Genomic DNA, 71474 nt, shown 5'->3' on the forward strand with positions numbered 1-71474 from the left:
TTTAATTTTCAATTTCTCTGATTACTAACAAGTTTAAGCATTTATTCAAATAGTTGCTGGCTTTCAGGTGTTCTCTTACGTCAGTTGTCTGTTCATACTCGGTGTACATTTTTCTATTGGGTTTGCTGATTTTTTTCCTGTTGATTTGCAGGAGGTCTGCCAATATTTTAGATATTAATTTCCTGTCAGTTTTAGGCCTTGCAAATATTTCCTCTCCTTTTGTTTCTATCTGTGAACTTTGCTCAACAGAGGTCCTTAGTTTTGATGAAACCAAATTCACTGATATTTTGCCTTATTTTTTATGCGTTTGAAGCTGTGTTTAACAAATCCTTCTTTATCCTTGGGCCACACTGGTGGTCTCCTGCAAGGTCTTCTCTTAACTTGACAGGTAGCTTCTCATTCGGTCTTTAACCCAGCCAACCTTTGTGTGAGGTGCTAGGTGTGGACCCAGCTGCATTTTTCTTCCTCCTCCGTTTCTCCAGCATTGTCTACTAAACAGCCTGCCCTTTCACCAGTGACACTGGCCACACAAGCATTTCTCAACAGTGGCTTCTGTGCTATTAGTCTTGCCTCCACCACCTAGGTTATCAACTCCTTAAAGACAGAGGTACCCTCTGCTTCCTCCCTACTTCCTCCTTCTCTTTCTCCTTTCTTCTGCCCAGTGCCCAGTGTGGTCCTGTGCGTGGAGTGGCCGCTCATCTACTGGTTGATTGAAGGCTCCGAGCATCCTTTCTTTATAACAAGCCCTGTCTTGCCTAGAAGGCACATAGAAGTGCAATTTCACTGAGGCTTGTAAAACAGGGAGGGGCAAGAGAGGACGGGAGAGGTTCTAGAGTGGGTGACCTTCAGAGGACAGCACCCCAGTCTGATAGGCAGCATACCACCTGCCAGTTGGTTTCCCTGGGAGACAAGGTGGCAGCTCTCAGCATCCCGGGGCAAAATAGAAACTAGCAAGCAGCCTTCATGTTAGGTCTTAGGCACCAGGAAAACTGATTCCATAACATTGCCATTGGTGGGTTTTTATGGGGAAGAGGAGACGGGCTATCCCTTCTTGAGCTCCTACTGTGTGTCTAACACCACGTTAGGCAGCAGGCCGCCAGAAGAAGGGCTGTCCCTGCCTTTAAGAAATTTCTTGGGAGAGGAAGAAAGATAAGCAGAAAAGCATTAACACAATGTGCTTAGCACAGCAAGGGAGACAAGCCAAGACATTGGATGGGGAGGCAAGAGCGCAGGGTGTCAGCAGGGAGCACAGTGGGTTAAGGAGCCTGCAAGGGGCAGGGCAGAGTGAAGAGGAGCCTGGAAACAGATGCAGAGGGTGTGATCACAGGACAAGAGGACCATAGGAGAGAGTTATCATGGAGGCCAAGTCTAGGAGACTTACTGGTATCCCCTGTGTCATCCTCGGTCCACCACTGACCACAGCGGCAGCGTGGACAGGTCCTGCACACACAGATAGTTTCTCCCTCAAGAACGAACATGGCTCTCTGTTTTCTTGCCTCAGGGAGTTCATGCCCCTGGGAAGTGACCCTCCACCCATGGGGGCCAAGAGTCCACCTAAATGCTCCTGCTTTTTATCCTTTGTAGAGGCACTTCTAAGGCACATTCTACACAGATCCTCGGAGGGACCAAGGAGGGCCTGAGCCCAGGGCCCACAGCAGAAGCCCAATAACACCCACTCTTCTTTGTCTCACTTCCTGCAACTCACTCTTGCTTCCCAGGACCACCCCCCAAATAAACAACCTGCATCCAAGCCCTTGTCTTGCGCTCTGCTTTGGGTGAACCTAAACTAAGACAAGAGAGTGGAGAGTTTTAAGAAAAATAGAGTGGAGGTTAGTTCCAACTGGGACGAAGTGCGCGGTGAGGTCAGTTCTGAAGAGTGGCCATTGGATTTAGCAAGAAGACGCCACTGACATTTTGGGCCAGTTTGGTGGAGTGGTGGGGAGGCAGTCCCGGAGGGTGGAGGAGTGAAGGCAGACCGAGGAGGAGGAGACGGTGAGCACTGCTTTGAGACGTTTAGGGGGAGGGGGAGATGGTCCCTTCAGTATTCAGCTGTCCCCTGACCGCCCCTCCCACCCCAATTCTCATCACACTCTGCCTCCTCTCCTCCAGAATTCTCTAGTCTCCTTTGGGGGATGGCGTTGCCTTGTAAATATTTTTTCTGGAATTTTCCATGATGAATGTTCTAGCATGCAGTGTCTGGCATCTGTGGAGGCCAGGTCTCTGCTCCTCTGTCAGTGGTCTGGAACCACAGCCCCTGTGCCCAGCTCTGTGTTTGGAACTACTGCTGTCTGCTTTTTGAGGCTGCCTCAGACGTCCACCAGCCATCCCCAGCAGTGAGGTAAGCAGCAGCTGATGGTGGAAAAAGAGGTACAGACAAAACATAACCATCTGTCCAAGGTCAGCCAGGAAGCGGCGGCAGCCTCAAGTCTGGGATGCAGAAAACAGATCTTCCAGACCCAGCCCAGTGTGACGAGCTAGCTCACACTCTTCCAGAGGAGGAGGAGGAGGAAAGGGAAGTTGTCGGTCCTTTCTGTCTGCAGGGAAATAACCCGTGGATGCTGGCAGCGTCTGCGGGGCCACCTGCAAGGAGCCGCTGCTGCTCTGTCATGAGAGGGTGGGAACGTCTGCTGGTCAGGCCTGGGCGCCACTGTCAAGAGCAGCTTCTGTTCTGAGCCCCACAGCCCATGTGCACTTCCCAGTGGGCTACAGGGGCTGGGTTACCCCTCCCCAGTGCCAAGTCTAAGGGTAGGCCTTGAGTTTGGAAGGAAAAGAGAAAAGGAGGGAGAGAAAGATGGAGAAGGGAGGCCTTACACCTGGAGGGACTGAATAATGCCAACCTTGACCACAGGTGACACTTAACCAGGGGGTAGCAGCTGCGTGTGTGTGAGTGTGATGTAAAAAGCCCACAGGATTAACAGCATGCATCTTCTGGAAGTTAGGAAAATAAAATTTTATATTTTTCAGAGTGTGAGAAAACAAGGGGGACAGATACATTGTATAGAACATAAAATTGTGAATTTGAAAACGACAAGAGGAGATCTTAAGGAAGTCCTAAGATGCTGAGATCCCAGGCCTCGGGGGTCGTGTATAAGCTCTCCTCTGCCACTAGGAGATGTTAGCAGAAGATTTTGAGGATCACCCATCTAGTCTAGCGGTGTGCTGGTAAATCATTAACAACCAGCTCCCAAAATGACATTCCTGGTTTACAGCGTTTGCCAGTTTCCATGGTGCAGATACTCCCTCAGTGGCCCGTTTCCACCTGCTGATGTGGCGTCACCAAATGTGGAGCTGGGAAGAGATGCGCACAATCTACTCTCACAAGCCCGCGCGGCCGGCCGGCTCTAGCACGCGCCTGACTCTAGCCCACCCCCCTTGCTTGATCGCAAGAAGCACAGGCTCAGAGAGAGAAATGACCCCATCTGGTCACAGGGGAAATAAGGGGCAAAGCTGGACTCCTAACCAAACACCCCACCCTTTATTCCGTGCTCTTGTTATCATTATTCTTTTTATTTGCCCTAGTCTGGAAGAAGTGAGGCATGTTCTAAGCTCAGTCTGCCTTTTCTGTGTCTACAGCTGTGTGTGAGTGTATGTCTTCTTTAGCTGTTTCGTTCGGCCATTCCCTCTGTGGGGAACACACCTTCTCACCTGCCCAAAGCTGGCATCTTTTCATCCTTCAGGTCTCAGTCCAGAGAGGGCTTCCCGGACCTCCACCCCACACCCTGTCCCTCCCTCTCACACAGCCTGTTCGTCCTCTGCACAGCACCTAGTGTCTGAAGTCATCTTCTTCTTATTGCTGTCTTCTCCCTAAAGAGCGGTCTCTGTGTGAGCAGGAACTGCAACTTCTGCGCTGTTATGTCAGCTCCTGGAATGGGCCTGGAATCTACCGCTATATTTGCCAAATATATATATATTTATTGTTATTATTATTATTATTATTATTTTTCTGAGGAAGACTGGCCCTGAGCTAACATCTGTGCCCGTCTTCCTCCACTTTATATGTGGATCACCACCTCAGCATGGCTGACGAGTGGTGTTGTCCACACCCGGAATCCAGGCCACTGAAGCAGAGCGCACTGAACTCAGCCAGGACGCCACGGGGCTGGCCCCTATTTGCCAAATATTTATTGAGCACATACTATGTGCCTGGCACCACCAGGGCACCTGGCGCTCAGAGAGGAGCTGAGTCCTGCTGCTCTGGAAAGCGGTGTGTTTAGGGTTTCTTTCTGGGGCTGTGTCTGGAGGCTGGGACCCACACTGCTTATTTAGGAGCAAAGCGGAACAGAGAGGCAGCAGATCTAGGGGGCAGGGAGCCCCTGCTGGCTGGTTATCTAGTGTTCCAACGATCTATTGCTGCACTGTACGTCACCCCCAAACCAAGTGGCTGAAAACATAGCATTTTATTTTATTTTTTACATTATCTCTTACTGTTCTGGAAAACGCAATCTGCCACGATTAGCCTGTTGAATTTCAGCTTCTCCATAGAATTATTATGAGGATTATGTATATGAAAATTCAATATTTAAACAAATGAGCTAATGCAGGTAGCTGATTGCCTGACATGCAGAAGGCTAGTGGGTGGGCATCCTCTTTCCACTCTTCAGACTCAGAGGCCGTTGTCTTTTGCTTCATTTTTAAATTTTTCACGAAGACTTTAGAATGAGAGACTTCTCAGGGTGGGATCTCCAAGCTTTTTTTTTTTTTAAAGTCAGGCTTATTGAGGTATAATTTACGTAGAGTAAAAGTCGCTGTTTTGTACTTCTCAAGTTTTGAAGTCTTCATGGATTTAATCTCCTGGAGTTGTTTTCCGTTATTCCAAGGAGATGGACCTCAGCAGGGGAGTGGGTGTGGAACAGCAGGAGGACATGGGCTTAGAGGGCAGCTCAGTCTTGTCACAACCTTGGGCAAGATCTGGCCCCCTCTAGGTAGGTCTCCATTTCCTCATCTGTAAAATGGAGGTTGAATTAAAATAGACACATGAGGGGAACACAGTAGGGCATGGGGAGAGGTTGAGGATGCCTCTCTGAACGCCAAGGCTCCCACGGCTCCATTCTTTCCTCTGTCCCCAGCCAAGAGGAGGGCTCCCCTCCTTAGCCACCAACTGTTGAGCAATGCTCGACCAAATGGAGGACAGATGAGCGTACCAAACAGCACGGAGGGCGAGGGCCATAGGGTGGGAGGAGAGTCTATTTCTGTCTTCTCTGACTGCCTAGAAATGGAACTGTCTCTTGGTCCTGCCCCCTTCTGGCCAGGACAACTGGAGCCCGAGGAATCACGATTCTTTCATGGAGGCGCTCACGGCTCTGCGGATGCCCGGGGGCTGCAGGGCACCATCGCCCAGCTCCCAGAGCTCAGTGGCGCCTCTCTCTGCTGCTAGCTGTTATTTGCTTTGGCCGGGGAAGTGTGGTTAATACACAACATCGGCATCTTGTAAGACTGATGGTGTTCTCGCTGGAATAGACAGTTAATAGTGACACTGTACAATTTAACATCCAGGAGTATCATTCTCTCAGAAGACCAGGGGCTATCAGATTCACCCTGTTTGAGAGAAGGGACATTTAACGTGATCCCAGACTTTTCTTCACGGACTATCTTCCAAAACTACCCCCCACACCAGGCTTGACATACTTGGGACTACGACCACCTTAAAAAATTGTCTTCACCTATTTTCACCCTGCTGCTGACAATGACACAATTGTCCTTATACTGCCAGGTCCTTCAGGTAAGTGAAATGGTCCTGTCTTTCCTTGGTTCCCACTTCCTGCCCAGGTTTTCCTCCAGAATCCAGAACAGCAGCTGTTTAACTCCATTCAGCGATGGGCGGTCTTCCACTTGTCCTCCTTGGGCTCCCAGAATTGGCGGGACCAGTGCTGCCCTGGACTGTCCTCAGTGGGTGGACATCTGACCTCCTCGTGTACCAGGCTGCGTGTGGCCCCAGGGCCTCTGCAGAAGGAGAGTGGCTTTCCACTGTTGCTGAGGTGTTTTCCTGTGCAAAATTGCTCCAGATGAGCCTTCTAGAGCTCTTCTCTGAGAGGAGCCTTGTGGTCAAGGCTCATGAAGAGGCTTGAAGAAAACATTCAAAATGAGCAGCAGAAGCAGCCATTCCAACAGCAAAGCTGCTCCATTTCCCTTTGATTACGTCTTAGGTCTTCATGCTATCATTTTGCATTGGCTATTCCCTATGCCTGGGACACACTTCCCCCAGACATCAGCAGAGTCCACTCCCTCAGCTCCTTCATGTCTTTGCTGAAATCTCATTCTCCTGAGGCCGACCCTGATCCCCTGTTTAATATCACAAACTCACCGCCCGACCCCTGCGCTCTGAGCCCCTCATCTGTCCTCCTTATTTCCCCATGGCATTGAACTTTCTAACATACCAACTAACTTACATATTCATTGTGTTTATTATTTAATGTCTGTCTTCCTCTGCTATGAGGTAAGCCCCAGGAGGCAGGGATATTTGATCCTTAATCTATCTCAAGTGCCCATCGTGTCTAGTAAATCGTAGGTGCTCCATAAACAGTGTGGGATGAACGAATGAGTGTCTCTGGTCAGCACTGGAAAGGGCGTCTCAATTCTGTGTCTGTCACTGAGTAGCCCTGTCAACCGTACACACTATTTGGTCTCTCTGAACCTCGGTTTTCTCATCTGGAAAATGGAAACAATAGTATGCTACTTCACAAGGTTCTAGCAAACACATTAAAACAAGTAAAAAGAAAAAGACTTATTCATTTCCTGGGGTTGGTGTAACAAAGTACCACAAACCAGATGGCTTGAAACAACACAGATTTATTGTCTCACAGTCCCAGAGGCTGGAAATCGAAAATCGAGGTGCCCGCAGGGACCTGCTCCCTCTGATACCGCAGGGGAGCATCATTCCTAGCTCTTCCAGCTTCCAGTGTGTGTGGGCAATCCCTGGCAGTCCTTGGCCTGTGGGTGGATCACTCCAGTCTCTGCCTCCATTGTCACGTGGCTGCCTTTTCACTGTGGGTCTCTGTCTGCTCTTCTTATAAGGACACCAATCATATTGATTAAGGGCTCACCCTGTTCCAATATGACCTCGTCTTAGCTAGTTACATCTGCAACCCCATTTCCAAATAAGAAAATACAACCCTATGTCCAAATAAAGTCACGTTAGGAGGTACTGGCGGTTAGGACTCAACATGTCTTTTTTTGGGGGGATACAATTCAACCTATAACAAGGTAAGATTAATTTTAATAGTATATTTTAATTAACTCAATATATTAAAATATTATTATTTCAACATGGAATCAATATAAAACATTATTAATGAGATAGTTTACCTTTTTTTTCTTGAAATCAGTCTTTGTCCTGAAATCAATGTGCGCTCTAGGCTGACAGCACATGTCAGTTGGACTAGCGGCATTTTTACCACTCACTCTCCTTGGCTAGCAGCTACCATATTGGACAGTGCAGGTGCAGATGGAGTCCACGCGGCCATGCAAATAAGCGCAAGCCTCAGTCCTGCTAACAGCAGCCCAAGGAGCCAACTCAAATCAGAAGTTCCCTGTCTCAGACTCTGGGCACACCTGTAGACAGCAGTTTCTTTGCCCACCCCCCCCCCCCCCCCCCCCCCCCCCCGACCCAGGCATTTCTTTTGGTGTCCAGGGCATCATAACTATCCTTTCAATTAAATGTGACCTGTAGTTAGTGTTTAAAAAACATTTCTGGAAGCCCAACTGAAGGATCTTATGAGTCAACCAGAGACACTAAGCCGGGTGAGCACAGGCCCCACCCAGGCCTCCTGGGCCTGGTTTGGGCTGAATCCAGTCTGCTGTGGGCGTGGGGAAGGCACGCTGTGCTCACAGCAGGGCAGACGGTTTCCAGACTCCCAGCTTCCCTTCCTGGCGCCCACTGCTCCACACATGGTGTCTGCATCTCGTCCTCATCAGTCAATTGTACCTGCCCCATCCTCCTCCAAAGCCAGGGAACCATCTTTAATTCAGGATCCCAGATGCACCAGTTCAAGAACACCAAGAGACCTTAGTTCCATCCTCAAATGGAGGCCATGGCCGCCAGGCTGTCAGAGGTGTGGATCCTCTAGTGGGGCGCTCAGAGTCCTCTTCCTCCCTTAGACATCTCTGCTGAGTAGAACGGAGCTCCCGGCACCGCCCGGACTGAGCGTTGTTGTCTTGACTGACACACAGGGCTCAGCCACCTTGGGGGACTCATGCATCTTGGGGACCTTAGCCTCTTTGGAGGGGATCAACCAACCTGAAAGTTTCAACCACTTGGAGTCTTTTCTATCTCCTTCCACACATTTTTCTGGGAGTTAGGATAGTCCAAGATAGTTGACTTAGCTTTGTGTTTCCAGAAGAGAATCTAAGAACCAAGACAGAGAGAGGAGAAGCCGAAGAGAGGGGCAGAGCAGAGACAACTGCCCTCAGAAAGGAAGGCATAAAGGGGATGGAGCAGTGAGTGTCACAGCCTCCTTCCCCACAAGCCCCTCCCCAGCTATCCTATCCCTGTCTTGCTTGGCCCAGGAGGCCAGGAGGGGAGGGAGGCCAGGCGAGGGGAGAGGTTCTGTGACCTAGAGGTCATTGACCAGCACCTCCCACCCCAGCACATCATGAGGAAGGGACAGTCTCTGAAACTCACACAGCAAGTAATCTTTCAGCAAACCCATTGGAAGAACCGCATGACCACAGCCCTTCCTCCCGATATGAAGAGTCTCAAGTAGAGGGCAGAACCAGCATTTGGTGTGGTGGCAGCGGGACGGGGCCAGGCTGAAGGCCAATGGCCTCCATCTAATGTGTCTTGTGGGAGCTTCAAGCACAGCAGTGAAGAAAGAAATAGGGAATCATCCCAGAGCTCCCTCCAAAGACTCATCCTAGGCCTTTCCTCTCCTCCCTGGGACAGGAAGAGGAGTCAGAGTGGATGAGAACCTGGAGAGAGGCAGAGTTCCAGCCCCTTGTGAGGGCCTGCCTGGACCAAGGCCCTTCTAGGACCCCTGGGCCAATCCCTGCCCCCTCAGCTCCTCTTCCCCCAGATCCAGGGAAGGGAAACTAACATTTACTGAGTGACTGGCATTTCTCGTGCGTTATGTCAGGTAATTCTCACAGCAGCCCTTCAAGGTGGGTTCTGCCCTCCTGGGCCTTCATCTGGCAGGAGAACTCCATGCTTCGACAGGCGATGGAAGGACCTGCAATGAGTGCTGTGAAGAAGAAATGCCTCGACCCCAGCGGGGATGAGGAAGCAGGAGGGGTGCCGGTGAGAGCTGGGGGGCACGGTTGCAGAGGTCGGTGGGAGCGCTGGGAAGAGTACTGTCCTTGGGAGGTGACAGAGAGCACACGTGACCTACTTAGGGACCTGTAGGAGTGGGTTCTGTAGGAGAGAGGGAGATGGGGAGGAGGAGGCTGGACTGAGAGACGAGGCTGCGGCCAGATCTGGAAGGGCCTGTAACCCATCTTAGGGAGCTGGGATTTTATCCTGTGCACAAAGGCAAGCCATTGACACTCAACCATGGAAGTGGCCTGCCCAGATTCGTGTTTTGGAAAGACACCCACCCCGTCACCTCCACACCCCATCTGCCTCTCCCCTACAGAACTCGTTTCAGGTGCCCAAGTAGGTCACGTGTGCTCTCTGATGGTGTGTAAACAGTGGGTTGTGTGTGGGGTGGGTGAAAGAGGGACAGTGGGGGACCCAGTAGGGGCTGGAGGTGATGGTGGCTTGGACTGGGATGGTGCAGGGGGTTGAGAGAAAAGGATCCCGCCTCTGTAAGGCTTTCAGGGAATCCCTCACAGGACAAGAAAGGCAGGCAGCTCTGGGCTCCCTCTTCTCCTTTGCCAGCCTTTGTTTCTATGTTTTTACTTTTCATTTTGTGGTTAACTTCTTTATTGACATATAGAAGTCAAGTGCTTATGGGAACTGATAAACGGGAATTTCAGTGGGCAGCTCACTGCGTGTTTACGTGTGTGCATGGCTGGACGGCCCAGATGGAGAGACGGGGCATTTCCAACTCCCAGGAGCACCCCTCATGCTCCCTTTCAAGTCTGTCACCCCCCCAAATTAGCCACCATTCTGACCTCTATCACTGTTGGTTGGTTTTGTCCATCCTTGACCTTCATTTAATGGAATCATACAGTCTGCGCTTTCTTTGCTCAACATTACGTCCCTGAGGTTCATTCATGGTCTGTGTGTCACGGTAGTTTATTCTTTTTCTTACTGGGTTGTGTCCCATCATGTGAACGTTATTTATACATCCTCCAGCTGATGGAGGTTTGGGTCTGGTCCAGTGTGAGTTATTATGAACAGTTGCTACGAATATTCTTGCACGTGCTGTAAGGTGCTCATACATAACATAGGCACTCGTCTCTGTTGGGCACACCCCCAGGAGCAGGGTCCCCAGGCTGCATTTTTAGGAAGTCCTCTTCCACCTTCCCCCCCTCCTTTGGCAAAAGGAAGGGTTTCAGGGGCAGTGGGAGGTGGGACTTCCTTACGCTGAATTTGCTCCCACAGGTGAGCGGGACCCTGATATGAGGGAACTTGTCAGTCCAGCGAGCCCAGGCGCTCCTCAGTTGAACAAAGAGAGTCAGGTTTTCTTCCTTTGGGGTATCTCCAAGAGCCCCCCACCCCTTTTTCCCAGTGGGTCATTTTGCAGGATGAGTGGTCTGAAGAACCCACACTGGGAAAGTCTGTGCAGAGGGATGTTTGGGAGGACGTGTTCTTGGAACATTTTTATTTTGTTTTGGTCCCTGCGGCCTGTTTTCTCCAGATCAGAGCCTGAGGCAGAGGCCGGGCCCAGCAGGGCATCACTCTCTCCTGGGGGAGCAGGCAGCCCCTCTTAAATTATTGGTTCCACCCAACTCTGAGCATTGGGTTGACTTGTCCAATTCCTAGAAACCAGGGGAGGATGGAGCCAGGCCTCTGGGGAGTTTCCAGGAGCTCCAGGGCACCCAGACATTACACACATGAGGGAGGGGTTCAGTCCCCTCTGGAACTTGGGGGCCCTTGCACTTGCTGGTCTCTTTGGCTTTCCCCCAGATACCTCCACAGCCTACCCCCTCAACTCCTCAGGCCTTGACCTTCTCGGCCAGGACTCCTCTGACCACTCTAAAATCACAGCCCCCCATCCACTTTCCTGCTGTTCCCAGTTCCTAGCCCTCGCCACTGCTCAGCCCACTGCCCCTGTGACTTATTTAAGTTGTCCATTGATCATCGTCCCCCTCCTCCCCAGCTGCAATGCAGGCCCTGTGGGGCAGGGATGCTACTTGTCTTGTTCTGCTCACCCCTGACCCTAGGACACTGCCCCTGACACAGTTGGTCCTCTGCAAATGGGTCCTGAATGGATGAGGGTGCATCTGCTGTGTGCTTGTTAGAACTCTTCTGACTGTTGTTTCTGCCTAGAGGAGGAACGTTGGCAGTTTGGTTTAGAGAAGTGGGGACCACACATAGGCCCACACTGGCTTCACTCAAGAGAGACCTGCTGGTTATTTGCTCCAAGCCCGGTGCTGGGTGGGGAGGTGAGCCAGGATTCTGAAGCCCATTGCGAGACTGCACACCATGGCGTGTGGATTCAGGCTAGAAAACAGGGCTCCTTTCTGTTTTTCTTGGTGTTGCATTAAATAAATATATATGATACACAAAATGACGTTTCTTTCTCACCTCGACCCCCTATGTCCCACTTCTCTCCCCAGACAACCCCTGATGACAGCTTTTTGTTTATCTTTCCAGAGATATTTCATGCATTTCCAAACATTTTTTTCTTTTCTCACCAGTGGTAGCACACGATGCTCACTCTTCCGCATGCTATTCTTTTAGTGAACAAATGTCTTGGACATACTTCCAGCTCAGAGCATGAAGCTCCCCCTCTGCAAACCCACTGAGTATTCCATTAGGTGGAGAGAGCATAATGGAGTTAACCCTCCCCTCCCCACAGGCATGAAGGTTGGCTCCTTCATGCATTACAAGCAAGGGCATCATGTGTATTCTTTGTGCCAAGAGAAAGAAACAGAGAGATACCGCATCTGAATTTACTTGACAAATATTTATTGGTGCGTATTTTAAGCGCCAGGCATGTTGTTAAACTCTGCGAAGCCCTCGCCCTTGGAGCCAGTCTACCAGTGACTCTTAACGCCCGGCCGTCTTTCTTTCCCCTTCGAAATTCCTCGCAGCTTCTCCAGGAGGGTGGGAAGAGGGGAAGTGGACAAGAGGGTTCTGCAGCCCTCTCAACTGCCCCTCGTGGCTGGGTGTTAGGAGGAGGCACTCAACCACAGGAGACTCTCACGAGTGTGCATCCGGCAGCCTGAGGGCTGTGAGGTTGTGATATATTTAGAAGGAGCCCTTTAGCGGTGCCCCAGGCCAGAGGGTAAGGCGCTGCCTGCGCCGGCAGTTAAAGCGGAGCGCAGAAAGAGGCTGTAATTGCAGAGCTCAGGAAATGCTGTACTTGAGAGCTTTTCTGAAATGACATGCTATTTGACCCAATATTTTCCCGAATGCAGAGGCCTCTTTGATCTCTGAGGCGAGCCACCATGCACAATGACTAGTTCACAGCGCACTGCGGACGAGCACGCCAGGCTGGGGGTGGAGGCTGATAACTGGGAGGACTGGGCTGAGTTGGTGGAGTGTGTCTTGGACTGGATTCTCCCAGGAGCAGACAAGGATCGAGTGCAAGTAGATGATTTGGGAGGCAATTCCTGGAAGCACAGGGAGGTGGTGGGGAAGGGAGAGGAGGAGGGGAAGGAAGCCCAGTCAGAGTGTAAACCAGCAGTTATAACCGTGACTCAGGCCGCCTGGGGCCCTGGGAGCCTGCACAGAATGCGCTGCAGACCTGCCCAGTGAGGGGTGAGGAGGCTGGTGTGTTTATTCACCAACATCCCCCGGTCACTGGTTGAAGAGTCCTAGGGATTCCTGAACAAGGCTGGGGAGAGAAGCTGTTGGGTTGGCTTCCAAGGGATTTTTGTGGAAAACCTCCCAATTGATAAGTGGCAAATGATTCCCACATTTTCTAAATGCTACAAGAGCCAAAGAAAACAAGTCAAACTCCTGCATGCGGCTTATGGACCTCCAGGTTGCTGCTACCGCTGGGCGGAGGGCAAGACCCCAGAGCTCTCTCTCCAAGGGGCTGCCCCCCAGGCATCCAGGCTGGGAGAGCTCCTGACACGCCAGAGACTGAAGAACCGAATAGCTCTGAGCAGCCGATGGCCTTCCCACAGCTCCTAAGATGATTTGCACTTATCCACCCGCCCCTCAGGCCCCCCACTTTAAAGAATCCTAGTGAATCAATCTGCACTGGAACAAGGTCTATATCCTTGAAACTTACGGGACTGGAACAAAATTGGAGCATTCTTTGAATTGAACTCTAACATTCCTTTGTGGGAGCCTCTGACTGAGGGTGCTGACAGGAATGACCTCGCGAGCAGTGGGAGCAGTGGCAGTTTACAGGCTGGGATTTAGGTCCCGTCAACAGCTCTCCCCAATGCCACGCAAAGCCTCTGCTCCCCACCTCCCCACTGGGGGAACAGTGCCAAACGCCACCATCACTGCACCGTCCTTCAGCTTGGGCCCTGTTAAAATGCCACTAAGTCGGAGAAGGCTGACAATTTAGACTTCCTCAGTTATTTGTACCTCAGTTTAAATGAGTTTTTCAGATTAAAACAGTATTGCTTTTTACTGAAATCTTTACAGGTGAAATGATAGGATGTTTGCCATTTATTTCAAAGTAATACAGGAGGTAGAGAACGGGTCAGGTGTGGATGCAACACGATTGGTCACTAATTGATAATAATTGAAGTTGGGTCACAATGGTCATATACTATTTTTGTATATGTTTAATATTTTCTATAATGAAAATTTGGGGAAAACTTTGAAAGTTATTATTTTTGTCAATGAGTGCATCAAAGGTGAATGTCATTGACTAAGAGCAGAACTGAATGACGTGCAGATGTGAGAAACGTCTCCGGGTAGCTTCTGTCAACGAAGTCAGCTCGCACCTCTCCCTGCACACCTCATTCCACAGACTGACGGAACATTAACTTTGATTTTGGAAAGTTAATGGAAGTGGCTGTAAATTCCTGGAAAGAACTTAGGTTTCTATACTGGATTGTAAGCAAGTGTTCTGGAGTGACTTCTGGTGACACTTAGCCTCAAAGAAAATTCTGATGTGGTTCTAGAATCGCAAGGGAAACACAACACACTGGAAGGCTGTGGGTGCAGGGGCCGGCTGCGTCAGCTCTCGGGAGCTGACTGTGCGCATGTCTTCCCCATTCGATGTTCAGCCACATCAGGTTGCAAGCTTGAAATTAGCAACAGCGGGAGCATTCACACCATGGAAATTGGCAAATGCTGCAAACTGGGGCCTGTTTTTTTTGCGGAGCTGGTAGTTAGACGTGTACCAGCACACCACTGCTGTAAGGTCTCCTGTCTTTTGATGGCCACAAATGTGGAGCTTCCATCATAAATGTCTGGGGACAATCTCTGGAAACAGATTGCTGTTAGCATCAGTCAGAGCTCAGGCACAGGGAGGACTGATGGGGAAGGGCGTGCAACACCAGACTGCCTTCATTTAAAACGCTGATGTGTTCAAATGTGCCGGCACGGGAGTAGCCGTGGTCACCTAGGTCATGTCAACACAGTTTGTTGCAGAATACTCAGGAAGAGGGGCAGGTTCTGAGGGGCGGCGATGTACTGGAAAAGGATGATGATTAGGTTCATCTGGAGGGCTGTGTTCAGAAGACTTCTGAGGTCAGTCTGGGCTCATCTTGTAGTGATGTCTGCTGTGTGTGTGCCAGGCGTCCGCCATCCTTGACCTACTACTGTGTGCCAGCCCCTCGGCTAGGCTCTTGCTCTCAAGTAGCTTAAAATCTTGTGACTCATCAATGTTCATTCTTTTATTCATTCATTCATTCATTTCTCCATCCGTTCTTCTCAGGCTGCCTGGAATGAGTTTATCAGCAAATTTCTCGAAAGAAAGTGGAGGAGTTTGAGGCAGCCAGATACAATTTTAAAATCTGCTGTTTGGTGCTGTCCATCATCCATTTCCCCTTTGTCTGGAAAGAGCATCCAGTTTCCTTTGGGGGACCCCATCCTCCACTCTCAGGCCACCTTCTGACTCCAGGGTGGCCAATCAGCATATCAATGCCCCGACCACAGTGATTGGTTCAGGTGGAACTGCATTGATAAAGAGGCCCTCTCTTTTGGCTGAGATTAATAAATAAGTAGGACATATATTCATTCTATTGGTGGCCACGTTTCTCTATCACATGGAGAGAACTAGCTTGAAAGTATAGCCAACAGAGAGAAAAGCAGAGGTGAAAAATGAGGAGTAGGAGCCCTGTGATATTTTTGAGCACCTGGAGCCTGCTATTCCTGAAGCTAATACCCCTAGACTTCTCAGGTACATAAACCAGTGAATCTATTGTGTTGCTGTTCAAATCAATTGGAATTGGATTTCTGTCCCTGTCTCAAAGAGTCCTAGTGATGCCCTGCATTGACATCCCCAGAGGACCCAAAGCCATGTAGACAGCCATCACCACTACCAAGTAAGTAATAACGGGGATTCATTTCCAGTTAGCTCCTGTCCAGGTGGTAGGCTGATTTTGTCTGGTCCCTATGAGAAGCCCACATGTTGGATTCGCAGTCTCTGGTTTTTAGGGGTACAGGAGGTTTGCCATACCCCACACGCTATGCCAGGAGGGATGGGTGTGGCTAACAGCAACCACTGGCTGCCCAAAGATGCCAGGTAGGTGAGCCCAGGGGATAACTGCCCTTCCTGCCTTTGTTGATATGTAATATCAATATTTGTCAACTTGTATACCTGAGATTCGTGCATTATACTGTGTATCAGTTATACCTGGATACGAAGGCTATAAGAATCCCTCCAATGGGTCCCGGTGGGCTGGAGAAGAAAGCCCTTGTTTCTCTAAGCACTGCCTGCTCTGCCCTGCCCAGCTCCCTCTGCTCCAGCCACACTGGCCGCCTGCTGCAATTCCATCCTACCTCAGGACTTTAGTGCCTGCTGTGCCCCGCTCCTGCGATGCTCTTCTAGATCTTGCAGAGCTGGCCGCCATGTGGTGCCTCCGCTCTCCAGAATAGCCCCAGTGAGTGTGATCGGTTTTGCCATTAGAACCAGGTGCACAGGGGCTCTGCCCGCAGCCCTGCTCTCACCCCCCTACCCTTGCCCCTGCCCACAGGGCCCGGGGTAGATGAGGCCGAGGGAAGGTACTCCCCCAGACCCATAGGCACGTCCACTCTGCTCTGACAGCCCAGCCCTGCCTTCAGGTCTGAGCAGGCCCTCTCCTCGGGGTCTGTTCCTGTGGACAGATCACAAAACAGGTGTGTGCACCTGTGGAGAGGAGGGGCTGGAAGATGGGCATGCGCCTGGGTGGTTCACACATGTGAAGACCCTTCAGAAGCAGACAGAGCACAGAGTGAGAAGAGAAGAGAATGGGCTCTAGGCCAGTGGCCCCCACATGAATTCCTGTCTGGAGCCCATGGATATTAGGGGAGGGTCTGCTCTCCGCCATCTTGTTGAATTGTCATAGCTGGTAACACCTTGTTTATTTTTTTACTTTTTCCTGGCAGTGCTGTGAGGATGGGGTGGGTTGCCTCCCACACAGTAGGTGCTTAATAAACGCTGGCTGACTATATCAGTGAAGGCCACCCTGCCGGCCTCCTGGCCTCTCAGGAGGCTATGAGGAATACAGTGTGGCCACCATGGGTGGAGCTGAAGCAGTCTGAGGGTGCCACTGGCCTTGGAGCATGACAGCCCCAGCAGGCAGGCGACAGCCAGCCTTGTCTCAGCTCTGCTTCACGAGGCTCCGTCCTCTTCCCTGGAGAGGCATGTCTCGCCCGCCAGCATCCCCTGCGCTGCACTGAGCTCTGACTGGGCATGTGCCTTGGCTAGACCGGCAGCTGGGGAACTGAGTCCTGGGGGCAGGAATGGCATCCCAGCCCACGTGGCTGGTTCTGCTTAGCTCCTCTGGTGTGGGACAGGACGGGGAGGTGGGCCAGCTTTGAGGGCTGTCCCCTCACAGAGGGCACCTGCCCTCCTCCACTCCCCATGCCTCCTCACCACTCCTGAAGTCCAAGGGGCCAGTCGGGAGTAAGACAGCTGCTTTTTGCTTTTGATTTCTTTAAATATAACAGATCTATAGAAAAGTGCATGTGGCGTAGTGTACTACTTGCCACATTTTCACAAACTGAACACACCCAGATCAAGAACCACTACAACACCAGCCCAGAGCCGCCACATGCCCTCCAGCCTGGACCCTGCAAGGCAGCCATCCTCACACAGCAGAGTCCCTTTGCCTGTCTGTGCTTTATATACGTGGAATCTTATAGCACGTGCTTTCTGGCTGGCTTCTTTTGCTCAACATAGTGTCTGTGGTAGACTGTTTATCCTTGTCACTGTAGAATATTCTATTGGGTGGGAGGGATTTATTTATCCATTTGTTTATTTATTGTGATTATTACTGATTATTCTTTACTCACTTTATTTGTCCATCGTGCCGTGGCTGTGCACTTGGGTAGTTTCTGGTTTGGGGCGGCTGTGACTCATGCCCCTGTGAAGCCTCTTGACCTGTCTCTGGCTTTTCTCTTCGGCATCTGGGAGGGACCTGCAGGCCGTGGGGTGAATGTGTGTGGTAGGTCAACTTGCATAAAGTCCTGAACACGAAGCAGGGGCAGCATGTCTGTCGAAGGCTTGGGTCCTTCTCCTATGGGGAGCAAGGTGTCTGGCTTGGTTGGGAAACGTTCTCATTTTCATCTTAAAGGAAGCTGCCGCCTCCCCCACACTGTGACCTCCAAAGAAACTGCCAGAGCCTGGATGCTGCAGGACCACATTCCTCCTTCTTCCCACCCCAGCCCAAGCCCTGGGCAGCACCTGCCCCAAGGCTGGAGGGGATGGAGGTGATCTGGTGATAGGGGAGGAGAATGCCAGAGATTGAGACTAAAGAGAGAAACCACATCAGCTGCAAAGCAAAGAGGAATGAAACCTGGGGCTGCAAAGTGAAACCAAACAGCTCTGGGGAAAAAGTATAGCTTCAAACAGGTGACAATTGTGTTTTTCTATTGTTGCAAGATGTGGCTTCAGACTCGACTCAGAATGACTCCAGGGAAATGAGATGAGGAAGTCCTGGGCCGTCTTCAGAGGGGGCAGGAGCTTTGGCAGAAGGAGGGAGGCCTCCTGGAGACCAAGGGACGTTCCACCACCTGCCATGGCCACACTCCTCAGACGGCGGCCTCCCAGTGCCGCAGGCTCGGTGGGGCCGAAGGGAAGAGAGTTCTTCTCCAGGACACAGCAATGGCCATCCTCCTCTTCTCTCCGCCCTGGTCTCACTCAGGGCTGGGCACATCGCCAGACGCGGGGCTCTTCAGAGTGGGAAGGACCATGACAGAAAGGCCAGTGAGGCGCTTGCCTTGGGGGCAACATTTAAGGGGCCAAGAAACTCAGTAATCAGTATAAATAACATTTTAATCTGATATTTTTAAAAATCAAAAGATATCAACATTTTAAATGAAGACAGGATCCAATCCTGCACTCCCCTGTCTCTGCCTCACTCACCTCTCCCTTGTCCCTGCCCTGGTTCCCATAAAACTGAATTTACAAAAACAGGCAGTTGGCCTGCAGATTGCAGCTTGTCAATTTGGTGTTTAAAAACTATTGGGTCAGGCTGACCATCTTTCATGAATCCATTCGTCGGCTGGGTCTCTGGGAGTAACAAGAGACAAGGACTCCAGGATTATGGACATTGAGATTAGCAGAGAGGAAACAGAGGAGAATGAGGTACTCATCTGTGGGTAGCAGACTGCGTGGGCAGGATGAAGGGTGGCAAGATGGCCAACAGTCCAGCAAAATGTACGTTCTTCCTTACATCATATAAAGTTGTGGCTGGGAAGAAGTCGTCCAGCCAGGAACTACATTTCCCACCATCCCTTGCATCCTGGAAAGGTCATGTGATCAGTTCTCACCAATGCGAATGTGAACAGAAGTGATGTGGTTAGGAAATGGGTGTGTCTTCCCCATTCTATCTTTCCTCATCTTCCCGGCTGAATGCAAAAGACTCTGAGAGAGGGAAAGGTGGAGCCACAAGATGGAAGGAGAATTTAGAACCCTGGATGTAGAAGCAACCTTAACTTCAAACACACCATTGGACTTTTAAAAGTAAGCCAGAAAGACATTTGTATTGTGTAACCCACTGTGATGCAGGCTTATTTGTTACAGCAGCTAGCATTACCCCGACTCACAGAGGAAGTCATCAAGCAAGTAACCCCAGGGAAGAGGCTGACCTGAATGGCTTCTCAAGCTTGGGTGGGATTTGGGCAGGAGTCGATTCCAGGTTGAGCGAGTGAGAGGAACAAAGGAAGACACGAGCTTTGTGTGCCTTCCACTGTCTCATTCGAACCTTCAAAGCTGGCAGTAAACTCGGAGGGGACATCTCTGGTTGGGTCCACAAGGCTGTTCACTTTGAGGAACTATCCCTCTCCTACTGTCAGTCATGGTGGCCCACCCCTTGGCCACCACTGACACTATCAGTGCCCTCCCCTAGGACTTTAAAACCTGCCACTAAAGGTTAGGGCCTCTGTCTCTGGTTGCTGTGGACATGAGGCTCCAGGGCTCGTGGCAACCATGTTTCCTGCATTGTGGAAGTTTCAGTCTGTGGTCAGAGAGAACAAAGCTCCTAGGCAGAGACAGACAGAGATAAGAGGAAAGAGAGAGCAATGATAGGGTGACATTACGGATTCCAGCTGCCTGAGACCCAGGCTCGCTTCTTCCCTTCCGGCACTAACTTGAGATATCTCAGAAACAACTCCTTCCAACAAACGCCTGCTCTGGGCCCAGCAAGCTCTGACTGGGTTTCCGTCACGTGCACACCAAGGATTCCAATGAAACCCAACCCACCAAATCCAAGTATTTATGGAGCACCTACTCTGTGTAACACAGCGTGGTCAGTTTTTTGCAGCTTTGAGAGGGGCTGTGGGAGAGGATGCTTCAGGAAGATATAGAAGGGATGGGACCCTGGCAACTGGGTCAGGAGCCTCTGCTCAGATCATAAAAGGGGAGTGAGGTGGGGAGAGATAAGGAGTCCCTTCCACAGCTCTCTGTTTAAGGACACCACGAGGTTGGTGTTCTCTATCCCCGACCTCATCACTGACCCAGTGGGTGATTTAGACCCACAATCATCTCCTGAGCCCTAGATCAACCATCCATGACTGTGGGTGCCTCAGCTGGTGGAAGATGGGGCGCTTGCAGACATGGGGCCTTACAGGGAACACAGGTATTACAATTACAAGTACTGTTTTGCTTTCCAAAAGACAAAACTCAGAAATGAACAGATATTTAACCAAAGAGGATATACAGATGGCAAATAAGCACATGAAAACATGCTCAATATCTTTAGCCATTAGGGAAATACAAATTAAAATCACAATGAGATATCATTACATACATATCAGAATGGCTAAAATAAAAAATAGTGACAACATCAAATGCTGGTGAAGATGTAGAGAAACCAGATCACTCATTCACGGCTAGTGGGATGTAAAATGGTACAGTCATGCTGGGAAAGAGTTTGGCAATGTCTTTAAAAAGCTAAACATGCAACTACCATACAACCCAGCAATTGCACTCCTAGGTGTTTATCCCAGAGAAATGAAGACTTATGTCGACACAAAAATCTTTATACAAATGTTCATAGCAGCTTTATTCATAATAGCCAAAAGCTGGAATCATCCCAGAAGTCCTTCAACAGGTGAATGGTTAAAAACTCTGGTATATCCATGCCACGGAATAAAAGAACGAACTATTGATACATGCAACTTGGATGGATCTCCAGGGAATTATGTTAAGCAAAAACAAAACACAGCAAAAATAAACACAAAAATCCCCAAAAGGTTACATATGTAGGATTCCATTTATATAATATTTTTGAAATGAAAAAATTTTACAAATGGACAACAGATCAGTGATGACAGGTGCTAAGGAAGAGGTAAAGGTGAGAAGGCAGTGGGTGTGGCTACACAAGAGTGATGAGGGATCCTTGTGGTGGTGGAAATGTTCTGTATTTTGACTGTATCAATGTCAATATCCTGGTTGTGCTATTGGACTATAGTTTTGCAAGATGTTACCACCAGGGAAAACTGAGTAAAAGGCCAAGGGATATCTATTATTTCTTACAACTGAATGTAATTTTACAATTATCTCAAAATTAAAAAGCTTAATTTTTTTAAAAAACTGACCAAATGCACTGGAGAGTGAACAAAAGCAGGCAGAAACAGGAGCGGGCTCTGCATTTGGCCATAAAGAAATGTCAGAGGAAGAGTTTCCCATTTTTTATTTGTATGGCTTTTAGCCTGAGGGCAGTTGCCAGCTTGAACTATGTGGGGTAACTAAAACTCCAATGGGAAACCTGCAGTCTTTCTGGCCTGAAGAACCAGAAGCAGAGTCTGGGCAACGAGAGATGTTGGAAAGAGAGATCAGAATCCCAGAAAGGTGAATGAGGTGAGAGAAAGAAAGCCCCACACTCTGTGATTAACTCTGTCCAAATCTCTGGCTGACCCCTGAACAACACGTGTGTGGGAAATACTTCCAAAAGCCCAGCAATGGCTAACAGAACTGAACTGAGATTTGAACTGCTGCCCCAAAGGCAGAGTTTGAGTCTAGCTGAGTTTATTGCTTTATAAGACAAGTAAGCAAAAAAGCACCAATACTCTTCAGAGGAATATAACAGAATCCAGAGCCTCTACAAAATAGCACCCACAACGCCTAGAATAGAACCCAAAATTATTTGACATAGGGAAACCTAGGAGTCGTCCTTGATTCTTCCCTGTCCCTTGCTTTTTACAGTCAGTCCATTCATGAGAGCTGTCAGCTCTACCTCAAAAACTCAGCCTCCCTCAACTGCTTCTCACCATCTCCACTGTGACCCTCTTGTTGCAGCCACCAGAATCTCTGACCTAGATTACTACACAAGGCCTCTCAGTGGTGTCCCTGCTTCCTCTCTTGTTCCTTTGCAATTCATTTCCTGCATAGCAGCCAAAGCCGTCTTTTTAATGTACATACCACGTCACTCGCCATTGCTCTTAGGATACAATCCAGCCTCCTCGCCATGGCCCACAAGGCCCTGCAGGATTGACCTGGCCTGCTTCTTTGGCCTTGTCTCCTCCACTCATGACCTTCCTCACTGCTCTGCTCTCTCACTGGCTGCTTGCTGTTCCTCCAGCATCACTGGTACCTTTGTACTTGCTGTTCCCCTGATCCTCCTGTTACCATTCAGGTTTCAGCCCAAATATCACCTCCTCCAGTAGATATTCCCTGACCCTATCACCCCCCATGGTAGCCTGGCAATCACTATCACATTCCCTGGTTTTATATTTTTGAACCACTGAGTCACTGCCTGAGTGTTTGTTTACACTATCTGCCTTTCCCAGGTGGAGTGTTAGTCCACACGGGATGAGACTGTGCCTATCTTGCTCATTGCTTATCTGCAGTGCCTAGAGTAGCACCTGGCACCTAGTAGGTTCTTATCCCAGCTGCTATCTGTAATGGCCTTCCCAAACCTAGAGACATAAAACAACCATCATTTTATTATGCCCAGAGTCGGACAGGGCCCACAGGGGTAGCTGGTCTCTGTTCCACAATGTCTGGGGCCTCAGCTGGGAAGACCGGAGTGATTGGAAGTGTCTCAAAGGGCTGGGCTGGGGCTGGAGGATCCACTTCCAAGCCGTCTTCCTCACTCACATATCTGGTGCCTGGGCTGGGAAGGTTGGGGGCTGGGCTCAGCTGAGAATGCTGGCTGGAGCCCAGTCTGGCAACCTCAGGGTCATCAGATTTTTTATATGGTGGCTTAGCTTTTCCATGAACGAGGCTAGAGTTGCATAGCTTCAGGAGTCACAAAGCAGAGCTCGCACCATACTCTGTTGGTCGAAATAGGTACAAGGGAATCTACACCTCATTCCTGCTGGGAGGAATGTAAAATAATTTGTAGCCATGAAAGAAAATCTTCAACAGTTCTCAATAAATATTTGTTAAATGAATAAATGAATGAGTAAATCTATGTTAAGGAATCCCTCAGTGATCACTCTCATGTATCAGCCACCAAAGTCAAAGCCCATCCTGAAGCATCTCTCCAAAGGACAGCACTTGCATAAATGCACGTCTCCCCATGCCAGCTCGATGTGGGGTCCCATCGTCTGCTCTGCTGCTTGGCTTCTGGCTGCATGAACAAACTAGCGAGTGAGGACACGAGTGACTGAGCTGGAGTTTCTAACGCCTTGACTTCTTCTCAAGCCCCTGACAGCAGACACTGGGTTAGACAGGAGCAAGGCAGCACGTGGGGGCTCTCCCTGGCCTCTGTGAATGTGCCATTCCTCGTCACTTCACATGATGTGAAAGTTGAAAGGTATGGATCCTGCCTACCCACTTCCCCATCATAAGGATTTTAAACCATCATAAGAACTCAGCAAGCCTGAAATTGCATCGAGAGAGATGATGTGTGTGAGCGTATGCTTTGTAAGTAGCTGTACGTACTCTTCAAGAAGATGGCAAAAGAGTGGAGAGAAGGCCCCCTCCCAAAAGCTAGTCAAATGAAGGAGGCTGTCGATACACAAGCAAACACATTTAAAAGCACCCACCGGACACGGCATTGAGCTGAAAGCTGAAAGGCCTCCAGCTTCGAAGCCTGCCAAGGGGCCCTGGGTGAGGCAGGCTTCTGGTCTGTGCTGTTCTTGAGCATTTCTACTCTCACTGTCGCCACCCCTCGCCTCCTGTTCACTCCCTAGACACCCCACTCTGCCTCTGTCCCACTGAAGGGGCCTCACTAAGTTCACCAGTGGCATCCTTGTTCCCAAATCTCACGGGCACTTTTGGTCGTTTTCCTGCTCGGCCTTTGGAGAACTGACGCTGCCTTTTGGAAACTCTCCTCTCTCTGTGGTCCACGGAACCACTCTTCTGCTTCCTTCCACTCCTCCGACTGCTCCTTCTTGGTGTCTGAGTGTGTCCACCTACACCCTCTTGCCCTGAGACCCTACAGTCCCCCTGATTCCGTCCCAGCTCCTTTCCCCGTCCTGTCGTCCTTGATGGACCACCTCTCTCCGACCCATGTCTTCAACCTGTCTTCTGGTGACCCCCAAAGCTACATCTCTGGCCCCAATTCTCTTCCTGACTTCAGACCCACAGGGCCATCTGCTCACAAGACGTTGGCCCTCAGATGCTGCAGAGACACCTCCTGTTCAACGTGTCCAAAATAGAACTATCAGCATCCCCTACAAACCTGTTTCTTGCTCCCCCCACAATGCCAGTCAGTCCCTAAGTCCTGGGGAGGGGGCAGTGGCTCACAGAACGTCTCCTAAATCTCTCTCCTTGATTTCATGTCCTAACACTCTTGGCTGAGACCCCACCATCGCTCAGCGGATTCCTGCAATCACCTTGGGGACATGATCCTTCCTGCTTAAACCCTCCACTCTCTGCCGCTATAGTCACGAGAAAATTTAAAGATCTGAGAATAACACATGAGGTGTTGACTGATCCGGCGCCACCCTGTCTAGCTATAACAAGGCTCCAACTGAGTCCAGGCTCCTCCACTAACTGGCTGTGTGACGTTGGGCAAATAACTTAACCTCTCTGTCCCTCATTGTCTCCACGTACAAATCAAACAATAATTCCAACTTCTGTTATGAAGGTGCAATGAAAAACGCACAAGTGCTCAATACTGTGTCTGGCTTAACACAGTGGATTGTCATTGGTCTCTTGTCTTTATGGAGAATCGAAGCTCTCTCTCGCCATCCCCAAGTGTATCCTGCACTCCAGACACCCCGCACCCCCAAAGCTCCGAGGCTCCCTTGTTATTCTCCGCGCGTGGTTCAGCACGTTACCTCTCCCTCTGCCTGACGCTCCCTTCCTCTTCTGTCCCCACCCTCTTCCCCCAGCTGTCTCCTCAAGACCCCACTCAGGGATCACAGCTTTCAGGAAGCGCCCTCCCCTTGCTCCACCCTCGGGGCTGGGGTCCCTGGGCTCCCTGTATGCATCTTTATTCAGCTCACCAGAGGTAGCAAATTCCTGGCTGTAAGGCACGTTACAGTTACCAACGTGCTTCCCTTGCATAGCATTTTTCAAGCTTTTTGAATTTGTTACAACGTTAAACAGTTGGGAGACATCATACAGAAATCTGGATTTCTGGCAACTCTTGAAAAACTGAAGGAGATGACAACGCGGCCACCACCCCTTTTGGGGGCATGGGTGCTCCAGTTCACCGCACTCCCTGCCGTTCCCTATCCTACGACAACTGGCTGCTTCACTCATTGTCTTAGTTCCTCGCAGACCAGGCCCTGAGAGGAGAACTCGGGGGTTTGTCGTTTGTTTGGGAGATGAATCCAAACAGCACAGGGAGGGGTTGGAGAAGCGAGTCGGGGGGGAAAGAAAGCCAATAAGGGGTACGTGATGGACAGGCTACCTGCGGATAAGTGGCGGTCCGTCTGCGGGAACCCCAGGGAGACTGTAGAACGTGTCTCCGATGGCCCCACAGGGGCGGGGAAGCTGCGCATTTATCCGCCCACTGTTATCCCTCAGTAGTTGCGAGCCACCCCTGGGGCAACACATCCCCACACACTCAGCCGGCCAAGCGTGCCTGGAAACGAGCCCTCAGAGCAGCAGAGAGCTGCAGCATGCCTGGGCAGGGGGGCGTGTGGGGGGGCGGAGGTCTGCAGTGCTGCAGGTGGGCTCACAGGTGGGCCTGGGGAGGCAGGCGGGCATCTCACAGCATCGGCCCAGCACCTGTGGACACTCACGTTTGCAACCTCTGAGCCCAACAGCATTGCACTTGTCTGGTTATTTTTCTTCCCCAACTAAACCGTGAGCTCCCTGAGGACAGGGCTTATGACCACCATCTCCTTCCCTCCAGGACCGTGCACTGTGCCTGGCACACGGGCACTCAGAGCCGTCTCATTAGACGTCTGTGCTTCAGCTGTCCCAGAGGATCAGGCCCTGCTGCTGCTGGGGGCACATTAGAATTCACTCAGCAAATACATGTGGAGTTCCTGCAGGAGGTTTAAGGCGCTGGGGACACACCACCTCACACGCTGCTGCTAGGGAGACAGGCACTTTAGAAGTAAATGAAGATCTTCCAAGAAGGTGATAAGCACTATGAAGGTGACGTGATGGGTGGAGATGACTTTAGGTTAAATGGTCAGGAAAGGCCTTTTTGAAAAAGCGACATCTGAACTCGATGCAAATATCAGTGGGAAAGGCCTTGTAGGTGGAGGGAAAGAATGTGCAAAGACCCTGAGGCAGGAACTAACTGGTCTAACCCAAGGACTGAAAGACGTTTGATGAGCACCCTGGGAGAGAAACACAAACAAGGTCCACAGGGAAGTGAGAGCAGGTCACATGGCACCAGGGCAGTCCCAGAGAGTTTGAGGTTTGCCGTTTTCAGGATGTGCTGTCATAATCTAATCTGCGTTTGTAAAGGACCTTCTGGCAGAGAGTGAGCCACAGGGCGCAGGTGTGGCGGCAGCAGATCGGCAGGGAAGCAGTTGTCTTCCCGAGGAGAGCAATGAGGTGTGGCCTGGAGCCGAGGAGGTGGGAAGGCTGCGGAGGCATTTGGAGTTGGAGCTGACAGGACAAAGGATGAACTGGACATGGGGTCCAGAAGATGTGATCACTTCTGGGTGGAGCCACTGGCAATGCCCCAAAACGGGCTGCCATTTGTCACCCTCACTGGCCTGCTGGGATAAGACAGTGGCTCACAACCCTCCCGAGGGAGGCAGCACCCTCCCAATCAAACAGCCTTTCTGCACCAGGGGCTGGGCTTCCCTTGGTGGGCACTCAGGGATCTTGGGGCTGAGGGGGAGATAGGGAGTCTGAAGAATTCTGTATAGGGACTCTGAAATGCCAGCCTGAGAGGGACTCTATGCCTCTCCCCAGCCCCCGCCCCTTGAGAAACACTTGAATTACTGTAGTCCACTCTGGAATCCTTTTGGCCATGTCTGGGAAAGCTAAACATACACATACCCTATTAGCCAGCAATTCCACTCTTAGTTATATGCCCAAGATAAATGATAATACATCCACTGAAAGACACGTCCAAGAATGTTCTCCACAGCACTATCTGTAATAATCAATGAACAAATTCGTCCCCTCACACAATGGAATAGTATGCAGCCATGAGAAAGAATGACTGCTGCCTGCAATATCGTGCATGGGTCTCACAAACAGCATGGAAAGAGCCAGATGCAGAAGTGCACGTGTGCAGGCTCCTGCTGCATCAAGTTCAGGAACAGGCTGAACAATCTCTGCTGCCAGAGGTGAGAATACACAGAGCTTTGGGGAGGTGGAGCTGACTGACGGGCCAGGGGCCCTCCAGGCTGCGGGTAGCGTTCCGCTCTTCATCCAGGTGGTGGTTACCTGGGGGTATTCCATGTCTGAAAACTCACCAAGCCATTCATTTATGATTTGTGCACCTTTCCCTGTGTCCATTACATTTCAACAAAAAAATTTTTTAAAAGACCATATTCCATCACTCGGTCACCCATCATATTTATAAGACTTTGCTCTAAATAACTTCATTCTTCCCAAAATCTAAATGGACTTTCAGAAGACAGAGATTTGCAATTGAGAATATTTAAGAGAAAAATTTGGGGCTTTAGTGGTCATTCTGAAGGAGGTATTCCAGAAATGTCCTAAGCCAGGCGATGGTGGGCCCTCAAGGGACCGGGTGGGCAATGAACTGATGGGGAGTCAGGAGGGAAAGCCCTTTGGCTGTCCAGGAGGGCCCGCTTGCTGGTGCAGGTGCCTTAGGAGTGCCTCTGGGACTGGGACCATTTCTGAATTTGCTTCCTTTGCTGAGGACCCAACCCTAAGACCATTACTTATGGCACATTATTTGTCCATTGCCTGACGGACCCTTTAAAAACATGGCCGTGTGGGTTTGGGAATTTTGATCCTCTGCCTGCACTGGAAACTCCAGGAGCCTCGCCGGAAATGTCCCACAATGGAAAGCTCCTGAGGGACTCCCTGCTGCTTTGCCAGCCCGGGCCAGAGGAGGGATTTCCCGGCTTCCTGTGGGTTCTTCCTCTCCCGCCTGTTGCCTGTGTTGCACGCGGCCTGTGCAGGAAGCCGCCTGCTCTGCTGAGGCTGGTGGGCCGCTGCCCGTGTTTGGGCAGGGGAGCTGCTTCCTGGGAGGTCCTGGTGGGTCACAGGGCCCCGAGGGGCAGCCCAGGGGCCCGAGGCTGCGTGGGACCTAGGAAGGTTTGCACTCCTTCCAGAAACAAACCTTTTTCTCCCCAGTCACAAGCAGGCTCATCTGTCAGGAGTAAACTCTTCTGGGTTTCACTACAGGGCAGAGCAAACAGTCCTCCAGGCGGCCCACGCCCCTATCCTGTTAGCTCGAGAGCTGAGTCAGGAAAGAAGAGCTGCCTAGGGCTTGTTAGAAGACCAGAGCCCGTCCCTGATGTCCGCAGAGAGGGTCAGAGCGGCTGCAGATTTTATAAGGAGAGCTCTGAGTGCCACCCATCAACTCAGTTCAACACAAACTTATTGAGAGCCTACCCAGGCCAGGCAATGGGCCAGGCTCTACCGGCTAATTTTAGTGGATTGAAATAATAAACAAAATAAGCAAATTATGCAGTTCATTAGAAGGTGATAAGTGCTATGGAGAAAAATTAAAATAAAGCTGCGGGAGGAGACAGGGAATGCTGGGCGGACAGGTTTAACAGGAGGGCCCAACCAAGCAAGTGTCTTATAAGGAGATCCCTGAAGGAGGAGAGCGAGCCTTGAGGGGTCTGGGGAAGGGTGTTCCAGGCACAGGGAACAGCTGTGCAGAGGGCACTGACACCCCTGCCAGGGAGTGGGTCTGGCGTGGTTCAGGACCAACAAGAGGCCAGCAAGGCTGGAGCCAAGACAGCCGGTGGGGGAGAGAGAAGAGGCGATCAGAGAGGCAACGGGCTCAAACCGTGCGGGCCTCTGCAGCCACTGTAGGAATCTGGTTTTCCTCTAAGTGAGATGGAGGGAGAGATGATCGGACGAACTCAAAGCCACATTCAGCAGGCTGGGTCAACCTTTCTAGAAATGCACTTGCAGCAAGAATCAAAAGCCTTAAAAATGTCCCTGTTTTTTCACCCAGTTAGACCCATTTCTAGGCATCTTCCTTAAAGGAAGAATGGGAAATACTGCAAAGATTTATATGTAAGGATTCATTCATTTATCAAAGCTTGTTTATAATAGTGAAAAAAACTGGCAACCACCTGGAAGTTTGAAACCAGGGGCACAATTCAACTTGATATTGCACATAAATTTGACAAATTGTTATGGAACCATTAAAAACTGTTTTTCAAAGATTTAGTGTTGAAGGAAAATGTTTAAAACACAGAAATGAAGGAAACAGGATAACTGATGTTTGACAGGATCTCAGTTTGTCTTGTAAAATGTACACATGTACACGCTATAACATGGAAGAGCTGTGAACACATTATGCTAAGCGAAAGAAGCCAGTCACAAAAGACCACATTTTGTGTGATTCCATTTATATGAAATGTCCAGAATGGGCAAATCCATGGAGACAGAAAGTCGATTAGCAGTTGCCAGGGGCTGGGCTGGAGGGCAGGAAAGCAGCTGCAAACGGCACTGCTAATAGGGTTTCCTTTGGGATGATGAAAATACTCTGAAATTAAAGAGCAGTGATGGCTGCCCAACTCTGTGAATACACTAAAAACCACTGAATTGTATACTTTAAAGGGGTGAACTGATCATGTGTGAAATACATTTCAATAAAGCCGTTATTAACAAATGTATTTCTATGTAATTGTAGATAGACCAGAAAGAAATGCAATAAAATATTGGATGGTAGTTTTTGGTAGGACTTAGTAATTTTCTTCTATATATTCTCCTATATTTGAGTGATGGTGGTAGATTTGCAAAAAGACAAAGTAGAGGGACAAGCATGGCACGGAACAGAGCCTTCTTCTTCTCAGCCCCCTCCTGAGAAAGATCCCTGAGGTGGTAAATTGCGATGTTTGCCCGATTTTCCATCCTCTCCTCTTCCAGCACACAGCAGTGCTGGTCCCCTAGGGATTGGGTGGGACTACGTGACTAGTTCTGGCCAATGATTTGTTAGTGAAAGTGACATGTCGCCTCTGAGCCAGAACATGTTATTGCCAGTGTGAGACACCCCCAGGGCTCTCTGGAGAGCGACCTTCCAACATTCAAGAGGGGGCTGCTCTGTCAGCCCAGGGCCTAGAGCGAGGCCAGCACAGAACCATGCCCACAGACCTGAGATGGGCACACGATGTGAGTGAGATAGAAAGCTTTGTTGTTTTAAGCTGCTGAGTTCTTGGGGTTTTTTGTTGTTGTTATCACAGCACAACCCAGCTGGTACTGACTAAAGTGCGTCAACAATGAGATCTGAGGGGCTGGTGCCACCATTAGCCATCTGTAGCTGCCGTCCAGAATAAAATAATGCAGTAACTAAACACTACACTGCTGGGGGGCACCCCACCTCCTTTCCCATTTAAAATGCCTTTATGTCTACTTTTGAGTTGGCTTCAAAGCAAAGCTGGGAGACAGGAGAATCAGATATTTTCCTCATTTCACAGACAAGTCAAATGATTCATCCTTGGTTCCCAGACCCACTTGGTGGCATTACCCAGGTCTTCTAAATCTCTGCCTGGTGCCCTGGCTGCAGCGACCCCTCAGTTTGGTCCAAGAAGATCCAATCACTGGACCAGGCTGAGCAATAAAACAGTACAGTTTGTGCAATATAAAGTTTGTCCTTAAGATAAACCAGAGATTTGACTATAGAAGGGAAACCAATGCAAAGCTATGAAGAATCTGGTAGAAATGGGCAAGAATAGGTCTATGAAGACAACTACCTACTTCCATTTCTCCAAGGTGACCTTGACCTTAAGAAAGTAAGGGGGAGAACTAGAGAGCCGGGGGAGTGAGAAAGGAGGTCCCAAAGTCTCCAAACTGGAGAATTCTAGGAGCCTTCCCTTTCCTAGAGGGGCAGAGCTCCCGAGGGGAGACCAGCCCTGCAGGAGAGTCCAGGGGAAGGATGCGGTGTTCGCCGGACAGACGGCTGTCCTAAGGGCCTTGGTCTACCCATCTCTAGAGCCCTAATTCTTTGTGTTCCAAAATGGAAATGTCTTCCATTTTTTCTGCTTTTTTTTTTTTCTGATTTACAAAAGTAATACTTACTGCTAAAAAATTCAAATGATGGACTACTGTATAAAGTGGAAAGTGAAAGTGATCCCACCCTCCAAAGGTAACTAGTATTGACAGTTCAGCGTCTCTCTTTGCAGACTTTTTCTATGCATATATCTATTGGATAGCTAGGGTCTATCTATCTATCTATCATCTCTCTACCTACATTGAATCTGTCTCTGTTAAATCCATCCGCCCTTCCACTGTCCTAGACCACCGACTCCACTCGCCGTTCTCGCTCACAGCCTGATGTCTTATTTCCTGTTGCGAAAACAGGAGAGGAACACCGTAATCTCCCACCACCACGACCACCCACTTCGGTGCTGGTCAGGCCCCTGCTCTTCCTTCCTCCGATGGTCCACTATGGAGGAGCCATGTGTGCTCCTTCCTTCTGTGTTCTGGACCCCACTTGACACCTCCTCAGGGACACAGCGCCTGCAATGCTTCCTTCTCTTTCCCACAACACCACACGTCCCCTCTCTCCGGGATCCTCTGCACAGCAAGCAAATACTCTCCAACATCGATTCCTGATCCTTCCCTCACCTGACCTATTAGCAGCATTTGACACACTTGCTCCTTCCCTCCTCCTGGAAGCGCCTTCCTCCCCGTTCAGGACCCCATGGCCCTCTGGCATGCTCCACCCCAGGCTCTTCATAGCTCCTGCTCCTCACTCTGCCTTCTATACATTGGAGTGCCCGGGGCTCAGCCCTCAATCCTCAACCCTTCTCTATCCGTGCTCACTCCCAGCGGCTCTACCTTCAAAATAGATCCTGGTCCGACCCGCCATCATCTCTCAGCTAGATTACTGCATAGCCTTCTAACTGGTCTCTGTTCTCACCCTCACCCCTTGAGACGATTCTAAACACGGTAGAGTGATCCTTCTCAACGCTTTCTCTGATCACGTGGTCCTCCAGTGGATTTCTGTGTCCATGCAAGTAAAAGCCAAAATCCTGTTGATGACCTACAAAGCCCTACATGATCCGACCCCCACCCATTTTTTCCCCAGCCTCATTTCCTGCTGCCTTCCACCTGGCTCACTCCACTCCTGCATTCATCATGCACACCTCCCCCTCAGGGCCTTTGCCCTGGCTGTTCCCTCTGCCTGCAAGGGACCCCTCCCAGCCTTCCCACAGCTCTCAGCCTCTCCTTCAGGACTTTATTGAGCCTCTGTCATGAGGCATCCCCTGGCCACCCTATGTAAAAAGTCCCCTCTCCCCGACTCTCTGACCCGCTTCCCTTGCGTTATTTTCTTCAGAGCACTCATCCTGAAACTAACATACAAGGTTGAACCATATAAAATTATCTATTTTCAACCACTTTTATGCCCCCAAAGTCAGCTTTATACCATTCAAAGTCATCTGTATTTTACTTATCATCAGCCTTTGTTTTCTGCCTTCTCCCACGAGAACGCCCACCTCTGAGCGGAGGTACTTTTGTCTGCTCTGTTTGCAGCTGCCCCTGGAACCGCACCTGCCACCTAGTAGGTGCCCCGTAAATGTTTGTGGAATGATTCTTTTTAAGTAACTTGCTTTCCCCCTTAACGCATCATGGTCATCTCTCCATGGCCATTCGGACAGGTCTCCCCCATCCTTCTAATGCCTGTCTGTTCTTGCAAGGTGCTATCTTTGAGTCCCCGAGAGCACCTTTAAGTCACCAGATATACCCTCCCCGCCCACCCAAGGGTGGCTCTGCAGGCAGCGGGCACAGCCTCCGTGTCAGGCAGACCTGGATTGGAGCAACTAGCCGAATCATTGTGGCCATGGTACTTAACCTCTTTGGTCCTCAGTTTCCCCGTCTGTAAGACAGAGAAAATACCCCCACCTCACCCCAGGAGGATTTGGGGAATGCTAGTCCAGTGTGCGCTGAATCAGTCGTTTGTGTTTCTGCTTGCAAAGATTTAGAGCCACAAATGTTTAAAAATTATATATATATATGTATATTTCCAGAAGCACTTGCTACAGGTTTATCTCCATGAGGAGCTTTCTTTCAGAGGTTTCCAGGAATAAATCACCCCAGGCTGCCCACAACTGGTCACACACTTCATAACTCTTGTCTCGTTCTCTGAGGTTGTCATAGTTTTGTCCTACCTTCTTCCACCCTGAGTCATGCTTTTTAAAAATTCCTGTTGGAAGCCTAGCTTCCATTGTTCTCCCCACTGCACCCCACCACGGTTGCTCGGTTTTTGCGTACAAGCCGTGGTTATCCCTCCCACGATCACCACATGCCAGGACGTCACTCAGGATGCTTTAGAAAAAATAAGTGATGGAGGAGGTTCCCACTGATGCCTGGAGATACTCACACTCTGAGGCCTCACATGGGAATCCTGTCAGTCAGCTACAGCCACATAACAAACTGCCCCCAAAACCTAGTGGCTTAGAACAATAAGATTTATTAAATGAATCCACAGGTTGGTTGGGTGATTTTTCTGGTCTGGGCCAAGTGGGGCTGATCCCAGCTGGACTCACTCATGACTCTAAGATCAGCTGATGCGCTGGCTGGTCCAGGTTGGCCTCTCCCACATGTCTGGAGGTTGGCTGGCTATTGGCTGAGGCAATGCAGACAACGGGGCCGTGCATTTCTCACCCTCCAGCAAGCAGGCCAGGCTTGTTCCTATGGTGGTCACAAGGGGACAAGAGAGCAAGCAGAAGCCTAGGCTCCCAAGGGTCATGGCATCACATCCACCATATTCTTTTTGCCAAAGCAAGTCACCAGGTAGTCCGGATCTGTAGGCAGACAGACTCTGCCTCTCAGCAGGATGAGCTGCAAAGTCATGTGTACAGTGTGGACACAAGGAGGACTGAAGGTTTGTGGGTATTTCTAGAATCAGTTACTACAGGGTCTTTCTCAGGTGCGGGGAGCTGGGCCACCCTATTCTGGGTTATCAGCATGGATGGGGGCCTGGTCCCCACTGCCTGCTGCAGGGCACTGACCTTCCTCAGGACGGAGACCCTGCAGTGACTGGCTTCTCAGGCTGGGCCAGCTCCCAGCTCCCACTCGGCTTCTGTCCAGGGGACATGGGAGGAAGCTTCCTACCCTACAGGATCCAGCCCCGCCCCTTACCTGTTCCTACAGGGTCCCACAACTCACTGTCTCTGGGCCAATGGGTTTGTCTTTCCCCTCGTAGCTCCTTCTCTCCCCTCCTCCTTGTCCCCCTTCTTCTTCCCCTCCCTCTTCCCCATCTCCTGCTTATTCAAAGCTGACCTCCCCTTTCAACACCAAGCTCAAATGTCACCTCCTCCTGGGAGCCTTCCCTGACGACTGTCATCCATACCCTCCTCTCCTTTCTTTAAATAACGATACACAGTGCTGCGCATTTTAATACTTAGGTTTTTAGAGCAGCAAACAGTTAAAAATTATATACATACTTCCAGAAACACTTGCTACAGGTTTATCTCCGTGAGTCAACTTTCTTTCAGAGGTTTCCAGGAATAAATCACCCCAGGCCGCCCACAACTGGTCACACACTTCACAACTCTTGTCTCGCCCTCTGAGATTGTCTAATCTTCCCAACGCTTCAGTAGATACCATTACCACCACCATTTACAGATGGGCAGCTGGGCCTGGAGGCTGACTTTCCCAAGGTCTTAGAACTGGTGGTAAGGGGTGGATTCTGTTTTCAAAGCCAGGCCTTTTTGACCCCAAAACCCACCCTGCGGCAGAAGTGGCCGGTGCCCTTGCCCTGACCGCCCTGGCGCATGCAGCCGCCCCACTTCCAGGTGCCAGTGTCAGCGTCTCTGTGCCCGGACGCTTTCCCAGTGAGGTTCACTTCCCACACCGGCAGCTCCAGAGCCAAGGGGTTAACTTCCTGGGGAAGCAGCCCTCAGCAAATGACTGATCCAAGTGGCAGGGAGCCGCCCCTAGGTGCAGGATCAGCGCCAGGTGCCCACAGTGATAAGTAGTGCTGGCTCACCGGTCCTGGCTGATTTCCCCTCCCAGCCATGCTCCCCCTCACCTCCCCGCATTTCCTGGGAACACTCCTGAATACACCACTGTCCCTCAGAGCCTCGTCCTAGGGTTTGCTGCTGAGGCAGCTCAAACTACGTACACCTCCTGACACCTCGCCTGTTCTGCCCTCCCTTCTCCCAATCACCTCTTGTTAAGTTGTCAGCTCCTTGAAGCCAGAGAAACTCATACGTATTTCCCTTGCTCTTCCCACAGCCCCTAACCATGCTCAGAACCTTAGACACTCCATAAATACTAATCAAATCATTTATTGATCAGGGATACCACCGAACCACAGATATTGGGCCAAGAGTCCATGTCCGACCCATCTTCCTTGCAGATGGTTCAGCTCCTATTTAAGATGCTGGTCAAATCTGTGACAATTGGTCAGTGTTCTCAGGCACGAACCCTTCCCCACATCATTGAAACAACTGCTCTGCCGAGGAGAAGATGACCTGTGACCGGGCAGAAGACTCACACACAATCCCACTCCTCTTAAGTGTCCTTAAAAATGCTTTCGGGGAATCAGTGGGCTAATATGACCTTACAAGATCCCAGTTAGAATCTGAAATAATCTGACTTCGATTGTCCTTTCTTACACACCCACTACAGAGTGTGTAGTCCCTAACAGTTGTGAAGTGTCCAGCACTCGTCTGTTGGGACAGAATTGGACTAGATTGCATAAGCTGGTAGCTGGGCTCCCTTCCAGTTCCGCTGTGAGTTGTCTCCTGAGCGCCATGCGATGACCACACAGGAGGCCGGGCTCCAAGGAGAACGGTTGGAGCAGTGCTCCAACTATGCATCACGTACCTAACATGTACTATTTCAATTAACCCACCCTGCTAGGCAGGGTAATTACCTTCCCGCTCCCATTTTACAGAGGAGGAAACTGAGGCTCAGCGAGGTTAAGTAGCTCACCCAGGATATGGTGGTGACTGGCAGAGCTGGAATTCACGCCCACGCCTGGCAGCTCCAGCGGCAATGTTCTTTCACCCACCCTAGGCTGCTGCTCCAGCTAAAGGTTTGGTTGGCCTTTAATGCAGCACCCTTGGCAGGGTAAGGACATTTTAGACTAGAAGGAATGTTTCAGTTAGATATTGCTGCAGAGCAAACTGTCCCAAGCATAAGTGGCTTTGAACAGCAATCCTCTATTGTCGCTCACACAGCTGTGAGTTGGCTGAGGGCTGACTGATCCAGGCTGGGATCAACTAGGCAGCTTTGCATCAAGAGTCTGGCTGGCCTTGGGGCCCTGCTGCAGGTGAGGCTCAGGTCAATTCCACCCGGGTTCGTTCTGGGGCCCGGGCTGAAGGGGCAGCATTTATCCACAGGGTAGCTCTTGTCTCAGTGTTGGCAGAGGCACGAGAGAGCAAGCAGAAACGCGCGATGAGGCTCAGAACTGGCACGCTGTCATTTCAGCCTCGTATCATCGGCCAAATCAAGCCAGGTGGCCAAGCCTCAGTCCAGGGGCTGGGAGTTACTCTGCCTCCAGGGGGAGGGACTGCAAACCACCTGACAAAGGTGCAGAACACAGGGAGATGTGAAGGACTGAAGCCAATGATTTTATCTGAGAGGAAGACAAAATCAACGCAAGGGAATAAATGCTGACGGGGAGCATTCCTAATGTCTGTGGGGAAGATTTTTGGGAACAGGGGTTATCCCAAGTGTCCCTCCAATTATACTAGACAGGGAACACTAACTCTTGTCTTCAATATCTGTGCTAGGATCCCTCTGTAAAGGCTCCTCAGTCTTGGAGGCCCATCTCCTCCAGGTTTCTCAGCTCCCTAACCCTCCTATATGATCCTAGACGTCAAGCGGTTAAAGGGATGAACTTGAGCACATATGGAGGTGTGTGGAAATAGAGCGAGGGACAAAGCTACTTCCTTCTTTCCTTTCCCTAGAACCACCCAGCTTTCGTCTTAGAAAATGAGTGACTTCTAAATACCAGACTGTTTCAGTAGAAGATTAACGAAGAGGGCTGTGCCGGAAGGAGCAAGGGAACAGCTCTGGATGGTCAGAACCTGAGTTCTCAGGAGACGGAGCTATTTAAGGCTTTGGCCAATCAGTTGGCCCACATGGAGTTTTCCTCTTTGGCCTCTCCTAGGGGAAAGCTAGAGAAGCAGAGCTAGAAAGAGTTAAGCAGGCCCCAATAGAAACATCCTAATCATATTATGAACTTAGGAAATATAGCACCTGTGAGGCAGTCAGGATAGAAATAATGGACTGAACTGACGACTGTGGTCTTGATTAGTGCTGTCACCAAATATTTCTGCTGCTTCTGAATTCAGAAGACTCCTTGCCCCCTTGGGGTTAGGTATGACTGTGTGACTTGCTTTGACCAATGAAAAGCGAACATAAGTGGAACGTATCACTCTGGGCAGAGACTTTGAAAGACAGCGTGTGAGTCACCATGGTGCATGCCCACTGCCGTGGTACTCGTGGAAGCGTGTGTTGAAGGGGAATCTCCACCTCCCTAAGTCTCAGAGTGACTACAACGGACAGAGCTCTCCCGGTGACATGAACTGGACATGTGGCATCAGAGAGAAATCAACCTTTGTTGCTAAATCACTGGGATTGGGGGGGTTGTTTGTTACAGCAGCATGACCTGGCCTATTCTGACTGATACAATGATCCAACTCAACCAACAAAGAGATGTATCAAAATAAAGAATTCAGGAATGACAGAGCTGTGATTTTTAAAATAATGATACTAACAAGGATTGATGATAAGTTCTTAAAAATACGACTAAGACTAAACCTCTGCAGGGGTCATGCTTATGGGAAGAAAGTAAATGCTATAAACCTTAACAAATTAAAAGTAATAATAAAAGCAATTAAAAATAGGAGAGAAGAAGTAAGAGTGCTAATTTCTTTTTACTGTTTTTAAATAGGTGTTCATACCATCTAACACTGAAAAACAGAGTTTAAAATAAACCTAAGGATATTAACCTCTCTCTTACAGTTTTCCCATTATTCTTTAAACTCAAAAGAAATTGATTTAGAAATTACTATATATAGTGATGAAGAAAAAAATTCAATGAAGTTCAGCAATTCATTCAGTTCCACTTTTTTTTTCTTCTGTTAAAATTAAATTCCAACACTTTTGTCTTAGGTTGGGTTCTTCCAGAAGCCGATTGAGACTAAAATTTCGATATTTCTTTGTGGGGGTGATCTCAGGAAATGCTGGTAGGAGAGTGAGAAAGCAAGACAGGGAAGGGAAGGAAGCAAATGCTGGGGGCTGGGGGGTAGAGAGCAGGGGATCACTGTGGGCAGCTGGGCCCAAGTGCACCGGGAGCAGGCGGAGCCTGCCTCAGAGCTGCCCCACCCGGAGGGCAAGGAAGCTGCTGCACTGAGCAGTCCACTTCCATCCAGGACTGTGGCCTCTCCCGGCATTAACTCCCAGGGCGTCCCCTCCCCTGTGCGTGGGCTCATCCCACTGCTGCAGCAGAGACCCCATCAGGCAGAGGTACTCAGACGCCTGCTGAGGGAAGTTACTGGACACTGCTAGAACAGCGAGTGCCAACAGGATACAGGCTGGGCACCAACAACACCTGCTAAAATGTTCTTAAGCATAAAAAGCCTGTATAATGGATTCATCTCAACTGAATTAGGCTAAGTGAAAGAAACCAATCTCAAAAAGCTACATATGGTATGATTCCATTGATATGGCTTTCTGGGAAAGCCAAAACTATAAGGACAGAAAACAGATCATTGGTTGCGGAGGGCTGGGGGGTGGGGGGGGTGACCTGGGGAGGAACTAGGGAACTCTTTGGGGTGATGAACGTGCTCTTCATCCTGACTGCGGTGGTGGTCACAGGACAATGCATGTGTTAACATTCATAGAACTGCACGCCGCAAAAGGGCAAGTTTTACTGTATGTAAATTCTGCCTCAAAACCTGACTGTGATGCTCTTAAAAATATGTCTGCATATTATTTGTTATTTCAAGTTTAATTCTCCTCCCTTGAGGACCTAGCGATTTGCTTCTAAAAACAGGAGGCAGAAGTGATGACGTGTGAGTCAGAGACTAAGTCATAAAAGGCACCGCAGCTTCCTGCTCACTTGCTCTCTCTAGCAGTGCTCTGGAGAGGCTCCCGCCAAGAGCCCTGCGAGGGAGCCGTCTTATTAGCTGATCCTCCAGCCCCAGTCAGCCTCCAGACAACTGTGCCCCGGCCACAGCTTGTGACCTCCTGGGAGACCCTGAGACAGACCCAGCCAGCTGAGCAGCTCTCAGTCCTGACCCTCAGAAACTACATGAGATAAAATTATTGTTTGTGTTAAGCTGCTATGTTTTGCATTCATTTGTTATGCAGCAATAGATAACTAATACACTGACTTAAAATTTAATTGCCACTTTTAAATAGAATCATCCATTCTCTCACACATTTACGCTAAGAGATATTTGGCGTGATATTCATGTAAGGTGAATGATAGTTGTTTCTGGGTGGTAGACTTTGGGGTCATTTTTCTTGTGTTTGTCCTTTTTTATATTCTTAAACCACTTTTTATAAGGAACGTGTATCATTAAAGTTAAAAACAAAAATAACGACTAGGAGCCCGGGTCTCGGTGCAGAACATGCTGTTTACTGAGGAGGAGGTGTGTTCACAGGAAGCAGGTGCACCACTCCTTCAGACAGTTCGAGCTCTCCTGGGCCTCACACTCCGTGGCACCACAACAGCAAATGAGCCACTTCTGAAACTCGGCTTCGTTCTTGTGCATCAGGAGGAACTGTCCCAACAGGGTGTAGGCCTGTGGGGGGGCGGGGAGGCAGGGCGGCGGGGTGGAGAACGGGAAAGGTTACAATAAACCACTCCCTTGTGCTCCTCCCCACCCCCCATGAGGGCTCACGTGAGAATCAAAGGGAGGGCTGGGGTCAGGCTGGAGGGAGAACGAGAAATCCTGACCCAGGCGATGGGGATTCTGGGACAGGCCCTCGGGGAGATGCCACAAGTTAAATCATATTTCTCCCAACAGGTTTAGGGGCTGTCCAGCCTGGGATGAACCAGAGCCTGTCCTTCTCAACTTTAATGAGACATGAATCACCGGCGATCTTGTTAAAGGGAGGTTCTGACTCGGCAAGTCCATGATGGGGCCTGAGAGTCGGCTTTTCTCCCAGCTGATGCTGGTCCAGGGACAGCATTTTGAGTAGCAAGAGCCTAGCATACCTCTGATGCTCCCTTCCGGCCTCTGATCTAGTGTTTTTCTCTTTCACACACACACACACACACACAGAGTTAGAGACGCTCCTCATCCCCCTACTTTCTCAATTCTAACCCTCACCACTTGACATTTTGGATAATTCTATGTTGGGGGCGGGGGGCTGTCCTGTGCATTGTAGGATGTTTAGCAGCATCTCTGGCCTCTATCCACGAGATACCACTAGCACCCCCTACTCCTGGAATTGTGACAATTATAACCATCTCCAGACAGTGCCAAATGTCCCCTTGGGGACAAAATCTCCCTCAACTGAGAACCACTGCACGTGGGACTGACAGATAAAGGATATCTCAGCATCAATTTATTTTTGCAAACCAACTCTGTGACCTCAGGCCCCTCACTTAACGTGAAGTGTGAGCCTGCAGAACCTGGCCTCAGTTTCCGCCTCTTCTGAGGGCCCAGAACATGCCCTGCCCACCCTGCAGATGGAACTAGGAGAACTCAGTGTGTGAGCATTATAAAAACGCAAATTCTTTTTTTGTCCTGGAATACATAGCCCCGTGGGCGGAGCATAGAAGGTATAAAACACACTAAACCTTGCTCATCTTTCCCTTCTGAAGAGTCTCTGTGGATGAAAAACACACGTAAAATAAAGATTAAGTACACCATGATTCACAGTTCTATGGCATTCTCTTGTTTTCTATCTGCCAGCCCCCACAGCATTTCTTTTCTTTTTTAGCATTTTAGCACACTATTATTGAGCAGGAGAGGGACCTCCAAGACTGTATGACTATAGATTGGCTGAGCCACTAAATCGGGAAGGCTGGAGATTTAAGGTCACATTAAATACCCATCTCTCGGGGCTGGTTTGGGGGCCCTCCAGCCTGGAATGAACGAGAACCAGTGTCCACGCTCGAGTTCTGGGCGCTCTCCAGGAAAACCCGCTGGCATCTGTTTACTTTCAGTTACATAAAACGAAGCAAACTTCATCTTAACCCAAAGGAACATATTTTTTAAAAGAGAAATTACCAGTCATAAAACATACCCAAGCGTTGGAGTTTGGGGTTTTTTATTTTTAGTCATGGTCCAGTTGCCGAAAAGAGAAAAAAGCCAGGATTTCACGGTCATTTTAAACTGCTTTTTTTCCTTCTTCTTCTCCCCAAAGCCCCAGTACATAGTTGTATATTCCAGTTGTAGGTCCTTCCAGCTCTGCTGTGTGGGACGCTGCCTCAGCATGGCCTGGTGAGTGGTGCCAGGTCTGCGCCCAGGATCTGAATCGGTGAGACCCTGTGCTGCTGAAGCGGAGGGCACGAACTTTACCACTCGGCCACGGGGCCGGCCCCTAAACTGCTGCTTTAACCATCTTTTTAAAAAGCAGCGTAGTTGCTTAGAATGATCTCATTTTACTTTATCAGTATCCTCATATTTTCAGTGGTGGATTTTACTGAGATGTGTTTGAATTCAGTTTTTAAAAAAATTAACATTTATTGAATGTCAATTGAGCCCGTTGCTGAGTAGCTATGGGAGGTGCAGAGGTGAATATAACAGGATCAAGAAACACAAAGCTTTGTCCAAGGAGAGAGCACATTAATAATAATAATAATAAACAATAATAAGTGACACTTGTGAGCATCTTTGATGGGCTCCAGACCCCTGACACGTTTTAATCCATCTGATCCTCACATGTACCCCGTCCCATTCTCCAGATTGAGTCACAGAGAATCCAAGAGGTTAAGACTTGTTTTTCTCGGCCCCATTCTTGCACATCCCAACCATCTGCAGTCTGGCCTGGCACCTATGTTGTCCTCTGCCATTTTGGATGCCTCCCCACTGGCATCAGCCAGTCTGGTAATCAAAGTCCATGTTCCCACCAGGCTCAGCAGCCAGGAAGGCAAGGAATGCATGGCATACAGAGGCAAACTTGCCAGGAATGTTGCAGGAAGAAGGGCCTCATCTTGCGGCCTCCAGAGCCAAGTTGCAACCTGACGCTCCCTTCTCCACTTTCTCACTTGTCTCACCCTGCCAACTTTCAGTGGCGGGGAGGGAAAGTTAGCCTGCTTCACCCTGCTCCTGAGGGAAACTGGAGTCATGGGCTCCCATCACGGGCCCGCCGGAAGCCTGCTCGGTTTCTCTGCTGGCTGCAGAAAGGAAAACCCTAACCATGGAGAAGAGAAACTGCCCCTCTCCCACCTTGGGCCAAAGCTCAGAAAAATCTGGCTATATGGAGGGTGACAAAGAGACACAGAAACCCCGAGCAGATGTTCCCACCCTCCCAGCACCCTGGACAGTGGCCACCTCGAAGCCAGGGATGTTCATTCCTTCCTCTGGCAGCTTTTGCCCACATGGCAGGATGGTGGCTCAAGGGCAGACTTCCCCTCCACTCCAAGCCAAACAGTGAGCAGGTCTGGACCACCCTCCAGTTCACCGCATCCAATTCCTTGCTAAATAGTAGTAATATGTGAGTCTGCACTAGAGTTAGTTTCCCTTGTGTGTGACCCATGCAGTCACACAGGGCCCTGTGCTCAGAGAGCCCCCACTTGGTTTAATGCTCTGCTGCCGCCATCTTGAAATTCTTAATAAATATGAACAAGGGGCCTTCACATCTTCGTTTTGCACTGGGCTCTGCACATTAGGTAGCCAGTGCTGGTCCACACGAATTAAAATTTTCCGTCTTCACTATGGTACCCGGCCTTTTCAAACAGAGATACCTAGTCCCAGCCCTCCCCTTCCCTCTGCTGAACCCAGCTCCTCAGCGCCTAGAGTGAAGGCACCTTACATCGCCACAAGACTATGGCGTGATGAGCAACTTGCCTTTTCTCTAACCAGATGTTGGCTCTTAAGCCTTCATGGCCACTGACAGCCAATGACATCCTTGCAAATCCAGCATCTCTCAGTTATTTCCAGTTGAAACCTCCTTGTCTTAGCATGAATGCTCAGTCTAGCGCAGGGCTTGCCCTTTCTTTCTCCTGCCTGTCTCCCTGGAGGATACTTACACTAAAAAATTATTTGTTTATCTGAAATCCAAATTTAACTGGGTGTCCTGTATTTTATCTAGCAACCTTACACAGGGTAACCCCAAACTTATGTGACTGCCCGCTTCAGAGTGTGTCTGCCCAGATTCAAATTTCATCCCTATCACCTTGAGCGACCTTGAGCAAGTCATGTGGCTGCTTTGTGTCTCAGTTTCCCCACCAGTAAAACAGAGATGAAATAGTATACCTTATAGGATTTTGATGATTAAATGAAATAAACATACGTAATGCACTTAGAACAGTGCTTGACATGTAACAAACATCATGTGCTAGCTCTCCTATTAGGCAGGAGAGACTTGGGGAGCAGGTGGGTACCCAGAACATTTACTCCACTCTGATCTTCCAACTATCTTTCAGGGGGAAGATTTAGGCTCGAGGATATGACTTTACAGTGTCTTCAGAGAGTATTGAACCAAACTAGATTCGCTGAGATGTTAAAATTACTTCTACGCTGTTGGAATAACTCCAGGATTATCCCCACAGTAATGTGCCCCTGCCATAGGCACTGCCCGATGTCTCTGAATTTACTGAGTGCCTGGAAATTCACTCACCCCGGGTGGGGTTGTATAAGGAGAGGAGGAGTACAAAGAGCATAGAACCGTCCTCTCCTCAGAGGAGATGTGGGAGGGCACCAAAGGCAAGCTGTGCCTCCAACACAATGAGTGTGAGTTCTTGGCCATGTGTGGAAAAAATGGTCAGCAGTACAGATGTCCCAGCAAGGGCTTCCACAGAATCCTCCCAGTGTTCAGAAATGCAGCCTGCTAGGCTGGGGGCGGGGTGGGCAGTAGGAAGGCTTACTTCCCGGGGGATGTGAGCTGGGAGTGGGGCCTTGAAGGGGATGACAGTCCATTTCAAGAGGGGCCTTGGGTCTGCAGGAGCGTGGCCCCATATGTGTTTGTGGTTCACGGGCAGTCCAGCTCAAGTATGGGAGAGGCTGGGGATGGGGGGGCCAGAGGAACATAAGACAGAGCCAGAGCCAGGCCGTGAAAGGCCTCGAGCACCGTGCGCACCATGTCTTTTCCCTTCTTGGTAATTCCCTTCTCCCTTGCAGCCCTCCTGCCATTAAATCCAGACCAGCGCTGTCCAGTGGAAATCTAATGTGAGCCAGCCACAGATGGTGTTTTTAATCTTTGAGTAGCCACAGTAAAAGGGGTAAGAAAAAGGTCAAACTAATTCTAACAATATGTTTTTTTCCTCCCATATTTCTAAAGTATTATCATTTCAACACGTAATCAAAAAAATTACTAATGAGACACTTTACATTCTTTTTTTTGGTACTAAGTCTTTAAAATGGCCATGCGTATTTTATATTTATAGCACATGTCCATTCAGATGGGCGCTCAAAGGGTACAAGGGGCCAGTGACCACCGTATTGACGGCCCAGATCTAGTTCCTTAGGCCGAAGCCAATTGCCCTGCAGAGGGGCAGGCAGGAAACAATCTAGAGAGAACACACACATTTTTCACTTTTGAGCTCCTGAAGAGACTGGGGTGAATCTATAGTGGAATCTAGTTTTGAAAGTCACGACTGAAACTTTGAGCCAGAGGACAGTTCATGCCACCGCCAAAGCTCGGGGGATGCCCAGCAGGGCGAGGGGCCAGCCCCTCCCAGCGCCCCACACCTTCCACGGAGGAGAGAGGAAAGTCTCACCTGGCGGGGCAGTAATCGAGGAGAGGTTGCTAGATTTAGAGGCTGATGAGAGCTTGAGAAGGTGCCTCCATGTCTGCCCCCCATGCAGGGCCAACTCCCCAGATAGGTGATGGAGATACCCAGATCAATTGCAGTGGGGTCCCCCGGGCAGGGGCGGTGCCTCAGCTCTCTGTGCTCCAGCGCCCTGGGTTCTCGGGAGAGTGTCGAAGGCTGGGTGAGAAGCCCAGGCGAGCAGGGCTGAGGGCAGCCCAGTGGGTCTGCATCCCAGCGGGTCCTCAGAAAGGGTGCAGAAAGAGCCAGCACCACCGGGACAAGGCCAAGAAAGTGGTCGCAAGCAAGGGTGGAACCTGAGGCTGTGTTCGCTCACAGCGGAGAAAGCCTGGCTGACCCCTGGTCTGGGGAGGGGCCGCTACACCCCAACAGAGGCCAGCAAAGACCCAGAAAGATGTCCTTCCCTATGCCAGGCTCGGGTCTCCCGCTGGCAGGGTCTAACAATCCAGGAGCTCAGAGGATTTTAGGGCAGTGAAACAACTCTGTATGACACTAGAAGGGTGGATACGTCATCACACATTTGTCAAAACCCGCAGAATGTATAGCTCCAAGAGTGACCCTTATGTAAACTACGGGCTCTAGGAGATAACCACGTGTCACTGTAGGCTCTTCGACTGTAACACGCGCAGGCTCTGGTGCAGGATGTTGATAATGGGCGAGGGGGGCCAGGGGAATTTGGGAACTCTGTACTTTACACTCAATTTTGCTGTGAACCTAAAAGTGCTCTAAAAAATAAAGTCCATTGAAAGCAACACAGGAGCCTGCATTTTTAGCTGCTAACTCTGAGACCCCCGCCCTGCTAGGATCCGCCTGCCCCAGAGGCTCTTACTGCTGGCCCTGACCCCAGACCAGTCCTCACCCAGAAGCACTTGCTCATCTTGTAGATGTCACCTGGGGGTCTCCTCCTGGATCCTCTTACCAGCCAGGTTCCAGGCACTGCTATGGGGTCTCGCCACCAAATTTCAGTGTAAGCCCCCTCCCTGCCGGGCAGCCACCTGGGCTGGATCTTCTGGAGCAGCTCGTGGCCGCACAATCCACAGCCATTCTGATCCTCACTCGCGATCTTAATCAAGGCGCCAACTCCTCTGAGCCTCTGTCTCCTCATTTGTGAAGGGGAGATAGTGACCTGTATCTCATTCACAGTGGCTGAGGGGCTCAAAGCAAAGGAGAAAGGTGAATCGCTGGTGTCAGTGCCTGGAATTAGTGGCCCTGGGACAAGCAGGGCCTACAAGCAGAGGGCTGGTCATGGTGCTGTCCAGGAGCAGTGACCACAAGAGGAGCGTGTCTCCAGGGGCCCAGATGCACATAGACAAACACTCCCTTCTTCCCTACAGCCCTGACTCTGTGTATTAAGTTCTCAGATGCCTGAAATTTTTCCATTAGTCATTCATCTCTTTGTCTTAAACATGCTTATCATCCCACTTGTAATACTCATTTAAAACACAATTAAGACAGAAAAGGCAAAACTCCAGGGACAGGAAACAAATCAGTGGTTGCCAGGGGCTGAGGGTGGGGAATCTGAAGGGCAAAGGGGAACATTCTGGAGTGATGGAGATTATTCCATGTCTTGATTCTGCTAGAGGCTACAGGACTGCACGCATTTGTCAAAACTCTCAGAACTGTGTACTAGAAAGGTGAAATTTACTGTATATAAATAAAAATATTTTTTAAATGATGAGTATGGCCGAACAACAACAAAACCTCACAATTATGGAAATATTCAACCAATGGTGGTAGAAGCCAGAAGAGTGGTTTCCTCTGGGAGTGGGGATGGCCCTGATTGGGAAGAGGCATAAGGGAACCATTGGGAATTATGGAGATGCCCAATCACTCGATCCAGGTAGTGAGTCCCTGGGTGGATACAATGTCAACACGCAGTGAGCTGAACGCTTCATACCAAGGCACGTATGTTACACCACAATAGAAAAGTAAAATGGACAATCAATTCTTTTGAAAGAGAAATTTTAATTAAAACCGTCTCCCCTATGCAGACTTGTCTACTTCATCACCTGCTCGGGAGTGGTCCTATCTGCCTCATGCGGAGGAAGGAAGGAAGTCGACCTTAGTCGTGGAGCTCCAGCTTCCTGACAATACCACCTACTGGATAGTAAATTGGCCAGTAGATTGGAGTGACATTCAGAATATTTAACAACTGGTGCAGAGCAGCGTGTCAATCAGAAAACCATAGGCCCAGTGGTTCACATGCCCCCTGGAAACAGCCTGCTCTGTGCCCCTGCAAACCAAGCTGATCCTCAGCCGCGCGTGCAGCGGTTCCCAGACTCTCTGGGTGTTTCCAAAACATCTTCCTGCACAGCAGTGTAGACTGACTTGAAAAACTGAAGGCAATGAACAGTAACAGGTCTGTTGCAGGCACCTCTCTCAACGGAGCGTGCAACGCTCTGTGTGAATTCCCATTGCCTCTGTATGTGTTCACTTTCTAGCGTTCTCTTTGGGAGCATCTCCCATTCTCTCCTAAAATTCCAAGCAGCTTTATGACAGCACCATAAAAACAAATGATTACATAGAAAAGAATGCTCCAACTCTGCTGGATATCCTTGAGTTCCTTCTTGGACTGGAGTGACATCTTAGAACAATGCACATCCCTCTACTCTGGCGCAGACCCCAGGCTGCTGTTACTCCACCTGCCATTGCCAGGCTGGTGCCCTGACAGGACAAGAGTCTCTTCATGGGGGTGGAGAGTGTGTTCAAATCATCCATCCTGCCAGCTCAGCAGACTTGGGGGGCTGGCTGATTTCTGTTGACCCCTGGGTGTTTGAACACCAAGTGAATCACGCCTGGCCCCGCTGCTCTGAGTGGAAGCCTTTCTATCTGCCCATTACCCACTGGTCCTTGAGTCTGCCCAAGCATGTGGGGTCAGGAGCATTAGAGTATGTGGCGCCCTGCCAAGTGGCAGCTTTGCTCTCTGATGGCAGGGACATGTGGCAGCAGCTGCCATCTGGCAGGACTAGAGGAAGAGAAGTTGGAGAAAGAAGGAAAAGGAATTACCTTGTTGAAACCTTTGGTGACCAAATTGATTGCAAGCTCATGGCTGATCCCATCGACCCAGACAACATCCTTTTCTCCAATGGGTTCAGAGAGGAAGGCTCTCAGCCTGGGAGACATGTGATCCATCTTCTGCAACAGCATTGGGAGGGAAAGGGTTAGGAGGTGGCTGGCTGCTCACACTGTGAGTGGACGTTAGGGAACTCCCTCAGCCTACCGAGAGACCGCGGGCAACAGATGGCAGGCTTGCTCCCCCCATCCAACATGAACTGGGGACTTTCAGATGCCAGGTCAATGCCCTGCACCGAAGGCCTTTACACATCCATTCCCACCTGCATGGACTAAGAGATGTGTGACGGTGGCTGCAGATATGCAGATAATCCCACCAAAAGGGTCTGTTTAATGCTAGGAACAGCAAAGCTCCTTTCCGACAATTCCCACCCTAAATGCCTAAGGAAACAGCTTGCTTCTCTTACCTAATTAACCCACCTTCTCTCTTAACCACCCAACACCTTTTTCATACTTTCATTTTAGCATTTACTGCACTCTATAATAGCTGATCATTTGGTTGCAAGTAACAGAAAACTCTTAAACTGGCTCAAATGTTAAGAAAGACATTATATAACTCAAAAGCCCAAGAGTAAGGGTGGGTATGGTATGACCAGGGTCGCAGACCCATTTCTGATTCTTTCAACTTTTCCTCCTCGTGTCGGCTTCAGTCTCGGTTAGTCCCACTCATGGTGGTGAAATGGCTGCTTCAGCACTCATATTTCCCAAGAACTGCACTCTGAAAGAATTGAGAGAACATGTCTCTGAGGAGTTCCAAGCAGAGCCTCACCCAGTCTCGAAGGTCTGCACAGGATAACCAGTGTGAGCTTAGTGTTGGCTGGATGCCCCATCCTAGATCTGGGAGTGGCGTTGGCTTTCCCTAAGCCACACTAGCTGTGAGTTGAAGTGTAGTCACCTGAACAAAATCAGGATTGTTGTCTAGAGAAGGGGAGATGGGTGTTAAAGCAGTAACCATAACATCCCACTATGGTCCATTCCTCTGGCGAACCAACATCCGTACATTCTTCTTCCCTTATGTGATCATCAGAAACACCACACTTGGCTAAAACAGACTTATCTCTCCCCCAAAGGCTGAAGCCCTGTGATTCACCCAGTTACTGGATTCAGATTCAAGTGCATATTTTCTGGGAGATGCATCATACTTCCCAACATGTCTGGAAGTAGCTACTCATGGAACGGTAACCTGTCAACTAAATTCTGCAGTTCACTACCAGCAACATAGCCAGCAATGTTGAGAAAAGCCAGGCTGCACGCAATAAGAATTTCCAGAATGGGAATTTTATATGTGGAGAAGAAGAGAATGGAAAATACTTCAATTGTCATTGGTTAATAGTACATGCAATATTGAGGAGATATTGTGGACTCCTTGCCCTGGTGGGAAAGCAAGTCCCTTGGTCAGACAAGATGCAAGCCCCTAGTTGTGGGCTTGGTATCGCCCTGTCCACTTCCTTGTTAAGATGTGAGTGGGCCTGGGGTTGATGCCTTCCAAGGAGAGTCATTGTTTTAGCACCCTACTTTTTGTGGGTACATGTCCAGGGATTGCCCTGAGGAATGGGCAATCTCAGGCAATAGTTGGCTACTTTCTTTGACATTTCAGCTCCCTTAAGAATTCAATGGGTTTCTTCTATTCAAGTCCATAGGCTGGTAGTTTGAGCAGGGGATCATCTCAGGTCAGAATCCTTGAGCTGGCAACTGGCCTCTGTGTCTTGCCCACTGCCCTGCATCTCAAATTAGTGGTACTTTCTTTCATCTCTGAAGTGGGTAGTCACCCTAGATTTTCTCCTTGCCCCCAGCTGTATCCCAGCTGCATCTTCACAATATGTCAACTGTCCCCTTTAACAAACGTGACTTCCTTAAGACAAGATCCTCGGGAGAGACCTGGAAAATGGGGGCAATGTTTTCTGGGACCCCAATCTTTTCTCTTGCTAACTCACCTGATCTACTGCTTGTGTTCTAACTTTAGCCAGATAAATCTGATTTTCCAATGCAGCAGGACTTGCTCATCAATGTCCACTCACTTTAGATTACAGGCCGTAGGCAGAAAGGCCCTCTCTTAGCAAAGCTGTATTTTCATCCCTCTGCACTCTCCAGCGGGCCACCATCCCCCTAAGTGTGAGTCTTATGGGACCTTAATGAAGACTGCCAAAGGTAGCCAACATCCTGAATATTCCCTCTCAGATCTCCAAATGTCATGTCTCCATACACATAAGGTCTGTACCCCAGGGTAAAACAGGCCCACCATGACCAGCCATTTTGCTAAACCAGGACCGTCCTCCCGGTCTGAGCAAAGACTTCCTTGCTGCTCTCTGCATGAACATCTCTTCTCAGCCAATCCACATTTAGGGTTTGCTCATTTTCACATCCCCTTGGTTTATGATACAAGCAACAGGAATTCCAGTTCAACCTGGCTTACAGTAAGGAGGTTTCATTAACAATATGCTACAAAAACTCCAGAGGTGGGTCAGATATGTTTCCATCAAGGCGCCGGCTTGATTTCCCTGCAACTGACTTGCCTCAGCCTTTGTGTATACAGTCGGCGTCCATATCCGTGGTGCACCATGCTTACGATCCATGGTTGGTTGAATCCTTGGATGTGGAATCTGCAGACATGGGAGGGCTGACTAAAGGACTTGAACATCAGTGGATTTTGGTATCCTTGGAGGGTCCTGGGACCAACCCCCGTGGATCCCGCGGGATGACTGCATGTGGGCTCAATCCTCAGCTTGACTCCTTCGTGGAAACAACTGGGCTGCAGCAGGGCCTGGCATGGTTTTTGCAAGTCACGCCCCCCTCCTCCAAAAGAAAACACCATCTTTCCCTAGAAGCCACCAACGAATGCCTTCCGCAGTCTAAATCATCATGTGCCGGGCCCTACAACATGCCCACGGCCTGATATATGTGTCCTACCTCTGGTTCGGAAAGCGAGTTAATGACCTGAAAAGCACATGGGCTGCAGAGGTGGGGACAAAACACAGAATCGGGACAGTTGCCATGGTACTGGGGGAAGTTACCCCACACCACGGTACAGGATCACATCTACCACGTATTCCCCAGTAGCTTCTGAGGCCCCCAAGGGCCGCAGCTGCCTCTTAATGGCCTTTTCTCCCCACCCCAGCCCCAGCCCCTAGTACTGCGCCTGGCACATGGTAAGCACTTGACAACATAAATGACCGATGCATCTACTGCTTTCAAATGCCTCTTTCACAGCTCTGGTCCCCTCCCCTGTCCCCATGCTCCCAATTCTCCTCCAGACTTTTCTGTAAAGTCCAGCTCCCCTTGGAAGCCTTCCTGCCCCGGGGGATGTTTCGTGACACTTCGATGAAACTAAACTCTTCAAGAGGTGATGAATTCGAAGGCACTGACTTCAGGAGTCAGGGGGCTCCTAAGGACAGTAGTCTCAATGTGTCAGCTGATTATAGGAAGGGGAAAATAAGGCAAGAGAGGTTGTCCAGGTCCCCTGACTCTGGGGGTCTCGAATACACAGATGAGTGAGCTGCGAATACACTATTATATGTAGGGCATTGGTCTTTCTCTTCAGCAGCTAAATAAGATCTCTTTTCATCTGTGAAAATGCGTTAAACGGCAAGCTCCACAGCAGCCCTTGCCTCACAGGATGATGGATCGGGTTGGGTGGCCCGGCCCAGGGCTGGCCAGCAAGACATCAGGATTTCTAAGCAGGAGGAAGGCCGAGAGAGTGCTGGCAGGGCTCGCCAGCTTCACCGAGGGAAAATTCCACTCACCATCCTCATTGGTCACCTGTTAAGGTAAACATCTCTGCCTATTAAAAGAATAAATGGAAACGACAACAGTGTTATCAGCGCACCAGCAGCATCACAGACAGGTTTGATTAGCAAGACTTCGTGTGTGTTTGCTTTTCTCACACACCTGATCTCACTTTGATCCTTGGAACACTTGGGAGCACACGAGCCATATTTACCCTCCAAAGGACCCATTCAAGAACAGGTCTTCGCATGCATTAGGATGGCTTATGTCTGCCACAGTGGTTCTCCACTGGGGGCGAGCTGTCCCCCTCCCCCACCAAACATTTGGCAATGTGTCTGGAGACACTTCTGAGTGTCGCAACTGAGGGAGGGGGAAGTGCTCCTGTCATCCAATGTCATCCAGAGGGCACGGCTGCTGCTAGACCGACTATAAGGCACACCAAGCCCTCCCACAACAAAGAAGCGCCCTGCCCCAAAAGTCGATAGGGTCAAGGTTGAGAAACTCTGGGCTGCAAGTAACAGAAGACCCTGACTCACACAGTCGTCAACAATAAATGCATTTCCACTCTCACACACCCAGAAATCCATCGGTGAGGTGGACCCAGGGGTTTGTCAGTCAGGGGCTCTGCGTCATCAAGGACCAGGCTAGTGCCCCCAAGGTTCCAAGATGCCTAAAGAATTTGCTTGGGTCCCATCCAGACCTGAAAACTTCCAAAGGAAGGAGAGGCCATTTCTGCCTGGGTGTCCCCAGTACCTCTTCAGCAGAACTTCCCTTTCATTGGCCAGAACCAGGCAACACACCCACCCGTAAACCAGCCACTGGCCAGGAGTGTGGGACAGCATGGCGGGGGGGTGAGGTCAGCCTCCTGAGCATGCGGCCTCTCAGAGAATGTCGGGTTCTCTAAGAAGTAGGCAAATGACCCTGGCTGCTCCATCTTCCAAACCCTGGTCTAACATTCAGGTGCTTCTCCATGTTGAATGTGCACACAGAACGCTGGGGACTCTGGTTAAAAAGGCAGGTTCCAAGGCAGAAGGTCTGGGGCGAGCCCTGAGATGCTGCATCTCTAACAGACTCCCGAGAAGATGCCAAGGCTGCCAGCCCACAGAGCACACTCTGAGTAGCAGGCGTTACATGATGCGGCTTATTCTTTTTATATTATTTTACACTTAGTTGTGGTTAAACACACATAGCATACAATTTACCATCTTAACCGTTTTTTTTTTCTGAGTAAGATTCGCCCTGAGCTAACATCAATTGCCAATCTTTCTCTTAGTTTTGCTCAAGGAAGACTGTCCCTGTGCCAATCTATTGTATGTGGGATGCCACCACGGCATGGCTGACAAGTGGTGTAGGTCCACTCCCAGGATCTGAACCTGTGGACCCAGGCCACCAAAGTGGAGCGCACTGAACTTAACCACTATGCCACAGGGCCGGCCCCCTCATCTTAACCAGTTTTGTGCACAGTTCAGTCGTATTAAGTATATTCATATTGTTGTGCAACCAATCTCCAGAACTCTTCATCTTGCAAAACTGAAACTCTGTCCCCATTAAACACAACTCCCATCCCTACTCCCCCAGCCCCTGGCAACACCATCCTACCTTCTGTCCCTAAGAATTGACTTCTAGGTACCTCACATAAGTGGATTCGTACAGTACTTGTCCTTTTGTGACTGGCTTATTTCACCCAACATAATGTCCTCAAGGTTCAACCGTGTTGTAACATGGGTCAGAATTTTCTTCCTTTTTAAGGCTGAATAATATTCCATTGTGTGTATATACCACATCCTGTTTATTCACTCATTTGTCGATGCACACTTGGGTTGTTTCCACCTTTTGGCTACTGTGAATAATGCTGCTATGAACATGGGTCCACAAATCTCTCTTCAAGGTCCTGCTTTCAATTGTTTTGGATACATATCCAAATGTGGGGTTGCTGGCTCATACAGTAATTCTGTTTAATCTTTTGAAGACCCACCATACTGTTTTCCATAGTGGCGGCACCAATGCTGTTTATTCTTAAACTTGATGGCACATTGAACTCACATTGGAAGATTTACAAATTACTGATGCTTAGGTCCCTCCTCCAGAGTTTGAAGTAATTAGCATGGAGTGTAGCCTGGACATTAGAATGCTTTGTTTTTTTTTTTTTTTTTTTGCTGAGGAAGGTTCACCCTGAGCCAGCATCCATTGCCAATCTTCCTCTTTTTGTCTTTGAGGAAGCTTAGCCCTCAGCTAACATCTGTGCCCATCTTCCCCTATGTTTTTGTCCGTGGGTTGCCGCCACAGTGTGAGCAGTGAGTGGAGTTGGTCCATGCCCGGGATCTGAATCTGCGAAACTGAGCTGCCAAAGTGAAGCACACAGAACTTTAACTACTCGGCCATGGGGCCAGGCCCCAGACCAAAAGATTGGGATTTTTAAAAACCCCTCAGATGATTCCAATATACTTCAAAGTTGGAGAACCACTGCTTCCTTGCCATTTGCTTGTCTCTCACAAAATTATGAGCACGTTTTCTAGGATGACGTGATTCCAGCTAGGTGGGACTTCTTGTTGGGCTCCGTAACTCTGTGTCGCCAGATGACATATGCTCACTGACTCACAGGCTGTGTCCACCCCCTCCCCCAGTCACCAGGCACATCATATCCTCATTAGCCATCAGTAGGAAGATTTAACTATGACCCCTGATGGCTTTGAAGTGCGAGAACTTCAGAGCAGGCAGACCTCAATAACGGCCTACTCCTTTTTTTTAAAAAAAATTTTTTTTAAAGGGATCTTTACTTCAAAGGAAATTTTACCTGGAATCCCTTTATATAAAATAGATCAAAGCAGAATTACTCTGTTGACTTGGGAATGAGGTGAGGACACCAGAGCCCCCTGCCCCTGGAAGCACAGAGCCATCCCCATGGTCCCCCTTGTGCACCCCGAAACTCCTTTCAGTTCTAGCCTAAACCCCTCATTTCATCCATAAGAAAACCAAGGCCCAAGAAGTTAAGTGACCTGCTCAAGATCACACACCAAGTAAAGCTCAGCGAGCCCTCCAAAGGGGGACCCGTCCATGTCATGCGGCATCTCCTGGGTGGGCTTCAGTGCGGCTGTGTTTTATGGTCAGACAAGCACTCGGCCGCCATAGGACCAAACTACTGCAAACCCCGTAACACAGTCCCGCCCTGCCAGAGACGCTCATGTCACAGGGTGTCCTCTCAATTACTGTATTCCGAGCCACAAAGCACTGTCTGGGGAGGACACATTGGGAGGAAATGACTTCAGTCAAGTCTGGTTTATGCTCAGAGAAGTCACCCACCTGGTTAGATGAGGAATAGAAGAGTCAATGGTATTTAATCATGATTCCCAAAGGAATGACCTTCTAGTTGCAAACATGTGACATCATTTAAATATTGTTTAAAAAATCTATACGATAGGCCTTTACGAGGAGGCCATCACAGATAGGCCCCTATCAGACAAACGGGGTGGCAGTGGGGTCTGCTCTAACGCCACACAAACGGGGATGTGGGGCTTGGGATACAATTTCCAGTGAAAGCATTATATACAAACCCCAAAAGTGACATCTCTCAACAACGATTAGCTGGCAGTGAAGTCATTATTCTCTGAAAACCATATGAGATGACTCGAAAAGGGATTCTGATGATGAAGACACTGATGTGTCATGATGATACAAGAATATAGTTTGAACGCTATTGTTTTCTGGAAATGTAATTGGGACAAGTGCAATATTTCTTTCTGAATACATTATTTTATATAATATGTGATTTTAAATGTGTATAATTAGATTATAAAATCAAATAGTAGAAGTAGACATCTATCTATATCTCTATCTCTAAAATTTTATATATTCAAATGGCCAAAAACTATTTTGGGGGGGGGGTCTTCCTGCTGAGAAAATGAGGGACTATCTTATTTTCGTGTTTGCTTTATATTTGGGCACCCATGCTGTTGCCATACACTTACACTTCATGTTTTGCCCTCACCCTTTACTGAGTGGTAACAAGGGGTAAGGGGGAAATCCGCATACGTGGTAACATTGTTGAGGAGGCTGCTGCCCACATTTTCTTCTACAAAACGTCCCACATGATAAATCTTTTGGAATTTAACGCAAAGAAAAAAATACGCCTTTAAAAATTAGTATAATTCTACCTTTATGATAAAAAGAACTTTTAAATATCATATTTTCCTTTTTACTCAGCCTACTAGGAAGCTTTAAGTTTGGATCATATAGAGTAACTAGCACAGATTAAAATCTCCTTTCCTTTGTAGTTATCGTACTTGCTTCCTTTGCTCAAATGTTGTCATTTTCTCTTCCTACCTTTACTTTAAAACTTAAATTCATGTGCTCAAAGTACTCACACCCTTTATTAAAAGCTGCTTTATTATGTGCTCAAAGCTTCAAAGATATGGAGAATGCAAATTGATTGGTTCAGAAATGGGCACATTACCTAGCCCAGGCCAAATCTGGGACTTCTGTTGGAATTACTGGTAAAAAATGCTGTCTTTCTCTGCAAGGATTGCTCGGCTGGTAGGATATGAGTGCAGAACTGCTGGTGAGCATCTTTGTCATCACCTGTGCCTGAGAGCCCGCCTGAGAAGGAAGCAACGTGAAGAAAAGCAGATCTGAGAGAAGGAAACAGAGATTCCCCAATAATCATTTGCAGGCCTGGATCCAGCCATGCCTGAAGGCACCTACCCCTGGACTTTTCAATTATGTCAGGCAATATTTCCTACTTTCGTTTCATTCAGGTTAAGCTGGGATTGTGCTATTTGGAACAAGGAGTCTAACTAATACACCCCCAATATTCATTCATTCACTCACTCGTTCAACAGGTGTTTGTGGTGCACCCACTATGTGCCAAGTCCTATACTGGTCACAGAAGCATCTTCATTCCACCCAGAGTTCTGGAGCAGGATCACTCCCATGACATAAGCATCAGGGATGGACAAACTCATTTTCCAATGACCATTAATGCTTATCATTCAAAAATAAAGGTAATATTTGCCTTCCTTGCCTTCAGCTCCAGTTCTACAACGGCAAACAAGATCTTGGGGGCTGTTTTACACATACTTTAATTATGGATCTTTCTCTAGATGGGTCTACAAGTGTTAAACGTCCAAATAAATTCAATGATTCTCTGACCTTTACTGAGCACCGCCTGTATGCAAAACCTTGAGTTAAGTCTGTGAACCCACAGGACAAGGCCTTCCGCAGGGGCTTCTCCCAGAAAAAGCTTAACTGGCCCATGATGAGGTCCAGCAAGTAGGGTGCAGTCAGTGAGAAGGGGGCACATTCCCAGAGGCAAGAGCTCACTTCTTCAGGGGACTAGAAAGGAGAGCAAGGACTGACATCGTGGATTCCAGACCCCACTCAAAGGGCAACCCAGGGCTGCTAGACCCCTCCAGGTGTGCTGGGTTGGGGGTAGGAGAGCTGAGTCTGGTCTCAGGTCTGCCGATGACCAGCGGGGTGACCTTGGGCAAGTCTCCTCTGTTTCCTATTTACAAAATCAGAACGTTGGATCAGCTGGAACTCATCGTTCTGGTCCCTTCCAACTTTTTGCATCTTTGTTAATTTATAGCCTTTAGATGGTACAAAATTCATACAGGCCCACAATCCCAATTTTGTCATTTTCAAATCCAAAAAGCTCTGAAAACCAGAAGACCTTTTTTTGAAAAGTATTTGGAAGAAAAACCTGGCCTGAACTGACAGGAGGCTATTTATAGCCTTTGTTATCCCACTTAGCGTGAATAGTTAGACACTCTGCCACAGGAACATGAACGGGTTTACTTACAGGGTGCTGGGCAGACTCCACTGGGAGTGGGCTGTAATATCCAGCAGAGGCACCATATCGCCTTTCTAAAGTTAAAAGCATGGGAATGCCCCAATTCCGGGCCCGGCAGTTCTGAGTAAAGTTTGTAGACCTGCACTAAGATCAGTGAGCCTGCAGCCAAGACAACTTGCAAGGACCCCAGAAGCCGCTTGTCTCCCCAGCTTGTCTAAACTCCACCTTTCTTGTCCCAAGACCCTAAGTCTCCCAAGCCCCTTCCCCTGAATCTAATTGTCCCCTTTCTCTAAAACCCCTTCTATGCTGGACACCCTTTGTCTGGATAGTGGTTCTAGCTGGGGCTCTTTCTGGTTGCATCTTTCCTTCAAGAAAATATTCCTCTCCTTCGGGGTCCTGTTCTCTGCTAAGGATCAGGGGCCAATCTAATAAAATAAGTCATCTAAGGAATGGATGAGTGTATTAGGTGCCCTCCATGGAAAAGACATCTGTATTTGGAACAGATATATATATATATAGATAAATGGATATATATACACACACACTTTTTCACTTTTTAATTTTAATTGTGGTAAAATACACAAAACATAAATTTTTGTGTTAAAATTGACCATTAATCATTTTTAAGTGTATAGTTCAGTAGCGTTAAGTATATTCACATTGTTGTGCAACCCATCTCCAGAACTTTTCATCCCCATTGAACAACGACTCCCCATTTCTCCCTCCCCTCAGCCCCTGGCAACCACCATTCTACTTTCTGGCTCCACGAATTTGACTATTCCAGGTACTTCATGTAAGTAGAATCATACAGTAGTATTTGTCTTTTTGTGACAGGCTTATTTCTCTTAGCATAATGTCCTCAAGTTTCATCCTTGTTGTGTCATGTGTCAGAATTTTCTTTATTAGGCTGAATAACATTCCATTGTATGTCAAATTTTACCATCATTCATCCATCGATGGACATTTGGGTTGCTTCTACCTTTTGACTATTGAGGATAATTCTGCTATGAAATGGGTGTAGTGTAATACATATTTTTAAACCTCTTGGTTTACACCTCCTTATGGGTAGAGTTTTTTGAATCCTCCTCTCTCTGCCATATGCCCCAGAAAGAAGGGAAGGCAATGTCATCTGGGGAAGGAGAAGGAGTTTCCCCAGAAGAAAGAAAGAGAAAGGGAGAGCCTACCTCTCCTGCCCTATGGATTCTAGAAAGGAGGAGAAAGTTCACCCCATCATCCACAAGAAGGAAGATGTTTGGGAAGTAGGTGACAGGGGCAGGGGCTCAACCTTCCCTCTCTAGGACAAAAGTCCCAAAGTGGGCAGACACGTTAGATCCAGAGGGTAAAGTCCGGAACATTGGCCAGGCTGTGGGAATGGTGCATGAGACCTAGCGGCCTGCTTCCCTGGGCTCACTAGGAGACGATGAGAACAAGCCACTTCCAGAGCGTATTGGGCAGCGGTACAGCAACCATGAATGGTGGCCAGACAGCCATGCCTGAGCACAGGGCAGAAGGCTCTTTGAGGGCTGATGGGTGAGCCGAAGCCCCGAGTCAGAACAAAGAGGTCCCCAAAGTGGGAGCTTACAACCAGGGCAAAGGACCAAGCCATAGCCCCCAGAAGCGGGTGCCAAGATATCCCTAAGAGGCCAGAGGGGTCCGGTCACTGCTGTGGACCAGAGCAGCCACACTGGATCAGGCCTTCATCCTGCAGACTCCACGAGTATTCAAAGCCCTGTCTCCCCACCGCCATAGCCTCACAGGTGGTGCTCCCACCCCAAAGCCACCTCACTCCCGGGGTGGGAGGGGAGAGTGGACACTACGGAGACACACTCCCCACAGAGACTCTTTAAAGCCGCCTGGATTGCTGACTACTCACACTGAAAGGACACAGTTTGAAACTGAAGAGAGAGAGCGTACTAGGTGCTGTTGGCGCCACGCCCAGGTCCCCTGGACCAGCTGGTGCCCCAACCCCCATCTGCTGCATGCTGCCACCAAAGCTCCCTGGGGTGACTTTCCCTGGAGTATTGCCTTGGCAAGGGAAGCCATCCCACCTGGAGACACCTAGAAGGTTAGGAGGTCCAGATCCTGTCTGATGGCAGCCAGGGACCCTGACACTGAAATACAAAAACCCAGTCCCCCTGTCTCTAGATGGGACCACCTCTCTGGCACCTGCTCCAGAGCTCCTGTGAGATCAGGGGAAGCGGACTCCAGCTGGCACCAGCCTTGCTCAGCTCCTTCCCGGGCCCTCCTGTTTCCCCACCCCCTCCTGCTCACTGGGCCACGTGCACCTGAATCCTGGTCTCAGGTCTGCTCCCTGGAACCCACCTAGGACACAGCACCCTGCCGACTAGTCCACGGCTCCCTGTATGTACCCCATAGGGTGGTGCTGCCCGCGAATAAAGAAGCGCATTTTCTTTGCACATCTAAGTGTAGTGCAAGTGGATCTGTGACTGACTCCACTGTACAGTTAGCAATGTATTAAGGCAACGATGACTCTAAGGAGGGGTTTACCGGCCCTGGAGTAAAGCCCCCGGAGATGCAATCTGGGGGCAGGTGGCCTTTCTCCGCTCCTCTTTGCCTGCAGGGCCGACTGGGTGGTTGCTGGGCTGGTCTCTAACCCAAACCTCCCGTGAGGGTTTGTTCCTCCAGATTAGTGTGGCCAGATGTAGGAAATAAAAATAGGAGATGCCTAGTTAAATTTGAATTTCAGAGAAACAATAAATAACTTATTAGTATAAGCATGATCCAAGTATTTCACAAGACGTTTTTACACTAAAGAAGTTATTTGTTGTTTATCTGAAATTCCGATTTCACTGGGCATCCTGCATTTTTCCTGGCAGCCCTCTCCCACACCAGCTGAGCTGGCAGAGCCTCTGGATCTGCCCACACTCTGGACCCTGGGCTGCCGGGTGAGTTGCAGGGGTCAGAAAGTCTTCCTGTTGGGATTTCTCTCCTGGCTTGGCCTCTTTTAGGTCAGCTGCTTATGCCCTCCTCCCTGGATGTGATGAAAGCTGCAGACTCTCAAAGTTCTCAGCTAAAAGGGAAACAGCACGATAATACATAGCTAGGGAGATAATTGCGGTAGGACGACACGTCACTCAGAAATCGCCTCGGAGGCAAACACCAGTTTGAATGTCAGCGTGTTCCTACTCATCTGGAAAGAACGTCTGGTGCCAGGCGGGACTCACCCTGGGACTAGAACAGAATAAGAATTGCAGGCAAGTGGGAGAAACAGAACCAGTGGGGACTCATGTTTGTTGAGCACCTACTACGTGCCTACCTCTGTGGCCGTCACCACACTTAGTCCTCAAAATTTATTTGGCAGTACGGGAGAATTGTTCCTATCTTGAGAGATGGGGAAACGGAGGCCCAGAGGGCAAAGAGGGTCACACATCTACTAGAAGGTAGTGATGAGATAGAAGCTCAGGTCTGGGTGTCTCCAAAACCCACCTCCTTTCCTCTCCAGGATCAGGAGTCAGAGGAAGAAGAGATGCAACTTTAGCTGATGCCGCCCCTGCCTGCCACATCCCTCAGGGCTCACAGTCCCCAGGGCAAGCACCTGTGCCTCTCTGCCCTGTGAGCAGGCAGGGCTGGAGTGCTGGGGACGAGACAGCCCTGGGAGCCGCCCCAGCCGATGGGCTCTAGTAGGTGGATAAGATCCAGTCTCTGCATCGCTCAAGTGGGACAATTCTGAGGCGAGTTTCATTTTCCTTCCCAGACGTCCCCAGAGGGATTGAGCCTCCACTGCCTGTGGCAGTAACCTGCTCTGGAACACGGCGAGCGGCCGCCCTCCCTTCCCTACCTCACACCCTCACTCCATTACCTGTGTTACCTGGACCCTCTCCCAAATTAACTACTCGCACTTAAATTAGACTCTCGGGGCTGGTGCCTGGGAAACCCAATCTAAGATAACAATTAGTGCCTACCCTCATTCCTAAGGCACTGTGTGGAGCTCTTCTCACATAATATCTCATTTAATCTGCCCACCTGGGTGAGGAGTTGGGTCTGTGATTAGCCCCATCTTACAGACAAGATACAGGGACTGACACAGGGCACTGCGGGCCTCACATGTAGGGGTGCCCCAGACTCGTGTGCGCTCAAACACTGAGTCGCTGAGAGAGGCTTCTGTTGGATTTCTGGGCATTTTGTCTCCTTCCAGCTCTGAAGTGAATTCTTCTCCTCGGGTGCGAATGCAAACTGGGGCTGCAGCACTGGGCTGTGGGACAGCAAGGCGACAGCTCGTGGCAGAGGTGGAGCTGTGTGATTGGGCGGTGTGTTAAGCATCTCATTCATTCCATTCCAAGATGAGGAAGGCCCATATGTTGCCGTGTGTCTCCTGGCAGACAGAGCGCCTAGTCCAGGAGTCAACTTTCCCTTATCTCTTGGCTCTCACAGTGTGTGCACCTGCCTTTGTTGCTGGTCCTCAGCACAGCAGTTCCAGTACCTTCTCAGGCCCTACAGTTCCTCATGTTGTGCTAGTGTGCGTCTATGCGTCTGTGAATGTCAGTTCAGAAATCCACTCTAAGTGACTTGCTCAGTCTTCCCAAACGCCAGAGACTTACTTAGGACTCAAAACAATTATAGCCTTGTTGGCCCTGGCTTCAGAAAGTAGGTCTCAGCCAGAGAGTTCTGTTCTTCTCTTTCTGATTTGTCTCCATTCAAAAGCCAGGTTCTCAAGGTCACAACGAAAGGATTTCCCAAAGATTGCCATTGATTTCATTTACTGCATTACCATCTGAGCAGATAACGAACTACTTGTATTGCAAATAGGACTCGGGGCAGGGGTTGGGGCAGAGACTGTACCCCGGAGTTTTGGTAATTTCTGGAGATCTTTTGGTGTTTTGTAGCCATCAAAAGACAACCCTGCCTATTTGTAAACACAATCCTGGACACAAAGCACAACCGCATTCCTTGTGGGGAGAGATTTGGTGGTTCCTGGTCTGGGCAGGGCCATGTTCTACTCCTACTAAGGGTCAAGTCTCAACACTGGATTGTCATGGAAGAGTTTAGGCTGGAAGGGATCTTCGTTTCAATCACCTTTTGGAAATCAAACATGCTCTTGAGCATCTATTAAAAGTTCAGACTAGGGGTTATAAATGCAAAACCCTGAGGATCCAGACAAGTGAAGAAAAATAAATCAGTGAGGACAAACAGTGCGAGGGCAATGATAAACGTGGACTGACGTGGCATTCATCAGGGAGGTCACAAGAGGGTGTGGACTGTGGATGCTGGGGGTCTCACATCCACCTAAAGGAGGCAGCTCCCTCTTAGGAATGTGCGTCCCTGGTGGCCAGACCTTGTTATTTCAAGAGAGGCCAAAAATTTAGAATTTTATGTGCAAGTTCCCAATTTTTAAATGTTGGGCAGTAATTCAAATATCTGTAACGTGATGTGAACCCAGCAAAACAAAGCCATGCCACCAGTTTACCTCTCCTGCTGTAGATTTTCCTTCCAGAAAAATACCCAACTTGCACATATAGATAAAACTGGACATCAAATGTCAGGGGGTTGTGGACCAAGGACCCTAGATTAGGAAGCTCTGCTGTCAAGCGTCGACGCTTACGAAATCTTCATCCTAGGTAAGTGGTTCCCATCTGCAGCCTTGGACGTGGTTTCCTGGGGACTGTTTTGACCTCCCCAGGAAGTGCGTCCACAAGCAGGAAACCACCATTCTTGCCTGTACTTCCACCTTCCCACTCGGTGGCCGGACAGGACTCCCAGTGCCTTCCCTGAAATCCATGGGGGATTTTCATCTCAAAAGCATCCGCTGGTGAAGGCTTGGTTTCCAGTGCAGGCACACCTGGCTGAAAACACCTGGGTGTGAGCCCAGTGTCTTCCCTCCGCGTGGCCTCGAGTGCTGATGGCAGATACCCACCTGAGTCACACTTGGCACTGGCTCTGCTCTGAGGGCTCAGGTACACACACCCAACCCTGCTCACAACATCTACTCATCTGCCTGGCCTTTGGACAGAGTCACCTCAAAGTGACCAAAGAGACACATATGCCATCCTCATCTTACACAGAGGAAGACTCAGAAAAGCCCTCTGACCCTCTCTGGGCGCTGAGCCATAGCTGTCTGCTCATGAATGTGGCTCCTCTCTGAGCGGCAGTGCAGGGGCAGGCAGGAGCCAAGCTGGGGAGCTGGGGACCCGTTCTGGACCTTCGTTTTGTCCCTTCCTAGCTGGTAACCTGGACCTGATGTCACCTCTCCGTTGCCACCACCTCTGAAGGAGTCCTTACTACGGAGGGGCTAGGCCGCTGCTACTTCACAGACAACAAAGCTCCAAGGCAGGAACTCATTCCAGCCCCGTTTAACAGATGACGCAGCTGAGGTCAGGAGAGTTCAATACTCGTGCAAGACTGACGACTTGGCAAGGAGAAGAGCTTGACCCCCTCGTGTGAGGGCCACTTTCTCTTCTTCACAAATGTGGGTCATTGAGCCACTTGGAAGGAGCACACGTGAAGTGCCAGCCCAGAGAAGAGCTCAAAACAACGTTGGTGCAACCACCGCCTCACGTCAGCGGGCCTCAGGCCTGACGCACGGCCTAGGTGGTGAGGGAGCGGCCCGGCCCTCCTGCCAGCACTCTCACTGCCCCTGGCTGTCGCTCTTTCACGTTTGGCTGAGCTTGGAGTCCTTCAGCCTCCTGCTGCCGTCACCCGGCTGGTAGGGCGGCTGTGTTTTCCTGAGTTCGGAGCCACTTGGCTTCCTACCCTGTCAACAGTCCCCTTCAGGTCTGCAGCAGCGGGGGGCACGTCCCAGGCCGGGTCAGCACTCTGGGGGGCCGCAGCCCTCATGGAGGCCGTACTGTGAGGTCCTGAGAGTCCTGGGCAGGCATGTCTGTGAGAAAAGAGGGCAGGAAAATGACCAGTGCTGGGGGCAGGGCCGCCCTGAGGCACAAGGCGAGGCTTCCATGCAGCCTCACATATGTCACTGTGACAGCAGCTAGGGACAAGCTCGGTACTAAGTTGTTGCATGACCTTGCCCAAGTCACTTTTTCTTTCTCAGCCTCAGTTGCTTCATCTATAAAATGGGTGGAGTTAGGTTAATAATTTCCCAAAGTGTGCCCAACAGAATGATACCCTCTAATCATGCCCCTGGCGATTCAGCGTACTCCAGCTTATTCAATGCCCTGACAAGTCCTGCACAGCAATAGAACTGCTGACTTGGCCTAACCCATCTTCTTTTAACCTTTCTGGACCACACAGCCTTTTAAGTAAGGTCAGTTAACATCCCTTGGGCCAGTGGAACAGGCCTTGGCTAATTTTCAAGTCTCTTCTGGTGCTGGGGGTCAGGAGGCCTGGTTAGTTGTGTGCTCCCTGGAGTTGATAAGGCCCCTGCCCTTTGCTTCCCCAGCTATCAGAGAACATCAGTTCTCATGGTCAAGCGTGGTAATTTCTTGGCTTTCCAACAGCTCTCTTTCCTTTCTAGTTTTCCGGGGGGAATCACCTTTCCTGCTCTCATTCCACGTGACTTGGGTCAGGCTGGCCACACCACCTGGCTCCAGGGGGGTACACACACCTAGGCCTGTCCAATGAGGTAACACATCCTCTTGGCCACAGTGATTAGTTCATTGTGGGCATGGACCCTAGTGTGGCCGACCAGAAAGAACTCTGTCACTTTTGCTGGAAAGATCAGGAAAGAAATGGTGCCTCTATCCTGCTGTGGTTGCACAGTAGGAGGTCGTCTCTTCTTCCATTTGGGGATAGCCTGCCAGAGAGATACCAAGAGAAGGCAGAGCTGAAGATGGTGACAAACAGCTACTTGACAACATCACTGATGGTCTGGATCCAGCCATTCCTGAAGCCATGGTATGTTCCATCAATCCTTTTCCTTTAAACTATTTTGAGTTTGGTTCTATCCTGTAACTGAAGGAGCCCCACCCCACCAGTTTTACAAGGGGCACAGCCAGCATCAAGTATTAAATTAGAAGAGCAAGGGGCTGTAGATTTGGTGAAGCAACACTTGGGAAGCATTTGGGAGGCGGAGCAGGATAGTTCCCCGTGGCATGGTGTAGGCACAAGCCTGGGTGCCAGGGAGAAGGGACTGATCACATGGACCCCGGCAAGAGCGGGCAATGCTTAACCCGACAGAGTGACGAACCATGGTGGTATCTGGGACACTGTGAGGCCAAACCTAAACACAGGACCGGCCCTCACAGCATGTGCCCGAATACAGCCTTGCTACTCCAAGGCTGGTCAAGGACCGCAGTCTCGGTATCTCCTGGGAGCTTGTTAGGAATACAGAAGCTCAGGCCACAGCCCACACCTCCTGGATCAGGACCTGCATTTTAACAAGCCCCCAGGTGGTCCCGATGCACTTTCCAGCTTAAGAAGTGCCACTGCAGGGTTATTTGTAGTGACTGTGGCTGTGTGTGGAGGTGGCCGCCATGGGTTCCTCCCTGCCTGTATGCACTGCTGCCCTGCCCACCGGGGGTGGACAATTCCCCTCCCCTCTTCTCTGGGCTCAGCTGTGACTTGCTTGGACCAGCAGCATGTGGTGGACGTGGTGCTGGCAGTGCACGCCCAGCCCCCAGAGGAACGGCAGCTCCCCTTCCTCTCTGGGAAGGCAGCTGTCACATAAAAAGTCCAGCTACCCTGAGACCTTCAAGCTAACCGCACGGAGACGCCACCTGGAGGACCTGTGAGTTCCAGAAGGCTCAGGGAGGCCTTCTTGGGCTGCTTCGTCCAGCCCAGCCCCCCGCTGAATGTGGCTGAATAAGTGACCCTCACTGATGTCACATGGAGCTGAGCCCTGCCCAAATTTCTGACCGATAGAATCAGGAGAAATAACTAATCCTTGCTGTTTTAAGACACTAAGTTTTGGGGTTATTTTGTTACACAGCACAAGAGTACTGAGGCAGTGACTGTCTTTCCTCCTCACTAGAGGAGGCAGCTGAGGAATGGCCACCAGACTCTCTGCAAGATGGTCACTCACTCGAGACACTGTGCTGAGCACTTTCCACCTGCCACGTGCTGTTCCAGGCACTGTTCCAGCCCCAGGGTAGAGCAGTGACGAGGATGGACCATGCCCCTGCTCTTGTGGAACTGAAGCTCTTGTCCAGGGAGACAGCAACAGACAGGAAAACACAAACACAATGCACCGGACTGAATGCTTGCGTCCCCAGATTCCTGTGTTGAAACCCTGACCCACTGTGTGGTGGCATTAGGAGGTGATTAGATGGTTAGGTGATTAGGGTGGAGCCCTCGTGAGTGGGATTAGTGCCCTTACAAAAGGGACTCCAGCCAGCACTCTCTCTCCCCACCATGTGAAGGGCAAGGAGAAAACGGCCACCTGCAACGTGAAAGCAGACCCTCCCCAGAACCCGCCCACGTGGGCACCCTGATCTCAGACTTCCGGCCTCCAGAACGGCGGGAAGTAAATTCCTGCCACCCAGTTGACGGCACGTTGTTATGGCAGCCTGAACTAAAATACACAATGATTTCAGAGAGATACGAAGCAACTTGGAGAGGGGTGGGGACAATATCTGACAATGCAGGGATGGTCTCTCCGACAAAACACACTTGATCTGAGGCCCTGATGTGACACGGGGCAGACTGGGAGATGACCAGAGGAAGGGGGATGCTGGCAGAGGGAATAGCAAGCGCCAACACCCCGAGGAGGGAACAGCCTGGCTTGCATGAGGCCCAGGTGGCTGGTGTGGATGCTGAGGGAGCGGGAAAGCTGGGGGAGGGGGACGAAGTCAGGAGATGACAGCACAAAAGTTGGCAGGCTGCGGCCACACTATCCAGTTCAGGGGCCACTAGCCACACAGGCCATTTTACACTAAAGTTAAACTTACAATAAAATAAAGTAAAAACTGAAAATCCAGTCCCTCAGTCCCATTAGCCACATTTCAAGCACTCAACCGCTACCGTATGGGGCAGTGTCAATGAGAACACTTCTGTCTACGCAGAAAGTTCTATTGGCCAGCCCTGGCTAGAGGACAAATCAGAAGTCAACCAGGGTCCAAGGTCAGACCGTCTGCTCCTGGGCTTGGTAGTCATTAAATCACTTGAGGTTCCGGTTTTCCCCAGGATTAAGAGGGGCTCTTCCAGCCCAACAGTGGGTCCAAATTATCCACAGGGAGCAAGAAAGATGCCAAGTCCATGAACAGTTGAGCCGAGGTCTTACCCAGAGAACGTTCAAGGCCTCATCCATGGCAACCGGCAGCAAAGAGGCCTGTTTAACTGACTTCGTTGCAACCTCATTTACGCTGCCAATTTGGGGCTCCCTGATGTGAAAAACGAACAGAGCGCGGCTACTATTTCAGGGCAACACGCAGAAGGGAAATTGCTACAATTAGCTGAAGCTGATTTCGATTAGCATCTTTTCTTCCTTGGCGCAGAACATCTGCTGGTGTGGAAACAGTCGCTCTGTCTTGTCCCATCAGAGAGAGGCACGGGGGCCCGATGGGAGCCAGGACAGGGGCCAGGAGGGCTGAAACAGCCCCTGAGGACTGGGCAAGTCCCCAGCAGCTTGTCTTTAGGAAGGACACAGAGGACAAGGCTGCCTCGCTCCAGCCGAGAGGCAGCAGGTGGAGATGCACGCTCTCCTCGGAGTTAGCCAGACCTTCGTTGTCATTTAGTGTTTGTGACATCTCCACAAGTTCCGTGCCCTCTGGGGGAGTTACCATCTCAGATGTCCTCATCTGAGAAATGGGGGCGATGACATTCATCTGATGGGTTAGGGTGGATTACCTGAAACAATCTCTGTGAACACACTGGGCATACAGTGGGTGCTCAGTAAATGCGGGTCGGATCATAATCTTGATAGGAAAGTCTTAGGAAGGAAAGAGAGGTGGGCTAAGGGATGCCTGATTAGCATCAGGTTGGTTCCCATCGTGGAGCTGTCATTCCTTCCTTCCTTCTTTCATCAAATATTCATCCTGTGAGTTGGCTCTGGCCTTGGGTCACCCCTTAGCCAGCCTGGCCTCCTGTTTGCTCCCTGGGGCCCAGCAGGTCGGCAGAGCCCATCTCAACGGCCCTTCCAGCTCTCCCCTCTAACAAAGCTCACAGCCGCCCTGCAAGGCCTGACCCACTTGATTCAAACACAGGAGATTAACAAGGTAGTGAGACCCAGACCCCGCTCACTGGGATTCGGAATGGCCTTTAAAGATCTTCTGGTCTGGCTCCCGACCCCTCACAGCGGTCCCAGCCCTGCTGACAGAAGGCACCCGCTCGCCTGGGCGCTTCCAAAGCGCAGGCTTGCCACCTCGCAAAGCAGCCCGCTCTATTATCAGAGCACTCTGATGTTGGGGACGCTTGTCTGCACACAGAGTGTCTATAAATTCTAGGTTAATGTCCCTCTTAAAACGTGGCACCGGGCACAGAACACGGTTCTCAGTTTCTGTATCTATAAAACAAGCATGAGAATACCAACCTCATCTTCCTGCTGGGAGGAATTAAGAGCAATAACACACACACAGTGGGTCTGACACATAGTAGGTGCTTCATAAGTGTTTGTTCCCCCCACCCCCTTCTCTCCAAAGGAGGGCTGGCGCTGGCGCAGGACCACAGGCCTCTGTGGCTCTGGCCGCTACACTGTTCTTTTCTTTCAGGGGGGCCTGAGACGGAGCAGGCTCAGTGGACCACTACGTCTTGGATGTAGGAAAAACATTTCTCCGAACACCTGCCTCGCTTTCTGCCTTACACACTCAGGTAAAGCTGGGAGTCTGCTCAAAATCTCGGTGCGTGAGGTGCGCTGCAGCCGCACACACCTGTTTGCTCCCCCAGACGGTGAGCGGTCCACCTGGCTGCAGGAAGCAGGCGGACGGACCGGCTGTGGGAGCGTGTGACAGTGAGGGAGGCTGCCTCTGCCTCCTGGTGCCCCCGCACTGGTCCCCACTGTTGGCTGTAGAAGGCACTGGGCCTCAGGTCACCCTCAGCCAGCTGCTGGTGGCCCAGCTGGGAAGAGCCCGCGTCCTCCCAGAGAGACGGCTTCCGGCCCTGCCCCATCCCCACCGCCTGCTTTGACTTTGCCTGCTCTTCCAGAGTCCTAACTCACGTACCCACCTCCCGTCATGGTCTCAAATCTCTCTCACTGTCCTCAAGGGAAGGAGGAGATGTGACACACTGGAGGGTCAGGGGAGTCAGATTTAAAAACAGCCAAGAGAGAAGGCAAAGCACACAGGGAGGCAGGGCCACAGGGCATCCCTCACAGCGCCCGAGGCACGCCTGCTCACACTGCTGTGTGGGCGGCCCAGGGCCCAGAGCTCCCGCCACCCTGGCTGGGACTTGCAGTGATGTGCTGGTGGGTTTGCCGTCTGCGAGCCTGGCCTCCCTGCCCTGGAGCCTCCATCAAGCACACTGTTGGCCTTTGCCCAGGGAGCTGGGGCAGGTAGCAACCGGGCCTGGAGGTGCGAGAACAACACTTCCTGGAGATAGGGGCCCCAAGGGAGAGGTCGGAAAAGGGGCGTTTGCAGCAGGTGAGTCGGCTTCCCCGGGAAGGGCTCCGGCACGTGCTGGCACTCTCCTGGCTACCAGACTGGGTAATGCTGCTGTGAGCACAAGACCCCAGGGCGCGACCAGCCTGCCATTGGCTGCATTTCTTTCCGTGGTTCTCAGGAAGTCTGAGTACTCACCCAGAGTGCCTGGTAGATCAGCGCTTGTCTCTGCTGCCGTGGCCCTGTTGGTGAGGCCAGCCCTGCGAGGTTAAGCTTATATCCTGGGCCCAGGAGCAAGCGGGTCCCAAGATCCTGAATGGGCTACATTGTGATGTCACACCACTGGGGTGGCCCCCTCCAGGTCTGCTGTCAGGGGACAGGAAGCCCCTCCTGAAGGGTGCCGATCCTGGCCGGCGCTGCTGGAGAAGCAGGGAGGGGTGTCTGCCCTGCCAGAGACCGTCCAACCGGGAGGCGGCTCAGGAAACCACCCCAATGCTACGCGTGCCCACCCCTGCTGGCCTGGGTCAGCGCACGCAGATCAAGTCCATCTTTTACAGTTTCCCCACGCAAACTGGCTGAAGGGGCTACCCTCGACTAGTCCCTTTGCACATTCTCTACAATTGGTTTGAGTCCAGGGCAGACCCCTGACTTTTCTCCTACTACCCACCAGCTGTGTGCAGAGGGCAAGCAAAAGAACTTAAATATTAGCTCAGGAAAACAAACAGGCCCGTAAAGCTCCCCGCCCTCCCTCGACCTCTTCAGTCAAACCCGACACGGTGTCTGTGAGGTCATCTCCTACGGTGCACACGCCTGCACCGCTTTCCATTGCAGGTAATTAGGTACAACCTGTATTTAATAAGCCCGAAGAGAAAAGAAAAACCCACAAAAGGGGCCAAAGTCTAAAAGGTCTGTAGTTTCCATTTCCTTTTTCCTTCAGTGCCTGAGGCCTGGAGTGGGAAGCACTCTAGCCAGAGGGCAAATGCCCTTGCCGTGGAGACTGTTCTAAATTTTTGAGTCTAAAACAGAGCTGCTCAAACTTCAGGATACCTTCGAACCCGCGGGAGGGCTTGTTAAAACGCTGATCGCTGGGCCTCACCCCCAGAGTGCCTGATTCAGTAGGTCTGGGGTAAGACCCAACAATTTGCATTTTTCACAAGTTCCCAGGGGCTGCTGCTGCTGCTGGTCCTGGGACTACACCTTGAGAAGCAATGCTCAAAAGTGTAAGGGGTACTGGGCTCCTGGGTTTGATCCTAAAATGGCGCTGCTGGCTAATGGCAGCGTTCAGGGGTTGCTGGAGAGTAAACAGGAGCTATAGCGTTGGAGCCAAAGCTAGCTGAGGCCTCTGGGTTCAACCAGCCTGCTTTACTGAGCATCTGCTTGTCACTGTGCTGCAGACGTTGTCCACACGTGGCCCATAGACTCTTGGCTTTACTACTTCAGTGCACAAAGGTAGCCTGACTTCCAGATGCCAGCACCTGTGTTTCTTTGCTTGGGGGCTTTTTCCAGCTGCTGGAGCGCACCCAGCCTACAGGCAGTGC

At 50.1% G+C, this 71474-nt stretch overlaps 1 protein-coding gene across 1 annotated transcript; it reads right to left on the minus strand.

Moving 5' to 3' along the window:
• Nucleotides 1–39688: 39688 nt before the first annotated feature.
• Nucleotides 39689–48108, minus strand: BANF2 (BANF family member 2). Its single transcript, XM_046678138.1, has 2 exons — nt 47983–48108; nt 39689–39835 (listed from the first exon to the last, which is right to left on the minus strand). The coding sequence occupies exons 1-2, from the start codon at nt 48106–48108 to the stop codon at nt 39689–39691; spliced, it is 273 nt and encodes a 90-aa protein (XP_046534094.1).
• Between the last annotated feature and the right edge of the window lie 23366 nt (nt 48109–71474).

The sequence above is a fragment of the Equus quagga genome, chromosome 12 (assembly GCF_021613505.1).
Source record: "Equus quagga isolate Etosha38 chromosome 12, UCLA_HA_Equagga_1.0, whole genome shotgun sequence".
Classification (NCBI taxonomy): domain Eukaryota; kingdom Metazoa; phylum Chordata; class Mammalia; order Perissodactyla; family Equidae; genus Equus; species Equus quagga.

Coding starts and splice junctions, on each gene's coding strand:
- BANF2 (XM_046678138.1), bottom strand. CDS start 48,108: ATGGATCACATGTCTCCCAGGCTGAGAGCCTTCCTCTCTGAACCCATT. Junction 39,836..47,982: donor TCACCAAAGGTTTCAACAAG/GTAATTCCTTTT, acceptor GCCCCCCCACAG/GCCTACACCCTGTTGGGACA.